General features: G+C 47.2%; 1 pseudogene across 1 annotated transcript; it reads right to left on the bottom strand.

Moving 5' to 3' along the window:
• Positions 1–34,693: 34,693 nt before the first annotated feature.
• On the bottom strand, positions 34,694–66,353 carry LOC104666770 (annotated as a pseudogene). The gene is made up of 6 exons (XR_004054397.1): positions 66,195–66,353; positions 54,751–54,928; positions 42,935–42,999; positions 42,713–42,817; positions 38,581–38,778; positions 34,694–35,783 (listed from the first exon to the last, which is right to left on the bottom strand). The product of XR_004054397.1 is annotated as a glycosylphosphatidylinositol anchor attachment 1 protein-like (transcript).
• Positions 66,354–72,089: the final 5,736 nt, after the last annotated feature.

Genomic DNA, 72,089 nt, shown 5'->3' with positions numbered 1-72,089 from the left:
AGCTTGAGCCAAGCAGAAGCTCCTTCCAGAAGCTTCCCCGGGTCAGCATCCCCAGGGCGCCCCGCCAACACCTGCCAGGGCAGAGCCACCCAAGGCTGAGGAGATGCTGGCCCCATGGAACAGTGGGGTCTAGGCCCCTGAGCCAAGTGCAGGAGCTGAGTCCTACCACATGCTAAGCCCAGAGGGGGCCCCCAGTTTTGTCCTTAGCCCCAATCCTGCTGCTGACTTATGGACTGGGCAGGGAGCAGTTGCCTCTGGATCAACAGGACTATTCCAGGCTGAGCAGCTTTCTCCCCACACCTGCCTCAGCAGGACACCAAAGCCGCAGTGTGCATCCCAGACCTCTATTAGAAGTGCAATGTCGGCCGGGCGCGGTGGCTCAAGCCTGTAATCCCAGCACTTTGGGAGGCCGAGACGGGCGGATCACGAGGTCAGGAGATCGAGACCATCCTGGCTAACACGGTGAAACCCCCGTCTCTACTAAAAATACAAAAACTAGCCGGGCGAAGTGGCGGGCGCCTGTAGTCCCAGCTACTCGGGAGGCTGAGGCAGGAGAATGGCGTAAACCCGGGAGGCGGAGCTTGCAGTGAGCTGAGATCCGGCCACTGCACTCCAGCCCCGGCGACAGTGAGACTCTGCCTCAAAAAAAAAAGAAGTGCAATGTCTGTTGAGGAAGCAGGCAGCCCAACTTCCTTGGGGAAAGGCTGACAACCCACCCATCCCTCCTGAGGGGCCTGCCTTGGCTGCAAGGATTAGGGGCCGGGGCATCCCCTCCGCACCCACCAGAACAGCCCCTCACCCCTCCTTTCCTGCAGCTGCCAGTGCCGCGAGTATATCTCAGTGGAGGAGCTCTGTGATGCCCAGTGTCTGGCCCAGGCTCCCCAGCTCTCCTTGGCCTGGGGCCCCAGCAGGAAGCTGATTCTCAGAGTGAAGAGTGAGGCTGGGGACAGCGTCCAGATGGTGAGCCTGGTTCAGGGAGGCTGGGTGGGAGGCCACCCCTCCACTCTGGGGTGGGGATTGGGAGACGGAGCCACCCAGGCACCACGTCAAGGAAACCAGAAGGCAGAGGGAAGAGGCCACATGGTGACTGGTCTTCCCCACCCAGCCCTGCCATCTGCATGGCTTTCCAGTCTGCAAGCTGAAGGCAAGGGCAGGAAGGAGGTAGCAGGTGGTATTTTGTACATTCATGTTAATCATTCTGTTTAAATGCCAAATGAGACCCGAGAAAGCATCAGCTTCACTTTACAGATGTGTGACGTGAGGCCTGGATACAAGGCATCATCTGCCATGCCCAGTAAATGGTGTGCGCTCTGCTGGAGCCAGCCCTGGGTTTCTTGTTCTCAACAGGAACTCTGACCACAGGGCAGGGCCACGTGTTGGCCTTCAAGGTGGTGGCTACAGCCATCTTCAGGGCCTTGATGCCTCCTTGGGGTAGAGGGTGCAGGGGGCCAGGGCCTGGGCCAGGCCAGGCCAGTACATGCAGAAGGCAGGTCAGGCTGGCCCTGCATGGATTGCATTTGCCAGGAGGTTCTGGGTGGTGCACTGTCTGCTGCCACTGGAGGGCCACGGAGGATCATCTGGCTTGGGACTGGGCAGCAGATTGGGGGTTATAGGGAGATGTCTCCAAGTCGGTCTCTAAGTAGGATGTTTGTAGGTAGAGGGAAAAGGGCACGCGGTGACCCAGTAGAAGATTCGGATTGAGTTCGGGTGTGTTCTGAAGATAAGGAGGGGAACAGGGCCCAGGAGGCCACGCTGGAGAGGCTGAGGGTGGCCGTCACTGCGTCCCAAGGAACACCAGGGCCCAACCTGGGTCTTTGTCTGTCCATCTCTGCCACCCTTCCTCCTGGGCCTGGGATCTCATGCTGCATTTTCTCAGGAAGTATCAAGCACTCTGGGCCCAGAACAGCTCTTCCAAGGGAGCGCCAGGGTCCATCTGGTCCAGTTTGGCCCCCACGCATCTTCGGCTTCATCACCCCCAGAGCAGATGTGCTCAGCTCCTTTCTTCTCAGTAAGTGGAGGAGAGGGCACCAAACCAGGGCCTTCTTGGAGAGCGTGGCGGATGTGAGGCATGGCTGCATTCTCCCAGCAAGGGCAATGCATGGAGGCTGCAGGGCCCACCTACAGCCCCTCAGAAACCTCTCAGCTGTGCCCCAGGTGCTCCGGAGGGGAGAATCTGGCAGAGGACACAGATGGTTACAAAGGAGAGACCTTTGCATGGAGAGGGCCCAGTAGGGAAGGGAGGCAGGTGGGGCTGATGGGTGAGCACGGGCCTTCCCCCAAGCCCAGGTCTTCAACAGGCCTTTCCCCAACTCTCCCAGGACCACCTGAAGCCAGCCCCCCACTGCAAAGGCATTATCGGACCTCAGGCCCAAAGCAGCCCAGCCCCCAGGTCCCTGGCATCAATCCTCGTGTTCCAAACCCCGTGGTCTGCCTGGGGCTAGGGGACATGATCCTCTTCCAGCTTCATATTCTTCCCCACAGTGAGTGCCGCCCACTGAGCTCAACCGGCCTCCCTCTGGGTTGGGCCCTCTGATCCCTCCCCTGGCCTTCTGGGTGACCTTGCCTAAGAACAGGCCTTGGCAGTGCAGGAATCCCAGACCTGCGCTGTCCCCGGTTATTCACTTCACCGTGGGCTGCATTTCCACATGTGTAGAATCGGGGAGTTGTGACAGGTGTTCCTGCTCCGACATTCTGCAGCAGTGGGACCTCTTTACTTCAGGGCGGTGGGGACGCACCCAGGCCAAACGTACCACTGCCTGGGGCCCCAGGCCTCCGCAGAGCTTCCTAAAGCCCGGCGACCCTGCAGAAGCAAGCACCAGCTGTGCCATACAGTCATCCTGCAGGGCTGGACCCCAAAACACCACAGACCGCTCTGTTTTGGGGTGCCTCAGTTGATAAGGAACGTCTTCCTCATGATGAGCTGAAGCCTGTGTTCTCCCTGTGGCCCCACCCCTGGGAACCTGCAGAGCAGGCCTGCTCCCTCCTCCCTGAGAGAATGGGGCACTCACGTCTCTCCCAGCTGTGACTGCATCCTTTCCACACATGGCATCCTCATTCCATCCACTGAACGCTGGTCCTGGAGCCCTCAGCAACCCCAGCTCCCTCCCATTCTCCTCAACCAACACTGGCAACCTGCAGCAAAGAGGGAAATGAACACCGGGAAATGCGCTCTTCATGGTGCCTGTGCGCTCCGTAACCCGCTGGGACCTGGGCAGCTCCTTCCCCCTCTAAGCTTTGGCATTGGCATCTGTGAAGTGAACCCAGTCACTTCCCCTTTCTTCACATGTGCAGCCCCGTGTTGGTCAGGAGCTGGGGGCTCAGGAAGAAGGATTGACAGCCGTGCTCAGCTAAAGGCTCCTTATGTGGAGGAACTGCCAGGCCGGGCCCCCCAGGTTTCTGTCAGTGGCACTGCCACCTCCTTCACAGCCACTCCACAGCACACATTTTAGTGCCTGCTGCATGCCCGCACCATGCTGCCTGCTGCGGGTGCAGAGAGGAGCTGCCCCGCTTGGGAGAGGGCCAGGGCATCGGCCATGCTCACCACGAATGGCGTGGCGCCTGGGGGCTCTGCTGAGAGCATGCTCTCTGTGTGCCAGTGACCTCTGTAGGCAGAGGAAGGAGGCCTTGCCCTGGCACCCAGATCATTAAATGCACCATCACAGGCGTGACAGGGTGAATCGTGTCATCTCATGGGACGCATACCTCAGTTCCCCTCACTCTTCTGAGAATGGATACTGGGTCTGTCCCTGGACCTGGGTTGCTCAGGATGGGGGCTGGGACGGGCTCTGGAACCCAGCCCAGCCCTGCATTCATCCCCCAGACCGCTCGGCCAGCCACTACCCTGTGTACCAGAAGCAGCATCTGTTCAACAGCCACCCCCACTGGGACTCCGGGGCCTTCCACAGACTCAGCCACCTGGTGCGAGAGACGCACCTCAACTTCTCAAGGTAACACAGCTGAGCTCCCTGGAGTTTGGGAGGTGGGAGGGGAAGGGGTGAGGTTCCTCCATGTGGCTCACAGTCTCTCCCTGGACGGGCCAGTGGGAGAACACAGGAGACTGCAGACCATGCAGGTGGCCAGGTCAGAGCCCAGGGGCAAGAGAGGCCTCCTGTTCACGGGGCAGAGGGGAGCTTGGCAGGTGGGACCTCCTGGTGTCCAGCAGGGGTTATGGCAGCTTCCCTGGACCATATTGTTCCATATGCAGGGAGACATTTAGACCTGGCTTGCTGTGAGCAGCCCGTTCCAGGTGAACCTTCACATTCTGACTCCTGATCTCTGCTCCTCAGGTTTGCCCACCAGTTCCTAGATCCAGGCACATACACGTTTCAAGACAACGGGCAGCCAGAGAGTCTGGCCGTGGTGCTGGTGAAGGAGGAGGGGGTGGCCTGTGGCCCTGGCCTGTCCCCTGTGCAGCCCTCGTCCCCATATCAGCTGGGCAGGCAAGGCGTCTTCAGGCACAGGCTGCCACACCTGGGGCCAGACTGGGCAGTGATCACAGGTACTGATTGACAGGACATAGCAGCCAGGACTGGAGCATACAGGGAGGAGTGCCGTGCCACAGGGCCCTGAGTGTGTGTCAGCCTTGTCTGAGGCCCTGGGCGCCTAGTATGTGTCAGCCCTCTCTGAGGTTCTGGGTGTAGCCTCCAAACTCCAGATATGTCCACAGTGACAGTGGATGGTGCAGCTTGTCCTTGACCTAGGACTTCATTTGCAAGCAAAATTTTTCTCCATCTGGGGCCTCCTTTCTTGTCTCCCCTTCCCCACTTCTCATACTCCATTGGTCCTGAAAGCTGCCCCAGTGGACAGCGTCCTTGAGTGGAGTCACAGGATCACACAGACACCCTAGACGAGCCCCCAGCGTGGGTTTCCCATCTTCCTTCCTTCTTTTCTCCGGAGGTCAGCAATCTGCACTGAGCTCTTTAGGCTGGGGCCTGCCCAATGGGCTAGAGGACACAGCCCTCTGATGGCTAAGACTCAGAGCCCTGGGCACAGGGCAGCAGCTCTTTCTGTCTCACACACATGCACGCACACATACATGCATGCACGCACACATACACTCAGAGCACAGGCCTCATGCGGGGCTGTCCCAGGAGGGTCCTCACAGGGAAGGGCACAGGGTAGTGGGGAGGGCCTCCCAGTGGGAGACTAATGGCATAAAGCCCAGAGGCGGGAAGGGAGCTGTGACAAGTTCAACTGCAAGGGCAGCAGGGCGGAGGTCAGAGCCACTGAGGCAATTGCAAAACAGCGGTTCTCACGATCCCAGGCAGCCTGGAGGGGCTCTGAGTGGCCACCATGTAGCCCTATTCCCCTCTCCCGCCCACCTCCCAGGGGTGCTGCTGGCTGTTGGCTTGGCGACTGTGCTGTTGATGGGCCTGGGCCTCCTGCTGAGTCCTTCCCTGCCCCACGCCTGCCCCATGCAGACTTGGAAGCCTCGGTGGAGAAGCCTGGGACAGCCTCAGGTGCCTGCTGAGTATGTGATCCTCAGGGACAGGTGAGTCCCCCCTGCCTCCCACACACCAGGCCCAGCCCTGGCCCAGCCCGGGGACTGCTGTGGCGGGTCTGGCCACTCCCCAGGAGCCTGGGCACTGACCAAGCTCCCCCTGACCCTGTGGACTTGGGACAGATGCTCTTTAGAGTTAACCTGTGATGTGGGCTCCACGTGGGATTCAGCACTGCCGCTTGTGTCTGGGCACTGAGGCCGGCTCTTCCTTTTAGCCTCCCGTTCTATGAAGACCTTGGCCCTCGAGGATCTGGGGAAGGAGCTGACTCTGAGAAGGCCATGAGCTGGGGTACAGGTACCATGCTGGTGTGCAGTCAACCCCTCCTCAGCAATACTTGTTATTTTCCTTTTACTATATAGTAAGTATCCTACTAGGGGCATATATATATAATGATATCTTTTTGTAGTTTTGATTTGCATTCTTCCCTAATGATTAGTCATATTGAGCATCTTTTTATGTGCTTATTGGCCCTTTGTATATCTTCTTTTGAGAAATGTCTATTGGAGTTCTTTGTCCAGATTTGAATTAAGTTGTTTGGTTTTTGTGGTTGTTGTTGAGTTTTAAGAGTTCTCTACATATCACATACATATTTTCTGTGATTCTGTGGGTTGCCTTTTTACTCTGTTTATAGCAGTTTTTGATGCTCGAAATGTTGTTTAAGTCATGAAATTCAGTTTGCAAATTTGTTCTTTTATTGCCTGTGCCTTTGGTATTGAATTCAAAAATTCATTGCCATATTCAATATTGTGATGTTTTTGTCCAGTGTTTCCTTCTAAGAATGTTATTGTTTTAGGTCATACATTTAGGTCTTTGATCCATTTTAGCTAATTTTTGTGTGTAGTATTAGGAAGGAGTCCAACTTCGTTCTTTTGCATGTAGATATCTAGTTCCCTCAACACAATTTATTGAAAAGACTGCCCTTTTCCCTCCTGAAGGGTCTAGGGTTCCTTGTCAAAGGTGATTTGACTGTATCTGGAAGGGGTTATTTCTGGCCTCTCAATCCTTTTACTAGTTACAGGTCTATCCAGATTTTCTATTTCTTCATGATTTAGTCATGGTGGGTTTCGTGTTTCCAGGAACTTGTCCATTTCGTCTAGGTTGTCTTAATTTGTTGGCATACAGTTGTTCATAGTACTTTTATCATCCTTTTTTGTTTTTGTAGACTTGTCCTCATTTTCGTTTCTGATTTTAGTAATTTGAGTCTCCTTGTTTTTTTCTTAGTTCATCTAGCTAAAGATATGTCAATTTTGTTCATCTCTCCCAAGAAACAACTTTTGATTCTCTCTATTTTTTTCTATTCTTTTTGTGTTTATCTCTCTCTCATCTTTGTTATTTCCTTCCTTCTGCTAGATTTAAGTTTGTTCCTCTTTTCCTAGTTGCTTAAGTTGTAAAGTTAGGTTGTTCATAGAGATATTTTTTGTTTTATGAAACAAATATTTATAGGTACACGTTATACCTCTTGGTGCTGCTTGGGTTTTGGTAGGTGGTGCTTTTTTATGTTCATTCGTCTCTAATTATTTTCTAATGTCCCCTATGATTGCTTCTTTGATCCGTTGGTTGTTTTAAAATGTGCTGTTTAATTTCCAAAAGTTTTTGGATTTTTTAGTTTTTCTTCAATTCCTAATTTCAAGCTTCATTCCACTGTCATTAAAGAAGATACTTTTTTATGATACCCATCTTTTTAAATCTATTGAGACTTAATTTTGTGGCCTAACATATACTCTATCCTGGAAAACATCCCATAAAGACTTTAGAAAAATATGCATGCTGTTTTTGTTGGGTAATGTTTTCTATATGTCTATTAGGTCTAGTTGGTTTATTGTGTGTTTAAGTCCCCTATTTCCTTATTTATATTCTGTCTGGTTGTTCTATTATTAAGAAGTGGGTATATATACACCATGGAATACCATGCAGCCTTAAAAAATAATGAGTTAATGTCCTTTGCAGGGACATGGATGAAGCTGGAAGCCATCATTCTCAGCAAACTAACACAGGAACAGAAAACCAAACACCGCATGTTTTCACTCAAAAGTGGGAGTTGAACAGTGAGAACACATGGACACAGGGAGGGGAACATCACACACCAGGGCCTGTTAAGGGGTGGGGAGCAAAGGAGAGGAAGAGCATTAGGACAAATACCTAATGCCTGTGAGGCATAAAACCTAGATGATGAGTTGATAGGTGAAGCAAACCACCATAGCACATGCATACCTATGTAGCAAGCCTGCACATTCTGGACAGGTATCCCAGAAATTAAAGTAAAAATAAATAAATAAATAGATATTGCGGTCTCCAGCCACTATTGTAGAACTATTTCTCCCTTCAATTCTGACAGTTTTTACTTTGCATATTTTCGTGGTCTGTCATTCAGTGTGTCGTGCATATCATTGCTATATCTTCTTGCTGCATTGAACCTTTCGTTAGTATTAATACATAGTGTACTTCTTTGTCTCTTGTAAACTTTTTTTATGTAAAGTGTATTTTGTGTGATACTAATATAACTATCCCTGCTCTCTTTTGGTTACTTTGTTCATGGAATATCTTTGTCTGTTCACTTTCAGTCTAGTTGTGTCTCTGAATGTGAAATGAGACTTTGTAGATAGCAAATCTACAAAGTTGATCGTGTGTTTTTATGATCATGTGTTGGATCATGTGTTTTTATCCATTCTGCCAATCTCTGTTTTTTTATTGGAGACTTCAGTCTATTTACATTTAAGGTAGTTATGACAAGGAGGGACTTCCTTTTGTCATTTTGCTATGTGTGAGAACGGGTGGACAGTGAGGTGAACTCAGGTGGAGGGGAAATCAGGGGAAGGCAGTCAAACAAAGCCCAGGAGAACCCAGCAAACAGCCTCCCCAGCAAGGTTGAAGATAGGGAGACTCACTCTCAGCAAAGTGTGAGGCAGTGCTGCCACCCAGTTCTGGTATCACACCCATCCTGCCACCTCCTACACCTGGAGACCTCCTTCCACCTCTGCCTCCATCAAGCCTCCTCTCACCTTCACCCTGCAGTGCTGACTCCCTCCCCAGAGCTGGCCCCTCCTACAGGTGGGCCTCCCCTCTCCTCCACCTGCCCATTCTGACTTCAAAGCCCTGAAGGAAAGAGGAAAGCTGCTGAGCCCACCACTTGGCCCAAGGTCTCCTCATCCTGAAGTCTCATTCCAAGACCTCTTCCTACAGGAAAGCCGCTCCTGTCCCAGACCCTAGAGGACTTCAGCATCTGCACATTGTACGACAAGCTCGAGGACCGGAACCTTCATGTTGCATCCCAGCTGAGCAAGCACAGGAGTGATGCCCTGGCCTTCTACAGGGCCACTGCTCAGCAGCTCCAGGGACTCCAGGTCAATCCCCATCCCCAGACTGCCACTCGGGGAGCAGCCACCCACCCCTTCTGGATACTGCTGAGCCAAGAAGGATGCCCTCAGCTAAGAGGGTGACCCAGCCCTGGTTTTTCCAGGACTTTCTGCAGGACCTCAGCAGGACTGAGCTGCAAGCTCTGGGCAAGGGTGGAGACCCTGAGACAGATCCCAAAGCCACTGCCAGGGCAGACACTGGGCAGAGCCAGGAACCATGGGACAGCCACACTGCAGCTTCTCAAAGGCAGTGCCAGCAGCCTCCTCCAGGTGAGGGCAGGGGCCTGGGTGGGCAGGACGGCAGGTGAAAACTCCTAGCATGAACTAGGAAGTGATTTGCACACCTGGGGAGTGACTTGCCCAGAGATCAAGATAATAGGGGGCACAGCAACGTTGTACTGCCAGCATTGAGAGTGGGTGGAGACGCTCCCGCTGGGAGAAGAGCACATATGACTATCTGGCAGAGGGTGGGAGGGAGCTGGCCTCACCCCTCCTGCAGGGAATAGGGGATTCTGGGACTCCCTACCGTGTCTCTCCACAGCCCCTGAGGAGCTCGTTTATACACACAGGACAGGCATTGCCTCATTGAACCCATTTAGTTGTCACAGGAAACCTGTGAATGAAATTATCACCATCTCCATTTCATAGTTGAGGAACTGAAGCTTATAGAAGCTGACAGAACTAACCACAATCCTGCCAGAAGCCCCGTCTCAGCTACACCCCCTCCTCTCCAGCCGGAAGGGAATAAAGGGGCTTACAGACCAAGGTCTGCGGCTGCTCTGCCCAGTCACTGAGGCTCCGGTTCCAAGAGCTGCAGGCCTGCCACGGAGCTCCTGGCCCTTCCAGGGAGACAGACTGGGTAGGCCAGGCCAGGGTCCCACCCCACTTGTCCTTCTTGAAGGTCGTGCTCCAGAAAGGGGTGGGTCCCTTGAAAATGTGTCACTTTTTTGTGACCATATCCTTGGATAAGGGGCCCTCCAAGGCCGTGTGGGCCCAGTTGGTGGGGAGTCGAGGAGCAGGGCAGACAGATGCCAGAAACCCTGCTATCCTCACCCCACGCTGCAGAGCATGGGCTGAGCCTTCCTTGATCTTTGCTCCAGGCCAGTTCCCTTCTCAAACTTCTCGTTAGTACACTGGTGAGTTAGGACACCTGGCCAAGTGACTGTGAGAAGGAAGGGACCAAGAAAACCACCTTCTTCTGAACCCTGTCTGAGACTAAGCTAAAAACTCTATGTCCCAGGCTGGTCACGGTGGCTCACACCTATAATCCCAACACTTTGGGAGGCCAAGGCTGGCGGATCACCTGAGGTCAGGAGTTAGAGATCAGCCCGGCCAACATGGTGAAACCCCATCTCTACTAAAAATACGAAAATTAGCCAGGTGTGATAATGCATGCCTGTAATCCCAGCTACTCAAGAGGCTGAGGTAGGAGGATCGCTTGAACCCAGGAGGTGGAGGCAGAGGTTGCAGTGAGCCAAGATCGTGCCACTGCACACCAGCCTGGGTGACAGAGCAAGACCCTGTCTCAAAAACAAAGAAAAAAGAAGAAAAGAACAAACAAACAAACAAACAAACAAACCTCTATGTCCCAAAGATTCCCCTTTGCTTGCTGAGTGGAACCTGGTTACAAGGCTGCATGAAGCTTTGCATTCCTCCCAAGCTATCAGTAACTGCAAAGCAGGTTAAGTTTTTTTCTTGGAAAGGGACTTTTATTTTAAAGAGAAAAAAAGGATGGGATGAAACTCTTATCAAATTAATAAGAATAAAGCAATTAATCAACACTTTGGTGAAATTATCCTATAACTCAGAAAAACTACTCTGAGTGGCTATTTCAAAAATCTCACTGTGGGGCCCCAGAAGACTGTGTCTGGCATGGCTGCCATCAGGTGTGGGTGGCTGCGGGTGCCTGGGGTGCAAGAAAGTGTGGCCAACAGGAGGAAGGGTCAGAATAGGTGGAAGGGACAGAGGAGATGTGTAAATGAAAGATGGGTGGGTCTGTAAACATTTTAGAGTTAAAAAAACAAAAGTAAGAAACAGGATAAGGCGTAGGAAGGGAAGAAAGATGTATAAAAACCAAAGCATTCATATGCAAAGCACCACCATGTGTCCTGCAGCATTCTATCCACATGTGTTTAGCACAGGATGCTGAGTGTCCCAGTGCCAGAGGGAGATGGAAATGGGCTCTGGAAATAGAGGGAAAAATAGAAGGTGAGAGGCACACACACAACCCCACACAAGGCTTCGAAAGCGGGGGAGTGACGTGAACGTCGGGTTGGGGAGGTCTGTGGCTGGGTGAGATGAACATATTGAGGTCGTTCTGTTCTCCTGTGTCCTCCTTCCCCAGGCTGCAGTCCCAGCACCACTGCCCTGGGCTTTCAGCTGGAGCTTGACCAAGCCATCGCAGCCCTGGCATTGGCACTTTCTCAGGCACAGGGACGGTCAGCCAGAGCCAGCAGAAAGGTGAAAGGCTGCCAGGGGGCACCTGAGCACCCTGTGTGTGCAGAACCACTGCCCAGTCCCCTGACCCCATGGAGACTCATTGGCACACACACATGCACATCTGCAACCACACATGCATGCAGACACACATGTGTACAAATCACACACATACAGGCACATTCAGGTGTGCACATCCACACTGACACGCACATGCATGCACACATATGCACACACCACACACCCCTCACTCATGCACTGGGGCCTCATACCCCTGCGGGGCTGGGGCTCCGCACTCTGATCAGAAACCCCAGGCACTTTGCCTGTACTGGAAGATCAACCCCAGTTTCTGCTCTTCATCTCCTCAAAGATGTGTGTCCAAGATTATCGCCCCAGTCCACTGCTTGGTCTTCCAACCCACCATAGAGAGCTCAGGCGGCAGAGGGATCTTGCCCTCAGAGCAGCATTTGGAAAGGAAGGCAGGCACGGCGGGTCTCTGTTCGGGAACCCCTGCCTGAGCCTGTCAGGGCCACACACAGGCCATGTCCTAGTACCCTACAGTGAACAAAGCAGAATAACACCAAGGTGGCATGTATCTCCGAGGGGCCAAGACCACAGCCCACAGCAGGTCTTAACTCCCGCCAGGCAGTTGCCTGTGGCCCCGCGAGCAGCCGGTGATCAGGAACTAGGTCACAGGAATCCCAAGCTCAGTTCAGGGCTTGTGCCTTCATTGCTTTAGCAATGCTGCCCTCATCTGTCCGTCGCTGTTCTTCTCCGGGCCCAAAACCTAGAGGGGAAATTACAGGACTGGCTGTCTGTTCTTCCAAGGCCTCCGGTCAGCTTGGTGAACAGCTTCTCTCCAGCTGCCAGCGGGATGTGCTCCTGACGGCCCAACCTGCACCCTCCGATGAGGAGCACCAAAGCACAAGGTCGGGGCAGGAACCCGACAAGCTGCTGCAGCAGCAGATGTGTCCCTAGGGGCGACCTTAGCTCCCAGGCAGTGACAATCCTATACCCAAAACCTGATTTAACACCTTAATCCATTCAAATCCAGCCACAAGATTCCAGGGTCCCTGCTTCCATAGTCCCCCGTTGTCATGGCCACCAGGTTAGTCACAGGGTCCAGTGACTTGAGTAACTCTTTAGAACACATGTCATTTAGAGAAATTATTCCCACCCATGGGAACAAGGCCACATTCAGGCTGGTGGATCCCAGACTTCACACCCCATCCCCCACCTCCTTCTCATTTTCTTCGTCTATATGCCATCTCTTCTGTGGTGAAACCAAGGGATCTCTTTGTTCTTCCTCTAAGTTTACCCAGAGGCTAAGATGGATTTGTTTGCTTATGTTGATGAGTTCTATGAATGTTCAGAGGCATGGTCTCTTTTTCCTTCATCCCCTTTTAATGATAGTAAGTGGTAACAATCATTGACTGCTTGCATTTATTAAATACAAGGTATTAAGATAAGCACTTTATCTGCTATCTAATTCAGTCCTCACAACAACTCTGTCAAGTAAGTACCATCACTAGCTTCATTTAAAGATGAAGAAACTGAGGGTGAAGTTGCTGAGATTTCAGCTTAGAGGGTCAGACTCTCACAGCCCAGCCCATACTGCTCACCTGCTCAGGCCTCGCCTCCAACCCTCCACCAAAGCTATGGTCAGTCCTCCCTCCCAGAAACACCCCTGCTATTAGTTTTTTGTTTTGTTTTGTTTTGTTTACGAGGCTCAGAAAATGTACACAAGTAACTAAAGTGTCCCATAGGCAGGGAGAGGGGAGTCTGGATTCTCCTAGAGCCTTGGGCCTGGGGACCCTGGAGGTAAGGAGAGTTAAGAATCTGGGTCTCCAGATTCTAGAATGCACTCTGCCCTGAATGTTGTGGATCCTGAGCAAACACTTTCTCCAGCCAGTTCCATGAGCTACCATCTGAGGATAATTTCATGCAATGAACAATAATGGCCATCTGATGTGGGGCATTGTGCAGGGTTTGAAGATGAGTGAGTCGGGTGGAATAGGCCTGAGGGTGCCAACAATAAGAAAAGGCGAGAAATGCTGAATCCAAGTGACCAGGTTCCAGAGATATAAAGTTCGTAAGGATTGGCAAAGGGTTTGTGAAGCGGGGATCATTTGAGATGGGCTTTACAGTAAGGGTGGGTTCCTAAGTGGAGAGGTACAGGGAAGGATGTTTCTTGACAAAGGCACTAGGAGAGAAAGCCCAGGTGTGGCTCATGGACTAAGCAGTTCCAGACGCTCTAATGCTCCCTGGGATAGCCCAGCCCTCTCAATTCAAGGCATGGAAACAGATCAGAATTGAGTTGCCTAAGGGGACTCTGAAGAGTATAGCAATGCACGGAACAGGGTTCCAGCATGAAACAGCTGGCACATTCTAGACTGAAAACTTGGGAGCATAATAAGGGACTGTGTACAAAAGTATGGCAGGTATGTGTGACCACACTGGGCAGTGTCTCCCCTCCCAGACCTGAAAGCAGTGCAGTGTGGGGGAGGCCCTGACACCATGGTCTTTGGCCCTATCAAAGACACAGCTACCCTGAGGTGGGGAAAGAAAATTGACCCTTCTCTTCAACCCATTTTAGGCTTTCCATCTGAGACCCTGTAAATGAGAATAGCAAAAGATAGGCAAACAGAAGAAAAACAAACAGAAGTTCCTAACATGTGCATCTGGCATACCCACAGGGACACCCGAGGATGAGTAACTCAAGGGGGTGGTTAGAACTTGGGCTTATTTAGCATCTTTAAAAGAGAATAATACATTTTCAGAGAAGCACAGAACAAAGGAAAATGGCATTGAGTTTCTAGGGTGGTAAGCTGAGGGAAGGTAAATATGTGAGGAAATGGATGGCAGACAAGGACCAGTTTTAGCAGTTTGTTATGTAGATTCCTTTGTGTGTACCTGTCTCCAGTGATTGATTGCCTCTGTCATTCCAGGTAGAGAGAGGAGAGGAGAATACCTTTACAAGTGTATGTCCTACTTTTAGGCAAATGGAGGGCCAAGAGCTTTTCTTGTATCTGCTTCTTCTCAAATGCCTTCAGCTCAGAAGAGTCTATATGCCAGCATGGCGTGCTTTGGGGTGATAACATATGTTCTGCTACCCTTCACTGAGAAGGCTGCTCTGTACACAGAGGTGGAGCAGGCTATAGGGGAACATCAGCGATTCTGAGAGTTTATCAGTTTCTCCATCACATTAATATCACAGCCCTTTCTAATGTCAGATACTCAGGGAGGAGTTGAAAGTGGCCAGTGTTCTTTTTGGATTCTGGCTGAGGTGGGATGTGCTTCTGGACAGCAGGGGCCTGAAAGGGAACCTTTCCTTCCTTTTACTCTCAGACCCCAGCAGAACCCTGGACCCCGAGACCTCCCCCAGGGTGATGCTAAAGGAAGAGATGCCGAGAGCCCAGGACCTGGGGAGTGGATCTTTGAGGCTGGACACGGGCATGGAGCCACTCCTGAGCTGCAGGTAGGTGCATGGCTCTGGGGCAAGGCCCTCTTCACCTCAGGAGCTCTTGAGGCAGCCTCATTCCCTGGACATTCTGCCCCCTCCATCAACCTTAATAATGAGTATAATTAAGTTTAAAGTTTGAGTACAAAGATTGAGGATGACCTCTCAGGAAACACAGCCTCCAAACAAATGGGGTCAGCATTTCAAAGTGGACTTAATTATGACACAGATTCTTTTGCTCACATGTTTTTTTGCTGACCTTCTCCTTATTATCACCCTGCTCTCCGACCACATTCCTCTTGGTGAGATAATGAAAATAATAATCAATAAAAACTGAGGGAACTCAGAGACCAGCGCTGGTGCAGGTCCTTGGTGTGCTGAGTACCGGTCTCCTGGGCCCACTGTTGTTTCTCTATACTGTGTCTCTGTGTCTTATTTCTTTTCTCAGTCTCTCATCCCACCTGATGAGATATACCCACAGGTGTGGAGGGGCAGGCCACCCCTTCATATATATATATATACACACACACACACACACACATATAAATATACATATTTATAAATTTAGAAATACAGAACATAGGTGACTATTCAAAGAAACATATATTTATGAGCATATAAATATATAGGTAACATACATAAATATGTTTAACATAAAAATTTACACATATATATGTAGCACTCTGCCACTCTGGCATACTTTGCTCACACAGGGTAGAGGCAAACATTATACTCACATACATGTGTATGCACACACATAGGTATGTTTTTATATATGTACATACAACTACTTATATTTATTAATATATATAGAAACACATAAAAAGAGTAAATAGATACGTAAGGGTATTATTAAATTTAATTATCTTTGCCCTAAAGCTGCCTCCACACTTATTTTAAGTTTGGCCTAATGAATTCTCTATACATAGCTCATTGTTACCTAACTTAAGTGTAAAAATAACTGTAATTTAGCCCAAGACTATAGTCTTATAACATGTAACTATGTCTCAGCCAATGAAAACAGCTGAGTCTTCAGCCAATCAGAGGCTGAAAGCTGCCAAAACATGGCTATATAAGGCAAATGCCAACAGCAGCCAATCAGGCTGTTTCTGTGCACTTCTTTTTCTCTAGCTGTAAATATACCCTGCACATATGGTGGCATGGAGCGTTCTGAGCCATTTTTGGTGCAAACTGATGCCTGATTCCTAAATTGTTTCTTTGCTCAAATAAACTCTGCTAAATTTAATGTATGTAAAGTTCTTCTTTTTTAACAGATTAATGTAGGAAATGCAATCTGAAGTAGAATTTCCATCAAACCCCAGAAGCATGGAGTGCCCAAGCTCAGCGACCCACCAAGCCCGTTGTGCATGCAGATATCTCACAGCAGCAGGGGTCTGGGCAAGTTCTCTCTCAAATTTTGAAGCTCCAAGAATTTGTGTTTTGAGCTATGTATTTGTTTAAGCAAATTTTGTTTTTTATCCAGACTGGGTTTGGAAATTGATTCTGAAATAATAAATAAATGCTAAGTGAGATATTTAAACGAAATTTGTTGTAATTTTGTCTTTTGAGAGTTCTGGCAAGCTGGATGGGATCCATCTCCCAAGACCCCTTGAGGAATGCAGGAAAGACATTGCTGGTCCCTTTGCCCTCCTTCCGAGGGTTGTACATTCCTTTTAGGCCAGATTCTATTCTTTTTGCATTGAACCTTGATCCTTTTGGGTTTTGAATCCAGGGTTTTGTGCTGTGAGAGGGCATATAACCTTGGGGTGGGTGCCAGTGGCCAGTTTGTGCTGTGAGACGACATATGGCCTTTTGAGGTTTGGGTAACTGATGAGTCATTGGCAAAAAACTGAACTGAGTCCAATGTCAAATTGGATTTGACGGTGAACCGTATTGGATCCAGGTAAGAGGCCACTCAGTCTGACGGTCAGATGGAAACTGGAGTGGGCTCAGTAGATAGTAAGCTTGGCCTCCCTAAACATAACCTAGAGTTACAGTGGCGACAGTGGGGAAACGCTTACAAAGGTAAGCAGGTGGATGTCTTCCCAGTTACAAACTGCAGGGATTGAGAGTACTTGTACTTGTGCATGCAAACTAAAGACCCCTGTGCCCTAAGATGTCTGCCTTTTTTGCAAATAGCCAGGCCACTGGAAAAAGAATTGTCCACTTTTACAGCAGCCTTCTCATGGGTCATCCCTTTGACCTGGACTGTTTCCCCACCAAGGGAAGCCCCCAGTGGCATCACTCTTGGGACAACTATCAACTCATCTAATTAGCCCTCCCTGTTTTTTCTCTTTCTCTCTCTTTGATCCTGCTTCTCCCATAGGAACCCCTCAGTTGACTGAAACTACTCTTTTCAAACCCTTGCTGCCGCTTCTTTCTTATTGTCATGAACTTTGCTATGTTCCCAAAGTCTTAGTGAAAACAAGGCTTTCTGACTTCATCTCCTTGTTGAGAAGAAAAGGGTGACCAATAGCCAGCCTAGTGATAGAATTAATTAAATACGACTCCAAATTGATTAATTCCTACCATGTTAAAAGAGACACACTAAGAATGCCAGTGACCACGTAATATGGATTTACGTGTCATAGAACTACAAGTCATAGAACCGTAATGAGAAGCCTCAGCTCTGTAAAACAGAGGGTGGAGGAAAGCATTTCCTCTTTCAAATGAGCTTTCCCAGGTATACTTCTTATAGAATATGAAGCTGAAGTGTTCAGGACTTTTATATCTATTCTACTTTGGCTTAGTTTAAATGATTGTTAGTTTATTGGCCTAGAAATGGCCAAGAAAATTTAAGGCTCAATAATTAGTTATAAATATGAAATATCCCCAATTTTTAAGATAAAAACAACTCATAAATGTATTTGTCTGTAAAAATTGTGTGTATTTTTACAGAACGTCAATTTCTTTAAAACAAAGGGAGGGGAGTCTCTCATTTACATTAGTTTTTTTCATACCCTTGTGAACTTTGCAATTTCTATGTTTAGGAACTTATTTCTTAAAGTTTTTCTGTGCTAAACTCTGTCCTGGTCAGTTCTAGAGTGTATGAAGAACCAAATGATGTAATTGCATGCGACCCGGCTGTAGTGGAACAAATTTGATTCTTAAGTAGGCAGGCTGTAATATTCCTGTCTGGTTTTGGTAAGTATTCGTTAGACAGGTTTTTTTCTTTGAAAACCTGGGATTGAGAGGTTGATGAATGAAAATTAATCCTTTCACTTTGTTATATATAGGTTTGCAATAATTAGGTCAGAGTGGAATTTTAAGGTCATGAGGGGGGCTGGTGACGTAGAAATAACGGGCTCTGATTGGGCAACTACTCATCTGAGTTCCTTCCATTTGACCTAATTAAGCTTGTGAAATTTACACTAAGCCCATGAGCTCATCTTTAAAAAGCTTTTACTAAAAGATTTTCAGCTGTTCCAAATGGGACTTACTAGTGGAATGTGTTTAAAACGATCACATCAGATGAATAAAAGGTATTTGATCCCTTGTTTCCTTAATAATAAAATGATGGCTTGGAAAAATAGGCTAGAGTCTAACCACAGTGCTATTATTAGGCTTTCTTGTTAAACAAGCCTAGGTATGTCAATACAACAAATACTGTTCATTTCTATTAATTAAAAAAAAAAGTCTTTCTGGCATAAGGACAGTTTTCATCTGGTTATTTTGAAACATTTTTGTAAGATAAATTCACATCTATAAAGAAAATTTTTTTTTTTTTTTTTTTTTTTTTTTTTTTTTTTTTTCTTTTTGAGACGGAGTCTTGCTCTGTCGCTCAGGCTGGAGTGCAGTGGCCGGATCTCAGCTCACTGCAAGCTCCACGTCCCGGGTTTACGCCATTCTCCTGCCTCAGCCTCCCAAGTAGCTGGGATTACAGGCGCCTGCCACCTCGCCCAGCTAGTTTTTTGTATTTTTTAGTAGAGACAGGGTTTCACCGGGTTAGCCAGGATGGTCTCGATCTCCTGACCTCGTGATCCGCCCGTCTTGGCCTCGTAAAGAGGGGTATGTCTCTGTGCACTGGAAGAGAAGGAGGACTAAATCACTGGGAAGTCTTACGATAAAGAAGCTGTTGGCTTAAATCAGCAAAGCAAGCCGTCCCTTTGTTTAAGGTGTTTTTCCTGGCCATCCTGTCTTAACTAGAACTTTACCTACAGCCTCCTTTTTGATTTAGGCAAATGATGGTATCTAAACCTGAAGTCTCAGCTCTGTGCCTTTGAGATATAAATGTTCTACCACGTCTTCTCTAGAACCTGATAACTATCTCTTTAAAATGCAAGCCTAGGGAGATGACTCATCAGAAAAAAGAAGAAAAAAGAGGTATCTGGAAATTGTGCAAATTAAAGCAGCCCCTGATGCCAAAGTCTACACATTCCTGAGTGAGTCAGTTCTGTCAGCTGGAGCTGGATCAAGAGAGCCCTGCTGGGCAGGCCTGAAGAGCACCTGGATCCAGACACCTGAGGAGCCAGGTGCCTAAAACTTCCTCCACCTGCTTGAGGAATGCCAAAGCCCAGGTGCTGGCTGGACAACCCCTTCTGGCTGCCTAAGAGGTGGCAGAGGATGGAAACAAGTTCAGAGACAGAGTGTTGAATCCTGCTTCCCAGGTGGGTAGGAGATGCCTGTCACCAAACTAAGGCCCAGCTTGCCAGGTGAGGTGGGTGAACTGGTGATCCACCGAGAGAGTGGACGTCGGAACTACATGGTCTCAGACTTCACCTCGGCCAGCGAAGGAGAGAGAGGGTTAATGTTAACTGCACGAGGCCCACTCTAGCCTTAAACTCTGCAATGCAAACCCTTCCCTTTGAGGCAAAACAAACTTGACAAGGAATTCTGAGGTCAGAAGACAAGAACCACAAGTTCCCTAGTGGAAGACTGATGAGGCAGTGTCCTTCCTGCCCTTGGTCTACTGGCTAAGAACCTTCCTCAGCCTGGCTTTTCCACATTGCACTTTCAGCTCTGTTTGCAATTTTCCTCCCTTAGTGCTGAGGGAATCCCAGTGTTTGATCCTGAAATCCATAGGTTCTTAATGGGTGGTTAAAAGAAACCTCAGTGAGAGAAGCAGAAAATGTTTCCTCTTCCTGGAAAACTGTAGAAAGGCAGGCACCTTTCCTGGTGAGGACGTGGTCCTTGGCAAATGTCTTTTTTATGTTTTATTTTATTTTGAGACGAAATTTTGCTCTTGTCACCCAGGCTGGATTGCAGTGGTGCAATCTCTGCTCACTGCAACCTCCACCTCCCGGGTTCAAGCGATTCTCCTGCCTCAGCCTCCCGAGTAGCTGGGATTACAGGCACCACAATTGGCTAATTTTTTATATTTTTAGTAGAGATGGGGTTTTGCCATGTTGGCCATGTTGGTCTTGAACTCCTGACCTCAGGAGATCCACCCGCTTCAACCTCCCAAAGTGCTGGGATTACAGGAATGAGCCACCGCATCCAGCCTGCAAATGTCTTTAAAGACAGCGTGTTTCAGAGGCTGTGGCGGTGCCCTGTGAATGTGCCAAATCTCGCAGTCCCAGGAGCTCTGAGGGGCAGGCCAGGCTCCTTGCCAGGCTGATGGTACTAAAACCCTGCTCTCCAAGACATAACCTGATGGCCCTGCAAGATGTCTTAATCGACTGTGGACCGTGAGAGTCTGCATCTCATTTTAATTAAGACAGGAAAAAAAAGAACAAAAGAGCAACTCCCAGGATATAGAGAAACTGGATTTTAGTATAATATTCAAGTGTAGCATTGCTGATAATAACAAACATTTCCCCTCCCAAATGGTAAACTCTTGCACTGCCTATTATACAAAAATTCAGCCACCCTCTCTGTTCCCCCCACATCTCCTCCGCAGTGACCCGCCTCTCATGTGGCCTCATGAGCCTGGCCAGTGGTGAATGGCACTTTCAGGAGCATGAGACTCCACGTGAGTGGGACTCAGGTGGGCTCCCTCTCCACGTGGGAGCTGGAGAAGCCGCCCTAGTACCAGCTGAAAGTGTCTGTGGTGTCCCTGCTGCTGAGGTAGGGGTCACTTCTGAGCTGGTCTCGGGGTGTGAGCTGCTGCTGGTAGTGGGCTCTGCCCTGAGGGCCTGGTGGCTGGTCGGAAGGGCAGGCACACACGGGTGCCTCCCCAGGGACTCAGACCACCTCCCTACCACAGCCCCTGCACTGTGTGCTCCAGGCATGTGCTGAGTGCCTGGTCAATCACCAGGGCCCCATTGATCCCAGTCTCCAGAGAGATGATTTAGTGTCACTCCACAGAGGGGGAAACTGAGGCCCAGAGAAGTAAAGTGACTCTCCCCAGTCACAGGGCTGGTCAGCAGAAGGGTTAGAGGCTAGTCCCTTGTTGTCTGACTCCCTGAGCCCATCCATAGCCCAAGGCAGCCAACCTCTGCCTGCCCTGGTTCAGGCCCTGACTGGCCCCTGTGGTGGGTGATGTCTGTCTTCCTGGCCTTTGTGCTCCCAGCCAACTGGGAGGGAGCAGCCAGCTGGCGTGACAGGTTGTAGCTACAGACAGAAGGGTGGCTGTGAGGCTACCAGGAGTCTCACCAGCGCCCCCTCCCAGGGCCTGTCCAGAGTGAGGTCTGACCTAGGGTCAGACCATAGGGTCTGATGCTGACCAAGAGGCCATGGCCACAGGCTTTCTGAGGCGGGCCTCCAGGGAGAATGCAATCCTACTGTCCCAATTCCTGCCCTGGCCTTACACAATCTCATCAAACTGCTTCATGGTCCCAAACCAGAACCCAAGTTCTGCTTGGGCTCAAGGTTGTAATTATTTGCAGCCAACTGGAGCAGCGGACCTTCTTGGTTACTTTGCATTCCTGGGGCTAAAGGGAAAAACGGGGTGGTGACAGGGCCTGGACAGGGATGCTGGAGGGGCCCGGTGGGGGTGCTAGATGGGGTGGTGGTCAGTCTTTGCTCATAGGAAACCCCCTCCTCCTCTCCAGTCCTGTCCAGACCCCGCCTGTTCTCAGAGCTGGCTCAAACAGCTGCTCCTCCAGGAAGGTGTCCTTGGTTTCAACCTGGTACTCCCACCCGCCAGTCTTCCTGGAGCGTCTCCTCCTTCCCTCTGTATCCCTATAAATCTAAGATGAGGGGGATGGATCTGCCCACTGCTGCTCACCTTATGACTCTTGTGAGGTTGATCAGTCTCCCCTGGAAAGCTGATAACTGAAGTCCATTAGAAAGGGTCCTCTGGCCCAGAGGCAGCCCCTGCCCACCCCTGTCATACTGCACCCAGGATGCAAGACCCAGGTCAGGTCTGGGTGACAGGAGGGCGATAAAGGGGCTGAGGCTCAGGGGCCTTCTAGCCTAACCTCTCTGGAGACAGTTGGGGAAACTGAGATTCCAAGCAGGAAGGTATGGCTCCGAGAGACTATTCGCATTAACCTGGAACATTTTTGCAAGCTGTTAGGTATAGGAAGTCTGCCACAGGTAAGAGAAATGCTTTTTGAGAGCATGAGAGACAGCAGGGTTGTGACAATATTGAAGCACCACTGCGCGGGTTCACCAATTGCCACCACCGGGAGCCCCCTGAGAGTCATTGCAGATGCATGGCCCTCCCCTGCAACCCCTGGACCTCCCCATGGTCTGGCGCCTAAAGGGTTATGCCTCATGGCGGAAAACAGGGCCCTCAGGACGCCCTGCCCACTCCAAGGTCTACCTCTGCTCTGATTGGTCACTGGCATTCAGATTGTCACCCAAATATAAGGACGTTAGCAGAAAGACTCATTCAATGCAAGTGGGCTCAGACACAGAAGGGAATTGGGTTGCAAAAAGCCCCTTTTGTTTCTTTTATTTTATTTTGGAAAAAACTTTTATTGTGAAAATTCACACACACACACACACACACATATATATATATAGTAAAAAATTCAATCATTGCGAAAGGATAGACAATGAACAAATGAATTCCCCTTCCACTTCAGATTCCCACCCCAGATCCAGACCTCCTGAGCCCACTTCCCCCATCTCATCACGGATCCAGACCTCCTGAGCCCACTTTCCCGATCTCATCACCAGTGATTTCTTGGGCTCTGCATTAGTTTTCTATTGCTGCTGCAACAAACAGCTACAGACTCAGTGGCTTCCATTTCTATCTTACAATTCTGGTTGCCAGAAGTCCTAAGAGGATCTCACCCGACTAAAGTCAAGGTGCTGGCAGGGCTGTGTCCCTTCTGGAGGCTCAAGGGAAGAATCAGGTCCCTGCCTTTTCCAGCTTCTAGGGGCTCCAGCATCTAGGTTTGTGGCCTCCTTCCTCCATTCTCAAAGCCAGCAACAGCAGGTGAAGTCCTCGCCCATCACGCATCACTCTCCCTTCTGCCTCCTTCAACTCTTTTTTTTATATTTAGGGGGAACGAGTACAGGATTCCTTCATAGTCAAAAAGCTCCTTATAGAGAAGCTTGGAACTTTCAATACAGCTTTGTCTTTTTTGCCATTTTAATTTTCCATTTAATTTAAGTGTATTCTCTCATTTGACCTTCGTACTCTGTGGAGAAATATTTCTATTTCAGCTTGTATCGACAAACTGCTTCCACACAGCCCCCACATCACCCAACCATCCAGCAGAGATCCTCATTCACATGAAACAGATAAAGAAACTGAGGCCCAGGGAGGCTAAGAGTCCTGCCAGGATTATTCACCTTCCAAGGTAAGGAGTCAGTTCCAGACCCGGGTTTGTGCAACTCCAAGCTCCCCTATCTTTCTACAATGGTAGATTTAGACTACAGCAATCTGGCAAGTGTGATCAGACAATGGCCAAGTTGGATTTAGATGATGTTCTCTATAAATCCATTCTCGTCTCTCGTGTAAGCAAGGCAAAGCACTCCAGGCCATGGGGAGTCCCTGAAGACTCGAACTGCAGTGGCCACATCAGAAAGTTGCAGGTTGACCAGAACTCACCGACACAGCAGGAGAGCAGCTTGGAACCTGCAACCCAGCCAAGACCCAGTGCCTTGGACTGGGGGAGAAAACATGCAGTCATTCCTCTCTCTCTGCTGGCTAGAGGGGATTCTGGCTCTTCCTGCCAGAGCCACCCCTTTCCCTCCTCCTAAAGTTGATGGTGGTTCTTTAAGGAAAGGGAGAAGAGAAGTGGGCAGTGTGATAGGGCAGGAAGAGAAGAAAACGGAGGAGAGGAGGGGACTTTCCCATGAGCAGGCAGAAGAAGAAAAGGCAGCTGTGGTGTGTGGTGAACATGGATGCAGCGGTGTCCAGTGTGGGGTCAGCCCTAGAGGAGAGGCAGAGAGAGAGACAGACAGTGAGAGAGTCCTGACCTTTGCGATTAACATGGGATCTGCCTGCAAATGCTGTTTAGGGCCATCGCCTCTTCCTGTGCTGGTATTTTTGAGAGTGATGGTCCTGAGCCCCATGACCTAGTCAAGCTTGATGTCCCCTTGAGCCAGATTCAGTGCTGGGAGTCCAGTGTGACCTGCCCGGATCTTGCTGCATAGAGAACAGGGCAGATCTTGACCCCAATATAGGGGCTGGATATGAACAGGCAACAGCTGCATTTCTGAGTCAGAAAGACTTGGTTAATTGCTAATTGCTTAGGCAAGTAATTTAATTTTGTTGAGTCAGATTCCTCAGCTATAAAATGCAGATGACAATACTTATTCTTCCAGGTTGTGGGGAAAATGGAGATTCTAAGCACGATGTCCATTTCTCAGAAAGCTACCAATTTGGTGGCTTATTTTCCTTTCTACCTTCACAAATGGCTATCCTTGCCACCAAAACAGACCCTGGACTCTCAAGTGGATGGGGTCCCATTTGCACAGGGGGTAAACTAACAGCCTGCATTAAGTCTATACTTACCACTTAGTGAGCATTGTATCCCCTCAGGGGCCTATGTGGGCACCCATCTCTTCTGCAGCATCTTTCCTCCCCACTGCTGGGTCTGCACACCACCCCCTTCTTGGGTAAGGCCTCTGATCAGTGATGACCTTGGTATGGTGGTGATGGTCAGTCTTGGCATCAAATGAGCTAGGTTATATCATCAGTTATTCAATAAAATACTCATCTAGGTGTCACCGTGAAAGTATTTTGTGACATTGTTGTGTACATGTTGTTACAAATGTGCATGATGCATTTACTACAGCATAGAATTTTGCCTGGGGGCCAGCCTGAAGTCTGTCCCACAGGTCATAGCCATGTTAGTCCCACAGTCACAGGGGCCAATAGATTAAATTCTTTTCCTTGAGAACTAAGAATAAAATCCTAAGCCCCCCATCCAACTTAACAGACCCCCTCTTGGCCAACAAACCTCAAATAAATCTTAAAATTGAGTTCTTGGCCATGACAGGATAGGAGGTCAGACATACTTCCCTGTACGTCCCTCCCTCTTATGGTTTAGACCCAACAACTGAAAAGCGTTAATGTTAAAATAGAGACCATGAGACTGACAGAACAGACTCTTTGTGGCAATAAGACCCCAAATTATAAACAGGACCTAGGGCCATGCCAGGCAAGGGTTAAGTCTTGCACCCTACCCTTAACGAATGAACTAGATTCTAATTACCATATGGTTTTTATTTTTCTCTAGCAGCCAAGCAAGCACTGGCCGTAGTAGAAGCAGGGTTAAAACAATTACAACTCACCCAGTTCACAGGCGCTGAGTAACTGACCTCCTGCCCCACCAACCTTAACGACAGCTTTCAGTGGGCAAGGGACTGATTTCAGTAACTTCCTCCTGATAAGAGACCATCCTCCGTGGACTGGTTCTGGCCAGTTTTAGAGGCTGTGCCTTTACAAAGGCTGTGTACCTTCATGTCCCTGCTTCACTTTTTGATGTGTAGGGCCTAATTATAATACATTTAAATGTCAAGTCTCCACCCCAGAATGAACATGCATGTTTATTGAATATGCATGTGTTAGAACCTCTTTTATGAGTATTCTCATAAAATGATATAGCTCCTCCGATATCCTGTTGAATATGTATATGTAGCCAACTTATTCGGCTCAAATTCCTGTCCTCTCCTTCCCTCCCTGGAAGTGCCTGCCTCTGGCCTTGGCTGTAGGCCACACTTCCCAGCCTGTCATAATGGCCACCTTGCAGGCTGCAAACCTTTATAAGAAATAAAGCTCTCTTTTCTAAATTTATAAATTGTGTGATTTTTCAGTTGACAGTCTCTTTCTACACACACACACACACACACACAATTTATACAGAAAGAAATCTGGAGAGTATATGTGGGAATGGATATTAAATGTGTGGCACAATGGTGGAAGTAACATAAAGTTGGATTAGGCTAAATGTATTAATGTGGGCCCACTAAACAGAGATTCTGGATTCAGGGTTGCAGGTCAAAGCTTTCGAAAGGGCTCCAAGGGTTGGTTTGATCAGTTACTTGGTTGGTTGCCTGATTGGTTGGTTGGTGCTTAATTGGTTGCTTCATGGCTTGCTTGGTTGTTTGGTTGGTTCGTTGCTTGCTAGCTTGCTTTCTTGGTTGTTTGGTTGGTTTGTGTCTTGCTTGCTTGCTTGCTTGCTTGTTGGTTGATTTGTTGGCTGTTTGCTTGTTTCTTTGGTTGCTTGGTTGGTTGGCTGAAACAGAATCAGAGTTTACCTAAGGTACACAAAGTTGAGATGCCACAACTTCCTTGGTTTATATGCACAGGAAAGTTGTGCACATAACTTTCCTGTGCACATAAGGAAGATTGGGTTTATTATGTCAGACCTGCTCACTCACACTGGAGGATTTAGAGAACATACTTCTCACAACGATCACAAGAAAGAATATTGTGAGAGGAGCCCAGTATCCTGAAAGAGCTTTGAGCTTGTGTTCTCAGTAGGCAAAATGTTACAGCAGGAACTGCTGCCACTGGACTGGGATCTTTAAATAAAATGAGGATAATTGAATCCTGGGGTGGCAGGGAATATGAGCTGTCCTTAATCATCAAAGATGAGGTAAGTGTGATCACCACAGTGGAAAGCAGTGTCAAAGCAGCAGTCAGAATGGTTTGACTCACAGAAACCCACAGCATTGTGCAGTCCATGGTATCCACAGGGGAGAGCTAATGGGCTGTGCAAAAGTCTTACTTGTTCTTTAAAAAATGAAGAATTCTAGGTCAACTGAATAGAAGACTAACTCAAATTAATGACACACAGATCTAAAACCCTCAGTCAATTCCCAGACTTGGGCCAGTTCACAGGACCACAACCCCTTAAGTGAAGGGGAGGCTGGGTGATCTTGGGGAAGTATGCTACCACATTGCCAAAATTTTACATTGTTAATCTTTCTCCCAGTTTTCCCCAAAGGGACCTACAGCCTTCTACCAGAATGACTGTGACTTGGGGCAAAAAAAAAATTCTCAGAAATTTGGGGAATTAGTGGACACTCGCTCTGATTTGGCAGGAATTCCCAGAGACCAAAAACATCACTGTGGTCCACCGGCGTAGGGACTTATGGAGGTCAGCTGGTGGATGGAGTGTTAGCTCATGTCTGTATCACAGGGAATCCAATGTGTTCCTGAACCCACCCTGTGGTTGGAATAGACACATACTCAGCAACTTTCAGCATCCCTACGTTCGTTGTCTCACCTATGGACTGAGGACAATTATGATAGGAAAACCCAATTAAAAGGCACTAGGACTGGTTCGACCTAGTAAAATAGTAAACCAAAAGCAAGAGTGCATTGAGTGCTATGTAAATGCTCTCCAACGTGGCCTTGGTGGAGAAGGATTTCAGTAATCAAGCAGATAGGATGACCTGTTCTGTGGACACCACTCAGCTTCTTTCCCCAGCCACCCCTGTCATTGCTCAATGGGCTCGTGGATACAGTGGCCATGGTGGCGGGGTCGGAGGTGATGCCTGGGCTCTGCAACATGGACTTCCACTCCCAAGGCAACCTGGCTGTGGCTCTGAACCACTTCCATGATAGAAGGGGCAGGGTCTCGTTCTCACCGAAACAGACACTATGTATGAGAATTTCCCCTCCTACCCTCAATGTTCCTGTCACCATACAATTTACACCTGATAAATTGTACTTCATAAAAATTACACTACTGTCTAGACTTACAGAGTGCCTTATCCATCCTTGTGGTCTCCCACACAAATTGGTTCTCATCATCACTATTACCCCTAGTGACACACTAGCAAAATTTTCATTTCCTGTCCCTCAATCTTATGCTCTGCTGGTCTAGAAGTCTTGGTCCCAAAAGGAGGAGTGCATCCCACAGAATACAAAGAAACGATTCTACTGAACTAGAAGTTAAGATAATCCCTGTCCACTCTGAGCTCCTCATGCCTCTGAATAAACAGGCAAAGAAGGGAGATACCGTGCTGGCAGGGGTGGTTGATCCTGACTACCGAGGGGAAATTGCTTCTACTCCACAGTAGAAGTAAGAAATAATACTTTTGGAATACAGGAGATCTTCTAGGGTGTCTTCAGTGCTACCTACTACCATGCCCTGTGATTAATTTAACAGAAAACTACAACAACTCAATTCAAGCACAGCTGCCAATGGCCCAATTCCTTCAGGAAGGAAGGTTTGGGTCATCATCCCATATAAAGAACCAAGACCAACTGAGTTTCTTGCTGAAAGCTAAGGGAATACCGAATGGGTAGTGCAAGAGGGTAGTTATAATTACCAAGTAGGAACATGTGACCAGATACAAAAATGAGGACAGTAATTGTTGTGACTTTGACAAGGGAGACAAGGCAATTCACTGGGCATTAAATAGTCTTTTCAAAAATGTCCTGGGACACTAAAGCAATGACACACAGCTGGGATGTAGAACAAGTCCCTACATGTGAGTGCCTCCCTCTCCCCATGCAGATGGCTGTGGGCCTGTGGCACCCACACCTGGCCTTACTTGCCATTCAATGAGACTGGCAGATGCACCTCAGGGCATCCTGAAAGGCCAGAGCACATAGTGCCCCATTGAGACACGACCCTCAATTACCAGGAAACAGTAGAAGCTAGACATCACCAGAAACGTGCATCCTGGTGGTTCTTCCCTTTGGCCATGTTTACGTCCAAAGTGGCAACCATCATTGCAGAGTGGCAACTGAGGCCCTGGCTAAACACATGGCTGCAGCCTTTGTGATACTCATCATCCTTTTAATCTTCTCAATGAAGAAACCATCGAGTGAGGTGTGTCCCTCTGCAAAATTGTGTGACCCAGGACATATGACCTAAAATCACATAACTGCTGCCCAGGGTGGAACTTGTGCGTTAATTAAAACACAATGTTGTATATATAGCCCTCACTACTCTCATAACATAATATAGGCTATGCTGGCTTTAGATAATTAGAGTCCAGTCAGTCTTTGTCTTATGGTCCTATCACCTCATGGTTTAATCAAGTACCAGACACATGGAGGAACTTTGTATCTAGTGTAATTGCAACTGCATTTATAATCCTTTTTTGTGGCTTATATTGCTGCTGGGTTGTTTGGCAGCAATGCTCTTCCACAAAACTGGCCCCAGGGAAACCACAGAAAAACAGTGTGGTGAGAATTTGAGGGCCATTCAAAGGCATGCTGGGGTGCAGCGCAGGTTTAGCTTGTCCTGTCAGACAGCTACAACTCAAGCATCTTCTGAAAATGACTGTACGTCCCTTGGTGAATTTTTGTTCCGTGTTCCCAGCTGAACAAAAAGGCTAATCCAAATGTTTACATCATATCTATAAGGAACACTTCAGTGCTGGCACATTCCTTGGATCAGAGGTCATGCAAGGAACCAAGCCCTTTTGTTTTGGGCTAGGTGGAGGTTTCTTGGCAGAGGTTGCTAAGTGGAGGTTGCTCTGGGAAGAATATCATATAACCTGCATGCATTTGACAAACACGAGGGGATTTCTTGTCTCACCTGCTGCTCCTGGGCTCCCTGTACATAAATTCCCTGAATAAAGCTTATGTCGCAAAAAAAAAAAAAAAAAAAAAAAAATCCTGGGACAGATTGATGTTCACATGTACAGACTGAAGTTAGTCCCCTCCCTCACACCATTTATAAAAGTTAACCCTAAATGGATCAAAGACCTGAATATAAGAGCCAAAAGTTTAGTACACGTAGGAGAAAATATGGGACTGAGACTTTGTGACCTTGGGTTAGGCAATGATTTTATAGATATGATACCAAAACCACAAGTATAACAGAAAATATACATAAACTGTACTTTATAAAAATCACAAACATTCGTGTATCAAAGCAGACTTTCAAGAAAATGAAAAATAATTACAATGTGAGATAAAATGTTTGCAAATCCTGTATCTAAGAAGAGAATTGTATAAGAATATGTTTGGGCCAAGCGTGGTGGCTCACGTCTGTAATCCCAGCACTTTGGGAGACTGAGGTGGGTGGATTAACAAGGTCAGGAGATCGAGACTATCCTGGCCAACATGGTGAAACCCCGTCTCTACTAAAAATACAAAAATTAGCCAGGTGTGATGGTGCACGCCTGTAGTCCCAGCTACTCAGGAGGCTGAGGCAGGAGAATCACTTGAACCCCGGAGGCAGAGGTTGCAATGAATCAAGATCGTGCAACTGCACTCCAGCCTGGCGACAGAGCAAGACTCTCTCTCTCTCTCTCTCTCTCTCTCTCTCTCTCTCTCTATATATATATATATATATATACACACACACACACACACGTATATGTTTGAACATTTACAAGTCAATAGTAAAAAAGAAAATAACACAATTTTAAAATGGAGAGACAATCTGAATAGACATTTCTCCAAAGAAGATATACAAGCAGCCAATAAACACACGAAAACATGCCCAATCTTATAACTCATTTAAACAGTGCAAATCAAAACCAATGAGAAAGCATTCCACATCCATCAGGAAGGCAATAACTAGAGAGACAGATAACAATTTGTTTGTGAGAACGTGTAGCAATTGGACCCCTCGACATTGCTGGCAGGAAGATAAAATGATGCTGTCCTTTGAAAAGCAGTCTGGCACTTCGTCAGGAAGTGAAACACGGGGTTGCCATATAATACAGCAACTGCACTCCTAGATCTGGAGCGATGAAATCATGTGAAAAGCCTGTATGTGAATGCTCAGAGCAGCATTATTTACAATAGTCAAAAGGTAGAAACAACCTAAATCCCACAAACTGCAGAAGAGATAAAATATGGTGTAGGTAAGTAACAGAAGTCAAACCTAAAAAGTAACAAGCTACTGATACATGCCATGACCATGAATAAACTTTGCAGACTTTGATAGAAGCCAGTCACATAAGACCCAGTGTTGTGTGACTTCATTTATATGAATGGTCTATAACAGGCAAATCCATAGACTGAAAGTGATTACGGATGTCCTAGGTCGGGGCAGATCGGGGAAATGGGCAGTGCCTGCTGATGCGCACACGGTTTCTTCTGGGGTGATGAATGTTCCAAAATGATGGTGACAGCCACACAACTCTGTGAATATACAAAAACCCCTTGCATGGTACACTTTAAATAGACGGGCTGGATAGCATGTAAAGTATATCTCAATAAAACTATAAAAATAAAGAGAAGCGCCCGGAAGTGCCGCCTTGGAGTCAGGGAGGAGAAGGCGGCCACGGCCGGGCCTGGAGCCTGAAGAGGAGTCGGAGTTGGCGGTTGCAGAGGCTGTGCGCCATATACACCCGCAGAACTTCTCAAGCTCTCTGCTTGAGACTCTCAATGGGCAGAAGCTGGGTGGGCACTTCAGCGACGTGACTGTGTGCATTCGTGAAGCTTCACTGCGTGCGCACCGCTGCGTGCTGGCAGTCGGCTCGCCCTCCTTCCAAGACAAGCTGCTACTCGGCCACTCTGAGATCCGTGTACCTTCGGTGATGCCCGTGCAGACGATGCGCCAGCTAGTCGAGTTCCTGTACGGCAGTTCGCTCCTTGTGGCACAAGATGAAGCCTTGCAGGTGCACACGGCTTCGTCGGTGCTTCGCATACAGACAGTTATCACAAATACACACAGATTATCGCAGGCGCTTGAGTCCCAAGCACCTCTGCACCCGCGCCCCTGCCCACCCCTGTGCCCCCGCCGCTGGCACCTGCGCAGCTGCGTCACCGCCGGCGCCACCTGCTGGCTGCGCACCCCCGGGGCACTCCTGTGCGGCGCACAGCTGTAAGCAGCGCCAGCCTGCGCGTTTGCAGCTGCCTGCGCCCCCCACACCTGTCAAATCCGAGGGGCTTGGTGCTGATCCCTCACTGTCCGCGGCCCCTGACGACCGAGGTGACAACGATGACGAAGAAACTGACGATGAGACCGATGGCGAGCACGGCGAAGGTGGCAGCCCGGGAGAGAGCCAGGCCCCTCATTCCTTCCCAGACTGTGCTGCCGGCTTCCTCACTGCTGCTGCTGACAGCGCGTGCGAGGAGTCCCCTGCACCCACTGGCCTCGCTGACTACAGTGGTGCGGGAGGGATTTTCTTCGGGGATCTGGGGCAGCTGAGGACGTATTTCCAGATGGCGCTGTCCCCGAAGGCTGTCCCACCGAGACCCCTGTCCAGCCCGACTGCATACTGGTTGGACCCCGCCCGCCTGGCGTGAAGACCTCAGGGCCGCCTGTCGCACCCTTCCCCTTTCACTTGGGTACTCCCGGACCCCCCGTACCACTCCCTTCAGCACCATCCGGGCCAGCCCTGCGCCCCCACCCGCCTTCTACCCCACACTCCAGCCCGAGGCAGCCCCCAGCACTCAGCTGTGGGAAGCCCCGGCTCCCTCCGCTGCTCCCACCACAGCCCCCTCAGGCACCTCTGCTCGCACTCCAGGTGCCGAGCCACCTGCTTATGAGTGCGGCCACTGTCCCAAGACGTTCAGCTTAGAGAAAAACTACACCAAGCACATGTTCATCCACTCGGGGGAGAAGCCGCACCAGTGCGCCGTGTGCTGGCGATCCTTCTTGCTGCGCGACTACCTGCTCAAGTACACGGTCACGCACACCGGCGTGCGCGCCTTCCAGTGCCCTGTCTGCGCCGAGCGCTTCACGCAGAAGAGTTCGCTCAATGTGCACATGCGCACTCACCGGCCAGAGCGCGCTCTGCCCCGCCTGTTGCAAGGTCTTCTCTCACCAGGAGCTGCTGGAGCGCCACCTGGCCGTGCACCCCGCGCCCTGGTGGGGCTGGGGCCTGGTCTCGCCCACGGTGGATCCGCGACCTCCCGCACAGTCGGCCATGCCCGCTGCAGGACCCGTGGTTCCCGCCACTAGGCCACGCTCCCTCCTGAGAGCAAGTCTTCTTTTTCCCTTCACCCCTTTCTCCATACGCCCAAGTCCGCCTTACTCCTCTCCTCCACGTACTTGAACCTTCCAGGTGGTCCCGGGCTGGGGCTGGGCCTGGGACTGGTTAGGGACCAGACCACCTCTGAGAACTAAACCATTTCCAGCCTAAACCGGGCGCTCAGGCCCTTGGACCTGGCCCGAGATTTCACTCCGGTTCGCGCCCCTCCCTCTGCTGGGGTGGGGGTGGGGACTGGGGCGGCTCCCCTGCTCAGGTGTCAGGCCGGGCAAGGTCCCTGGCTCCCTACCCAAAATATCACTCCCTCATGGGGCGCCTAAGGAGGCTCAAGTGGACCCATCATATATGGGGGCTGGTCCTCGGGACCCTCACTCTAATAGAGGACTGTAGGCTATGGGGCCTAAACCGTAAATGAATGAAGAAAGGGAAAGAAGGAAGGGAGGGAGGCAGGGAGGGAGAGTCTACTTCAGGAAGGAAGGAAGGAAGGAAAGAAAGGAAGGAAGGAAGGAAGGAAGGAAGGAAGGAAGGAAGGAAGGAAGGAAGGAAGGAAGGAAGGAAGGAGGGAGGGAGGGAGGGAGGGAGGGAGGGAGGGAGGGAGGGAGGGAGGGAGGGAAGAAGGAAGGAAGGAAGGAAGGAAGGAAGGAAGGAAGGAAGGAAGGAAGGAAGGAAGGAAGGAAGGAAGGAGAGAAAGAGTAGTTCACAGTCCCCTTTTGTGTTAGGTGTAGTCCTATGACCAGCTTTTGCCAAAGGGAGACAATGGACTAACGTGAGCCACTTCCAGAGCTGGCCCACAAAAGCCTCCAATGCCTTTCTCACACTCTCCCCTTCTACCGGTAGATGCAGGTGGGAGGAGGTCCCAGAGATGACGAAGGCACCTGATGGAAAGATTCTGGGTTCCTGCATGGCCATGCAGTGGGGAGCAGCCTCAATCCTGAACGCCCAGCCCGCAAGCTCTGGTGGGCCCAAAATATGTGAAGTCAATCTGGGGGAGTCATCTGGTACTTCAGTACAATATAACTAATTCATCTGCTTAAAACCTTGGCCCAGGGCCGGGCGTGTTGGCTCACGCCTGTAGTCCCAGCACTTTGAGAGGCCAAGGCAGGCAGATCACTTGAGGTCAAGAGTTCAAGACCAGCCTGGCCAACATGGTGAAACCCCATCTCTACTAAAAATACAAAAAATTAGCCAGGTGTGGTGGTGGGTGCCGGTAATCCAAGCTACTCAGGAGGCTGAGGCAGGAGAATTGCTTAAGTCCAGGAGGCAGAGGTTGCAGTGAGCCTAGATGGCGCCACTACATTCCAGCCTGGGGGGCAGAGCTAGACTCCATCTCAAAAGAAAAAAAGAAAAAAAACTTGGCCAGAGGCAGTGGCCCACGCCTGTAATTCGAGCACTTTGGGAGGCCACGGAGGATGGATCACCTGAGGTCAGGAGTTCGAGGCCAGCCTGGTCAACATGGCAAAACCCTATCTCTACTAAAAATACAAAAATTAGCTGGGCGTGGTGGCGACTGCCTCTAATCCCAGCTACTCAGGAGGCTGAAGCAGGAGAATCACTTGAACCTTGGAGGTGGAGGTTGCAGTGAGCCGAGATTGCACCACTGCACTCCAGCCTGGGCAACAAGAGTGAAATTCCATCTCAAAAATAAAATAAGTAAAAACTTAACCACACTGCTAACTTAGCTAAGTATTTTTCTAGACATTTAAACCCATTTTAACCCAGCCATTTTGTCTCAGAAAACTTTGTTCCTATGCTATGTTTGATTCTGTGCTAAGTAAAACATTTAAATCAGAATTATACCAATATTTAAATCTTTTTGTTAACAAAGTATTTTCCAGCGCATTTTTTTTTAAAGCAGCTGAAATAGGCACTTGTTTATTTCCCCGGAAGGAGGCAGAATGGGGTTCTTGGGGAGTCTCTGTCCCAGCCTGATGCCTTGGACAGGCAGATCTCACTTCCAGAAGAGCACATGCCAGGAAAGCAGCCAGCAAGGGTAGAGGCCCAGGGACAGTAGTGGGAAGAGCAGGGCGCCTTAGGTGTGGTGCTGCAGCACACCCTGGGCCAGTACTGCAAGGAAGAGCTGCCAGCCTTCGGCCAGTGACAGTAGTGCCTCCTGCAGCTCCTGCCACAGGAATGGGTTGCCAGGGAGCGTGGCTGCCGGGCTTGTCAGCGCCAGCAGGGCAGTGTAGAGGGTCCGGGGCCCATGAGGCTCGGCGAGCGCAGCGGCAGGCACCATAGTGGCAGCCAGCAAGAAGTCCAGTGAGAAACTGGTGAGGATGATGCAGCCCAGCTGCAGTGCTAGGCAGATCAGGGCTACCAGCTTCAGCACCATCCAGCCCCTGTCTGGGACCTGAGGGCTTACCACCCTGTGCTGGGGGAGGTGGGACACTGGGGCCAGGGACCCCTCTCGGGCTCCTCAAGACCCGCTCCAGCCTCAGGCAGCTGCATCCACAGTTTCAGAGCCTTGAAACCAAGGACCAGGAGCAAGAAGTCAGTAGCAGGCAAGTAGAGGCCGATGGAGACGAAGCGAGAGAGGGTGGGGAGCAGGTAGAGGAAGAACGGCTGGTGCAGGTGCTGCAGGAGGTGATTGAGCTTGCAGAACATGCCCTCCAAAGCCTTGCCCACTGCCACCAGGTCATACTTGTACTGGCGGAAGCTATTGATGCCACACAGGGCTCGGGCCTCCACACGGTAGCACAAGAAGAGGCCATAGGAGTGGTGGGGGTGGCGGGAGGCCTGCCACAGAGCCATGAGCAGTCGTGTCTGCAGGCCCTGCAGCAGTCTGGCCAACGACATCCAGTCCTAGGGCTGCAGCTTATCCTGAAGCGTGCACAACAGGCCCCCTTTCTGGCAGAAGGTCTGGAAGAGATTGAGCAGGTCAAGGTTGGGCAGCTGTCCAGGGCAAATTTTATTCAGACATTTTAAAACCTTGATCCATTTTATAAAACTACAGGATAGAAACCCAATTATAACTCATCCACTTTTTTAATATATATATACAGAGTCTTGCTCTGTCACCCAGGCTGGAGTGCAGTGGCATCATCTCAGCTCTCAGCAACCTCCACCTCCTGGGCTCAAGTCATTCTCCTGCCTCAGCCTCCTGAGTAGCTGGGATTACAGGCATGCCTCACCTATGCCTGGCTACTTTTTGTATTTTCAGTAGAGACAGGGTTTCACCATGTTGGCCAGGTGAGTCTTAAACTCCTAGTCTCAAGTGATCCACCTGCCTTGGCCTCCCAAAGTGCTGGAATTACAGATGTGAGCCACCATGCCCAGCCTCTAGCTCATCGACTCTTATTTTTAATTCACCAGAACTATTTTATCAGGATTAATCATTTTTTATTTAAATGACTCCATTTTGGGCCACATCAAAATTAACTGACTACAGATTCTGCTATTGTAAGTTTTCTTCAGGAATCAGCATTTCTTTAAGTCAACTTTTCCGGATCACATTAAACACAACAAAATATTTTCCAAAATCTTTTTCTTCCAACAATTTTTAGTCATCATAAGTTGTACCACATACAGTTTTAACCATTATCCATTTTGCACGGATTATTTGTATTATTAGTCTTCACTATGAGAATTAAAGTATCTCTAGTCAAAACGGTGGGGTCAAAGCATTCTACTTTTTTAGTTTACAGAGATTTAAATTAGTCTTAGCTTCTAGGAACATGCTGCTTGCCTAGACGTCTCCATAAACCCCTGTGCTGGCCTTGCCCCATTGATGAAACAGAAGAGGATTTTCTCAGAGCTCCTTACAAATTACAGGCAGGTAGAAGCCAACACATTGCTTCCTATCGTCCTGCTTAGGCACTGAAAACAGCCGTCCTACTCACACATCCTGGCTAGGAGTCGTGACTTTTTCTCTCTCTTCAATGAATAAATACCAAGAAAAGAGAGTCTGTTTTAGACAAATAAATTCCCAATTTATCTAAGGGTAACTCAGTCCCTCCCCCTCATCTTGCAGTTCACTGTAGGGAGACAACGCTGGTCTTCACCCGGGATTTTCATACTTCCCTCTTTCTTAAGAACAGAGGGCTCAGTTTTATCCTGGGCAGCAATTTGCCAAGCAAAAAGGCTACTGCTCCTAACTAACCTACCTTGTAGCTAAGGTGACCAGAACAAGTCCAAGCTAACTGGGCATGAGCAGAGGCACTGTGAGGGGCTCGGGGAAGCTGCCTGCCTGGAACTCACACAGCTGAGCGGGTCTTGGTCCTTCCCTCTCTCCTCTGCCTACCTCTGAAGCACAGCCCTCTGGGGTCCAGAGACAGCATTGAGGACAGAAGTCAGCTACTGAGACTCTGGGACAGCAGGACAGGTGCTGGCTGATGGCCATGGGGACAACCCAAGTCAGCATGGACAGCCACCTCCAGAGTTCTTTAACAGGAGAGAGAAAGCATTCTCTCTGGTCTGTGCCACAACTCTTCTGAACTTTCTGCTGTGTGTAGACAAATCTAACTCCAGCTGAGGTACTCACTTTTCCCTGAATCTCTGTGAGCTGGGACCAGTCCTGCCCTTCCCTGGGACACACGCAAGAGGCAGGGGTGTAGGCGACTGGCATGATTATAAAGATCTGGGGCTCTCGCCGGTCCCACATCCATGGCCACTTCTAGTAGTCACAGAGGTCCAGTTTCCCCTTGGGGAACTACTCCATTCCCCAAAGTCCATGTGGTTAAGTAAGTTTGGCTTACTTCCTGGTTGCAGGAGACAGGAACCAGGGGACATGTGGGACACGCGCTGGAGGAACCATTGGTACCGTGCAATGTGCTGTGCAGTGTGGCTCTGGTGCACCTGCCACCTGGGGCCCATGCAGACCCTGTGTGCACATGTGGCCATGGACATGAGGCCCAGGCATCCCCCTCAAAGTCCACACATGTCCACTCATTAGGAGGCCCAAGGGCACCCAGAGCACATCCCACACACCCAACAAGTATGGAGGAGTCGGACAGGGTCCACGGTGAGGCCTCCATATGCAGTTCCAGTCCAACTCCTCATTAGACACTTGGGAAACCCAGGCCCAGAGAGAGGAGGGGCTGGCCCAGGACACAGGACATGGGCAGAGTCCAGTTACCGCTTCCTAGGCCAGGGCTGAACCATATCCCATGGGGTTGTTTTGGGAATGGGAGCCGCTAGAATGCTGCAGATCCCCGCTTACTTTTCCCAGGAGAGGCTGTTTCCTCTCAGCATCCCCATGGTGCATACCCACAGGCACACACAAGCTGACATCACAGGGGATGACTAAGGGTAGGGTGGGAGGAGAAGCGGATCCTGGGGAGGTAACAAAGGGAAAGAAGAAAGAGGCTGAGGCAGCTCTGCTACAGACAGCAGCATCCAGTCACCAGCACCATGACCAGGGCCCATAGAATGGGAAAGGGAGAGATGCCAAGAGGCCAGGCTGGGGGATCCCTAAGGTCCCTCGGGTCGGCCTGGTCTGGTGCCACCTCCAGGGCAGTCAGGGGAGAGCAGGACCTGGAGTCCTGCGTCCACTGCTCTGGGCAGCTTCCACCAGGATGAGCTCCCTAGACTGAAGGGGCTACAAGAGAGAAGGCCTCAGTTTCCTTCCCCACATACTGAGATGCTGGGCGTGGGTCACCCCAAGACTCCCACAGGCTCAGAAAGCCTCCGTTGCCCCAGCTCTCCATAGATGACCCGCTGTGCTCCGAGGTTCTTAGAAAATGCTTTCTACCCCTGGAGGCCCTTCTGAGCAGAGGAAGGCAGGGCAGTTGGTGTCCTGAGACTTGGAGTGGCCCAGGACATGGCAGAGCATGGACCATGCATCCCTGGACAAGGGCAAAGACCCCAGTGTGGGAGACTTGGGTCCTCCTACTGTGTAAGTGGAGCTGGGGCCACCTCCCTGGATGTGGTGAGGAGGCCTTGGAAGTGTCTGGACCCCGGGACAGTGCTGGCAGTAGGGGTAAGAAGAGTTTCTGATATTTCTCTCAATCCTCTTGGATTTTTGCCTCCTGGGATGCAGGAGAGTGGATTTGCCTTCCAAGTTCTGTGTCGTGGTTTTCCTTCTTTGGATGCAGTGCTAGCTCTGGCCACCAGGTGGAGACATGTGCCCACTGTGTTCTACAGGAGCACCTGAGCCAGGGAAGAGCCGGGGTCATTCAGGCCATTTCCCGCCTCCAACCTGACCTGCTTCTCCTATTGTCAGCATCCATCTCCACAGTCCGAGCTGGTCCGTGGTAGGATGTGGGAGCAAGGGGCTCCAGATCCTACCATTTACTCATTCAGTCGTGATGTCCAGGGCCTGAGTTAAGCCTGGGTGCCGCCGTGAAAAAGACAGACATGGTATGGTCCCTGTCCTCTGGGAAGGCACGATCTGGAGGGGGAGAGGGACCAAACCACAAAACATATAAGTGGGGAAAGGAGCAAGTGCTGTGTCGAAGTAAAGCAACTGCTGCAGGAGAGCCTGGGGGCCACTTCTTGGTGAGGGGATCTGAAAAGGCCTCCCTGAGGTGACATTCATGCCATGAGCAGAACGATAAGAGGTAGCCGGTCCTGCAGACATTTCCAGCACAGTGTGGGGAGGTGAAACTGTGCAGGGGCTCCAGGGCAGACGAGTTTGTCCAGAAAGAAGCTTAGAAAGGGAGACAGTGTGGCTGGAGAGAGCTGGGGGCAGAGCAGGGGAGGGAGGGAAGGGTGGAGCAGATCCTGGGCCAGGTCTGCTGTATGAGGGCCCCACTGCTGTGTGGAAACACTGCCCCACCCATAGCTGCCCATAACAACAGGCACTCACTATCTCTGTTTCCACAGGAAGCCCAGGCCCAACCCAACTCAACAGGGTGCTTCTACCACACGGTCTCTCAGGGGGCTGGGCTGAGGTCTCCTCTGAGACTCAACTGGGGCAGGATCCACCTTCAAGCTATTCATGGGGCTATTGGAAGGATTCCATGTGGACTGAAGGGCCAAGTTCCCCTCTGTTGTCCTCTCTGGGTCCTAAGCCACAGGAGCCTCCCCTGAGGATAGCTCCTAACAGAGCAGCTGCTCCCCAGAGCCAGGGCTCAGAGAGAGGAAGGGGGAAAGAGAGGGGAGGCAAAGAGAGGGAGAGAGGGGGGAAGAGAGAGCTGAGAAGATCTGGGAAAATGTCAGCCATAGTTACTAACAACTAAACCTTGGAGGAGATATCCCATCACTTTTGCCACATTGTGTGATTAGAACAGGGTCTAGTGCACACTCAAAGGGAGGGCATTGCACAAGGATGTGTATCCCAGGGGTGTGGATCACAGGGAGCCATTAGGGAGGCTGCCTACTACATAGGCAAGAAAGGTACTTGGATTTGAATCTGGATATAAAGAGAAGCCACTGGAAGGATCAACGGAGGAAGACAATATATGAAGTCATTTAACTTCAACACTTTCATGGTTCAGACAGAGAAATGAGGCCAGAAGGAGAAATGACATTTCCAAGGTCACATGGCAGCAATCCAGGCCTTCCACAGGAGCTGTGGGGAGGCGGCGCTGCACATATGGAGATGTCATGGAGTAGGAGGCTGAGCAGTCAGCACCCCTGGGGAGGATTTGGGGTCCTCTTATCAGATAAATTTGGGATAAATCTGTTTTCTGACCTAAATACTACTTGCACAGCATATCGACTTTGTGAAAATTCATAGCCTTGTATGTTTCATCTGTGCATTCTTTTTTTTTATTTAATACCAGAAAACTAGAAAAAGACTTCTGAGAAATCTTGAAACCTCCAAACATGTGGTTTGACCCTCTATCTCTAAGGATGGGAGGGAAACTCTGCCAATGTCTGGGTTGTAGGTGGAGTAAAAAAAACTTGTAAATTTGATGAAAAACAGGTAGTCCCAGACCAGGATGGAGGGATCTAGGTGCTAGGAGGAGTGGGTCTGCCCAGATGGGCCCAGAGCAGTTTCCTCCCCCAGTGCTGTGATTCAGGCCTGGAATTCAACACCCATTTTGAGTGTTCTCTGGTCTTGTAGGTGAGGCAGCAGCACACTTTAGATGACTAGAGGGTGGCTTCTCCTGCATTTGGTGAGCCTGGGGCTTTGGACCCCTCTTCCATTATTTGTGTGGGGTGCACACAACTGAATGCAACTGCATTCAGTTCATCCAAAGTCACCAATATGCAAGAAAGACAGAGACATCCATCTGGTAAGTGAACCCTAAGCCCAGCCCGCTAGAAGAGTCTGACTCTTGGTTTCATTTGCTTTCTTTTCACTTTTCTAAATCAATTATTAGCTCAGAGAGATGACCCCCCTCCCGCCCCCCAGGGGAGAAAGTCACAGGAGAGAGGAGAACATCAGTCTAGAGGAACAGGTTGGGCAGGGCAGGAGGTGGAGGGCAGACCGGGGCTTCTCTCCAGTCTCTCCTGGATGCCAAGCTAAAACCCTACACACTATGCTTTTGGGGCCATGGACTGGCTTGTTGTGAGCACTCCAGGCGGCCCAGCAGAGTATCCCCCAGCCCCTGTTCATCAGCTGCCTTCCCTTCCCAGGTGAATCTGCACCAGTCCTGTCATCTCCTCTAAGGCCAGCCTTGTCTGAACTGCTTTTATGCACAACTCAATTCTAACACTTACTAAACAGAGTTAGTGCAGACCCCACAGGTTAAGGGCTCAGCCCCATAAGGCTGCCCTCACTTTGGACACAAGCCCCAGGCCTCTCGTACTTCTGACTGGCCAGCTATCAATGGAGGGTTTGCATAACGCCGTCTCCAGGCTCCATCGTTTGCTGGAATGATGCACAGAACTCAGGAAAGCACTCAGCTTCCTATCACTGGTTTTTACAAGGGACACTACTCCAGAACAGCCAAGAGGAACAGATGCACAGGGCACTGTGGTAGGGAGTGCACAGGGCACTGTGGTAGGGAGTGCACAGGTCACCAACCTGGGAGCTCTCAGAACCCAGTTGCTTGGGGGCTTTATGGGGGTTCCATCATGTGGCATGATTTATTAAATCACTGGCCACGGGTGACTCACTCAATCTCCCACCCTCTTCTCTCCCTGGGGGTGCAGAGGTGGGACAGACCGTTTCAACCCTCTGATCATGTGAGTGGCCTTTCTGGTGACCAGGGCCACACTGAAGCTTCCTAGGGGCCTACCAAGAGTCACCTCAGAACAAAAGGAGCTCCTGTTACCCCTACAGGTCTCAGAAAACTGCAAGGGTTTAGGAACTCTACAGTGCCAGAGACTGGGGACACAGACCAGACACGTGCTTATAATATCACAAAATCACACTGTGAGAGCAAGACTGAGCCTTTAGGAAACTCTGGGGGAGATACTGATCAGTCCCAGGAGGAACGCACACTCGGCCCTCAGGGTCCATCGGGGACTGATTCCAGACCCCCAAGGACACCAAAATCCACAGAGGTTCAATCAAGTCTCTGACAGAAAATGGTGTAGTATTTGCTTATGACCTGAGCATATCTTCCTGTGTACTCTCAATCATCTCTGGATTCCTTATAACACCTAATATAGTGTCAATGCTATGTACTGCTATGTGGGGAGCCGGAGAAGACACTGCTCTTTCCCATCACCTTTGAGGTCCAATGAGCCATCACGCTCCTGATCTCCTCACCCAGGGCCTGCAACCTCCCACCGACCTGTGCAGGACCCAGGCCACCTGACATCAGAGCTGCTGTGGGCAAAGAGCTATGAAACCAGAGGAACATACCAGCGTCCTAACAGAGACACCTGGGCTCATGGGCAGGGTTGATACACGGAAGGAAATCCCACCTGGGAAGAACTTGAGGCCCAGTAGAGCTGAAAGGTAGAGCAGAGGGGCCTGAGACAGGATCACACGCCTTGAGATCTGTGAGACTGCCAGGTCATGCCATGGTTTTAAGCAATCCCACTCTTTTACTCCCCAGGAAAGACAGCACCTTCCAGGCCCTGCCAGCCCTGGACACCCCTAAGCCGTGTCTGAGGCCCATGTCCTCCTCCACAGTCGCCAGAAGGGTCTTAGCACAAATACAGAACATCAGTCAGTTCTTACAACACCACATCCTCCAAACAGGATGGCCTCTGATTCTCACAATCAAACACATTTATTCTTCCCAAATATATTTGTTCCTTACAAAAGAGAAGGCATCATCTGTCTGTGCCCTATGGGGGAAGGTCTGGGGCTTCCTAGGAGCCTGGGCTTAGGGAAAGGAATGGGTCAGCTGTGGCTGTTACCGAGAGCTGGCCATGGCATCTAGGAAGGGAAAGGATCAGGGAGAGAGGATAACAGTAGCTCGCTGCCCTGCCATTGTCCTGTTTCACTCACTTGCATTTGTGAAGTGATCTCGTTTTAAAAATTGTTATTTATTTATTTATTTATTTTTTGAGACGGAGTCTCACTCAGTCACCCAGGCTGGAGTGCAGTGGTGCAATCTCGGCTCACTGCAACCTCCACCTCCCCAGTTCAATGGATTCTCCTGCCTCAGCCTCCTGAGTAGCTGGAATTAGTGCAGACTATTCTGCACTAAACTAGTGCAGGCGCCCGCCATCACACCCAGCTGATTTTTGTATTTTTAATAGAGACGAGGTTTCACAATGTTGGCCAGGCTGGTCTCCAACTCCTGACCTCAGGTGATCCACCCGCCTTGGCCTCCCAAATTGCTGGGATTACAGGTGTAAGCCACCATGCCCAGCCTTTTATTCATTCATTCATTCATTCATTTTGAGATGCAGTTTTGCTCTTGTTGCCTAGGCTGGAGTGCATTGGGTGTGACCTCGGCTCACTGCAACCTCCGCCTCCCGGGTTCAAGCGATTCTCCTGTCTCAGCCTCCAGTGTAGCTGGGATTACAGGCGCCCACCACCACACCCAGCAAATTTTTGTATCTTTAGTAGAGATGGGGTTTCACCATGTTGGCTAGGCCAGTCTCAAACTCCTGACCTCAGGTGATCAACCTGCCTTAGCCTCCCAAGGTGCTGGAATTACAGGCATGAGCCACCGCACCTGGCCGAAAAATTGTTATTTTTAATAGACTGTCATTAGAAAGACAAAGCAAAAACCCGATGAACAAATGTTCCGGGGCTCGTAAAAGTGAAAATGCTCAAGAAAGAACAAGCCCCATGCCCTGGGCCTCTCAGGCCTCCCCCATTGCCTGGAGATGCATTTGGCACGAGGCGGAGTGGAGGAGGCTGTGAGCCTTAGGGGCCGAATCTCCCCACGGAGCATCCAGGGTGAGTGCAAGACAAGAGGCCTCGCATATCCCAAAAGTGGAACGTGAAGGTTTGGGGTGGGCAGCCCTGAGTTCAGAAGGGTGGGGAGAAATCCATGCCCCTGAATATCTTGGTGGGGCTCAGGTTTCCCTGTGCCGAAGACCCCACCCCCTTCCTGACATAGGCTGGGGGAGAGGCACTCCCTGCTTCACAAGCTTGGGTGTCAGCTCCCACCAGCTCCCCTTGCCTGTCTCCATATGTGTGTGTGTCAAGGTTCTCCAGAGAAACAGAAGCAATAGGATATATATATAGACATATAGATAAGAGGAGATTTATTATGGGAACCGGCTCACACCATTATGGAGGCTGAGAAGTCTCACAATCTGCCATCGGCAAGCTGGAGACCCAGGAACGCCGGTGGCATAATTCAGGCTGAGTCTGAAGGTGTGAGGCCCAGGGAAGCCAACAGTGTCATTCAGCATGAGGCCAAAGGCCTGAGGACAAGGTGAGGGTGGGCTGGGGAGGGAGACTCTAGTCCTCAAGGAAAGAGAGAGTCTGCTCTTCTTCTGCTGTCTTGCTCTGTGCGGCCCTTGTGGATGGGATGAGGCCCGCCCATGCTGGTGAGGGAGATCTTCTTACTCCGTCCACTGGTTCAAATGTTAATCTCTTCCAGAAACACCGCAAAAGCACACCCAGAAATCAATCGTTACCAGCTATCTGGGCATCTCATAGCCCGTCAAGCTGACACTGAAATTAACCATCACACCACGTGGCACACTCTGGGGCAGCAGGGAGTACAGCACTCTTGGCTCTGCACAGGGAGGTGGTGGGGACGGGCCAGGAGACCAGAACGGTCAGCATGGTTGTGTGGGCTTTGCTCATCTACCTCTGCCAAGTGAAAATGTTCCCAGATCCCCATCTTTTCTTCCCATGTCAGCCTGGGAGGATGCACGAGGCTTGGAGCCAGGGGCGCCAGGGCCTGGGCAGGTGGGTAGGCACCTCAGCTCCTGGCTGCTGGACATTGTAGCCCTGAAATCTTGCTGGGCTTTGTTCAGGGTACCCTCTCTGCTCTCACTCACCCCAACAGGAGGTGGCCAAAGAGAGGTGGGCAGAGAAAGAGCTTGGCCAAGCAGCCTTGGAAAGGAATTTCTGTGTATCACTCATGTTCTTCTCTCCACTAGAAAGGCATTTCCACATTGGAGTGGAAGGAAACCGCTGTGCTATAGGAGAGAATGGATCCATACAAAAGAGCAGGGAGGAAGGGAGGAAATGTGCCGGGTGCCAGAATTTTGTGTCATTGAAGACACTTGCCAGCGTTCTGCTTTCGGAGGATGCCCATTTTGACAGTTTTGCAAGTCAAAGAGCTGCCTGTTTTTTGGTTTTTACTGTGTGGCAGGCACTATGGAAGGGCATTAACACACACGGATGTGCTTCCTGCAGCAGAGCTGGAAACACCTCTTAAACACTACCTTCAAGAAAATTCAGTGTCAAGCAGCTTGAGTGTATTATCTAAGATCACATGTCCTGAAAGAATTGGGGTTCAATGCAGAATTCTGTATCATAAATTATATGGGTGTATTTATATTTCAAATTTTAAATTTCTGGATTTTTTTTTTTTCATTTTTAACCACGCTTTCTACCTTGAACCACTTTCCCTTGGGATTCTTGTCCTTCATTACTTGGATATTTTGATTTTTTTTTTTCTTTAGACAGGGTCTCACCCTGATGCCCAGGCTGGAGTACAGTGGCACAATCATGGCTCACTGCACCTTGACCTCCTGGGCTCAGGTGATCCTCCCACCTCAGCCTCCCAAGAAGCTAAGAATACAGGTGCGCATCACCATGCCCGGCTAATTTTTGTATTCTTTTGTAGAGATGGGGTTTCACCATGTCACCCAGGCTGGTCTTGAACTCCTGGGCTCAAGTAATTCACCCCCCTCAGCCTCCCAAAGTGCTAGGATTAGAGGCGTGAGCCACCAAACTCAGTTGATGCTTTTGATTTTTTATAGGTTTTAACATACATGGTTAAAAATACTTCTTAATTGTTTTTGTTTTTGTTTTGAGATGAGTCTTGCTCTGTCACCAGGCTGGAGTGCAGTGGTGCGATCTCAGCTCACTGCAACCTCTGCCTCTCAGGTTCAAGCGATTCTCATGCTTCAGCCTCCCGGGTGGCTGGGACAACAGGTGCGTGCCACCATGCCCAGCTAATTTTTGTATTTTTAGTAGAGACATGTTTTCACCATGTTGGCCAGGCTGGTCTGGAACTCCTGACCTCAGGTGATCCACCTGCCTCGGCCTCCCAAAGTGCTGGGGTTACAGACGTGAGCCACTGAACCAGGTTTCTTAATGTTTTAATAATTACACAAGAGGTAAATATGTTTACTTTGTGTAAACTTCCCAGAAGAAAAAAATAAAGATTTCTCTTTTAAGAAGCAGTGTTTGAATAGTTTCTAGTAACTCATAAAAGAATTCTGAGTTACTTAAATAAGAACCAAAACAAAAACTAAGCATGTATTTATTTAGAAAATGTTGAGTCATTAGAATGTTATAATACAACATAGGTGTGGAGAGGTAAAGATATTTGATATTAGATTTTAGGTTTCTTTATCCACAATAAATAGCTTTGGTTTCTATGTTACTATCTCAAGCATGACCTGGTTATTTCAGTAGTTAAATGGAATTGGATCATTCAGCCAATCAACATGCAAAATATACATCGCTTGACCAATGTTGTCATTTCATACAAATACATCTCTAACTTGTTTAATTTTTAATCCATTACATTGATCTAGTTAATATCTCTCATTACTAGGATAACGCAGTCAAAGTTCCTAACACTAGAGTCTTATTATTATCCTGCCCTAAGTTGTGTTGTGACGTAATGACATCATTTTTGTGCTCAAGAACTAAATCCCTTTAGATAAGGTCCAAGGGAGATGAACTATAAAATAAATCTCATTTTATAACATAAATTTTATTTCATAAAAAAATCTCATTTTATAATATAAAAAGTATAATAAAAAGCATATTTTTAAAAAACTGAGGCTAAGAATGATATTAGTAGATGTTATATAATAAAAACATTTTGCTGAATCACTTAATAATTACAGATTGTCTTAATTATCTTGTAATAATTGAATACTCCATAGATCTAAGTATTTCAAATTATGATTATGTTATTTGGCTCATAGTAGGAAATGACCATTAAGTTCAAAAAAATCACAGAAAAAGTAAATTAAAATAAAAATATTTATTTGGACATATACATGTGTTAGATATTATGGTGTATTGCATACATTTTCATGTATGTGGTGTTACACCAGAAGCGTTATTCAACAGTTGGCCTTTTTAAAAAAATCTGAACTATGTTCAGAAAATCTTTCCACCACAGTGCACAGAGATTGATTTCATTTGTATAACAGATGGATGAGCCATATTATAATTAACTGTTTAATTACCCTGTTATCCAGTTGTGGATATTTAAGTCCAAACATTGCAGTAATAAATATGCAAGAGTGCCTTTAGACACATTAGAGAATGCGGCTCTAATTTAGGGACGTAGAAGTAAAATTGCTCAGCTGAATTGCTTATGCATTTTGAACGATAAGAGTTACTGCCAGATTTTTGTTACAAAGGCTGCAGTAATTTACACTCCTGACACTGAATGAGTGCCCATATGTTGACGCATCCTCAACGCTGGAGAAGATGAGCTTCTAAATTTGTCTTACCCTCATCAGTTGTATTGGTCATTAATCTGTCAGGAAAACAGAAACCTCACAAGCTTACTGTAATAAAGAGATCTGGCCGGGTGCAGTGGCTCATGCCTGTAATCCCAGCACTTTGGGAGGCCAAGGTGGGCGAATCACTTGAGGCCAGGAGTTAAAGACCAGCTTGGCCAACATAGCAAAACCTCCTCTCTACTAAAAACACAAAAACATAGCTGGTGTGGTGGTATGCACCTGTAATCCCAGCTACTCAGGAGGCTGAGGCACAAGAATCACTTGAACACAGGAGGTGGAGGTTGCAGTGAGCCAAGATCACGCCACTGTACTCCAGCCTGAGCGGCAGAACGAGACTCTGTCTCAAAAAAATGAAAAAAAAAAAAGACTTGAATACAGGGAATTTAACAAAAAGATGCCACAGATCTAAAACTGTGCCAACCCCAAGGCTGGAGGAACCACGGTAAGAGTTTGGGGTTCTCAGAACCTAAATGATTGAAGAGATAGAAAGTGGGGCTGAAATTCTGAGAAGGAACCACCACCTGGCTGAGGGAGGGGTCTCTCAGAGGTGGGACGACCACCTGGCTGTGCTGGTGTCTGTGAAGTGGAGGAGGGTTTCTCAGAGGTCTGATGGCCGCCTGGCTATGCTGGTGTCTCTGGAGTGGAGGAGGGTCTCTCAGAGGTGTGATGGCCGCCTGGCTGTGCTGGTGTCTCTGGAGTGGAGGAGGGTCTCTCAGAGGTGTGATGGCCGCCTGGCTGTGCTGGTGTCTCTGGAGTGGAGGAGGATCTCTCAGAGGTGGAATGAGAGTCAGGCAATAATCCCAAACAAAAACATGAAATTTGTGTGGTTTTGGTTTTGGTTTTGCTTGTTTTGTTTGGAGACACGGTCTAGCTCTGTCACCGCTGGAGTGCAGTGGTGATGGTAGCTCACTGCAGACACAACCTCCTGGGCTCAAGTGATCCTCCCACCTCAGCCTCCCTGGTAGCTGAGACTACAGGCGTGTACCACCATGCCCAGCTTGTTTTTGTTGTTTTAATTTTTATTTTACTTCCCAGGACTCTAAAAGACTTGCTGATCTATTCACGCACAAACTAGTGCCCATATCCACACTCCCCGTCTTGTCACTTTATCCCCACCCAGTCCCTTGCTGCCCCTGCCATCCCCTTGGTGTGACTGAGTTGCTGGAGGTACCCTGCCCCATCCTTGCTTTCTTGCTCCAGGCCCTGTTGGGCCCCCTGTCTCTGCCCTGCCTGCCTCAGCTCCCCTCTGTCTCTCTGCCTTTTCACCTCCATGCTCCCAGCCTCACATCCTTGGAGCCAAGTTCACCTCTCACAAAGCAAGGCCCCCTGTGGTCCCCAGTGCTGCTGGTGCCAAGGCCATCCTGCCCCTCCATTGTGTCCTCACATTCCCCAACACTGGGCTCAGGTTTCCGCTGGGGGACTGAACTGTCTTCCCTCAGTCACACCTTCTCCCCACCCAAGCTCATCCAGTCCCTCTGTCCTCTCCCCACCTTTCACCTTGGATCAGGCCCACAAGGTCACCGAGGGACATTTTCCATCCAAAGTAACTTAACAACATCTCCTCCTGTACTGTCTGGTCACATGCTCTGAGGTCAACAGTTGTGCGTCCACTGATAACACATTTCATACTATCCAGCGCAACTCACAACCCTGCAAACATAGATTAAAGGAGAAATGCTGGAATAAGGGATGGATGGCTAAGCATTCTAATTTGAATGAGCACATTTAAAACTACAAGGGAAAACTATCACCAGGTTCACCTCACAGGACATCTGGGTTTTCTTTCAGGGAAACGAGCAACTGGACACACTGAGACCCTCCTTCTGGGTTAAGGGCCCAGCACGCTTCCCCTGGGCTGCCTACTGTATGCTGTTCTCATCTCCCTGCTGTTCCTCACTCTGACACACACACCTGCAGTGGTGGCCTGGTCGAGGGATGCACTTACCTCCTCGGCATGAAAGGAAGATGGGCAAAAAAGAATCCCACAAACGGCGCCGTCAAAGTAAGAAGTGCGACAAAATGAACTGAGGGTAGGCGCTGTCATTTGGCAAACTCTGACTAAGACCTAAGACCAGGATTGCTTTTGAGACTGGAGTGAAACAGCAAAGACGGAAGACAAGAGTGACTCAGAGGCCTTTACTTGGCTTCCACACTAAAATGTGTTAGACCCAGGAATCAGCTTCTCTTTTCTTCCTCTTCATGTTTAGATGGTGAGAGAGGTAGCGTGTAAGACATACATTAGGGCCCCACATGAGGGCCAGGGACAGGTCAGACCAAGACTTGGACAGCCCAGCTCCACGGCAGCCCGATGGCCCCTGTGGGGGTGGACAGGTGTCCTGCTTATTCCCTTTCAGGGCGACCTCAGCTCTTGGAGGGGAGGGTTCTGGTTAAGCCTCGGGTGGGATAGTTATGGTAAGTGACAGTTGCCAGAAGAACACTGTGACAGTTTCTGTTATTTTCAATTGATCCAGTCTCTTGTCCACCACACTGACTCCTTGATGGAAAGCCCTTCAGGAACAAGAAAGGGTTCAGGTTCTCAGGGTAAAACAGGCTTTGCAATTCTCTAATTTGCTAATTGTCAACTTCTGAAGACGGTGTTTTCTCATGGTAGTAGGAACTAGTATGAGTAATTTACCAGAGTGAAACAGGCAAGATTCCATTCACCTGCGGAAATACAGCCTGAGTTACAGCACCTCCTTTCTTGAATTCTTGGATTTCTTCCCCAGCTCCTTTCCTAAATCAGTTCATCTCTGACATAACCCGCAATGGGCATCGAAGAGAATTCCAGGAAGTGCCCTCCCCATCACTCTTTACTGGTTTTTTGTTTTCTTTTTGATGTTTTTGTTTTTGTTTTGATGCAGCACACAGCGAAACTGCTGCAGGAAGCAGAAGGATGTGTGTGACATATCACCTTCCATTTTGCGTTAATAAACATCACCCCAAATTTGCCTATCCGCTGTTAAAATAAAGATCTAACAGAATAGAAACTCAACAGGAAAACTCACTGTTACTAAGGCCGACAAAAGACAAACTGGAGAAATACTAGTCATAAATACAGAAAATAAAGGATGGGTGAACAAATTGAGATCTAGCTTGCTAGGTGTCATGTGGAGAGCCTGTGCAGGAAGAGCCAGGACACCAGAGCTGAGGGGGCTTCCGCGATCCCTGCCGCTCTGTGCATCCTGGGCCCCGGGTTGGAGCCTGTCCCCCTCCAGCTGGTGGCGCCATCCTCTCTGTGCTCTACCAAGCTCACCAGTAAACTGCAGCTACAGGGCACATAGCATGGAAGAGGGGGACTCCGGGCAAGGCCTCTCTGGCTGGGGTGGGCCCAAGGGAGACCTCCCTGGATGGAGGTGGCAGGTGGGGAACCCGCAGGACGTCACTGTCACCGACACCTCATTGTGATGCACCCGCCTGCTGCCCCTGCCCTCGCTTGCAGACCCCTGTGGCCTCCTGGACACCTTTGAGGTCCTGAAGCCTAGCGAGGCAGCTGCCCTAAGGCCTGAGCCTCTGCAGGGACCAAGGAGCATGCCATGTGCGTGACAAAACCTTTCCCTAAAGAAAGTGTCCCGTCCACCCCTTGAGGTTCTGGAAAACATTTCTTAAGACCCATTGAATGGCAGGATGAGATCAAAGGAATTGAATTTAAAACAGAGAATGAAATGCTGGAACTTGGTCTCACTGCAGAGGGAAATTGAGCCCCAGAGAATGAAGTTGTTTCCATCTGCGCGTCTTCACCTTGCCAATACGAAGAGCTGGGTCTGTGCCCGAGGACGGGCCTCCACGTGGTCCTGAGGAATCCCAAAGTGTGGGTAAAACATCCTTCCCAGAATGCCCCCAAAGAGATCCATGTGTGATGGGAGAAGACCTTCCTAGGGGAAAGCAACCGTGCTCATGCTAATAAGCCAGCTAAGCTTCTCCGCAAATTCTCCCCATGGCTGACAGCCAGAGGAAGCCCATGGTCCACTGGCCCCAGGGACCTCCTGCCATTCCCCATTCCCCTATTCAACAGCCTCCTCACAAACCACTAGCAAGCCCTGATCTCCTTGCCTCTCTACCTTCACCTTTCCAGAAGGGCATGTAAATAGAATAACGCCACCTCTTCTCTCCGCCACTCTCACCTGGCCGTATACATTGAAGGCTTACTCCTGCCTTTGAGCGACTTGACAGCTCATTCCTTTTCATCGATGAGTAGTATTCCATGGTGTGAATGTGCTTCAGCTTGTTTTTTACTCACCTATTGAAGGACATCCAGATACTTTAGTATCTGGAAACTTAAAGTATCTGAATAGAGGGTGCTGTACATAACTGCATTTTTTTTGTTTGGACATAAGTTTTCAAAGCAGTTGTTGACCTAGGAGCACAGCTGCTTTCTTAGACCATATGGTGAGACTATGTTTAGCTTTGAGACAAAACTACCATTGGTACTGCCAGTGGCTGTACCATTATGCCTTCCACCCACAGTGATGAGCTCCTGTTTTTCCTAATCCTCCACAGCAATTGCTATTGCCATTGTTTTTATATTTGAGTTGTTCTAAGAGAACCAATAGGAATTTTATATTTATATACATATATATTTACATATATATACACACATATCTCTATAGAGAGAGAGATATTTGTGCCCAGTGCAGTGGCCCATGCCTGTAATCCCAACACTTTGAGAGGCAGAGGTGGGTGGATTGCTCAGGAGTTCAAGACCAGCCTGGACAACATGGCGAAACACTGTCTCCAAAAAAAAATTAGCCAGCATGGTGGTGCACACTTGTGGTCCTAGCTCCTCAGGGAGGTGAGGTGGGAAGATTGCTTAAGCCCAGGAAGTCAAGGCTACAGTGAGAGCTGAGATGGCACTGCAGGACAATAGCATGGTCAACCAAGCCAGACTCTTTCTCAAAAAAAAGAGAGAGAGAGAGATTTATTATGGGAATGGACTCCCATGATTATAGAGGCCAAGAAGTCCCACAGTCTACTGCCCGCAAGCTGGAGAACCAGGAACACCTGTGGTATAACACACAAGCCTGAAGACCTGATAGTCAAGTGGGGAGCCACTGGTGCAATCTCAGAGCCCAAAGCCTTGAGAGCCAGGAAGGACAGAAGACGAAAGTTGCAACTCAAAAAGAGAGAGACTGCATTGCTTTATTTGGGCCCCCAGTGGATCGGATGGCACTCACCCACACTGGTGAGCATGGCCCATCCTCAGTCTACCCATTCAGTGCTCATCTCTTCCAGAAACACCCTCACAGCCACACGGCTACCTCACTGTTGTTGTAACTTGCAATCTCCTAATGACATATGCTATTGTGCTGCTTTTGGTAATAACTTATTCGCCATCTTTATATATTCTTTGGTGAGGTGTCTGTTCAGATCATCACCCACTTTTATTGGATTGTCTGTTTCCTTCTGGTTGAGTTTTACTTTCTTGGTATACTTTGAATAATCGTCCTTTTTTAGATAGATGTTTTCCAAATATTTTATCCCAGTATGTGCCTTGCCTTTTCATTCTCCTAATGGGGTTTTTTATGGAGTAGACATTTTCGTTTTAATAAGGTCTACATTATCATGTTTTCCTTTCATGGATTGGCTTTTGGTGTTGTGTATAAAACCTCATCACCAAATACAAGGTCAGGTAGATTTTCTTCTCTGTTCTATCCTAGGATTTTTACAGTTTTCTACTTTAAATTCTAAGTCTATGAATAATTTTATGTGTATTTTTGTGTAAGTTGTAAAGTTCATCTGTACATTCATTTGATCCCACAAGGTCATCTGGCTGTTTCGTCACCATTTGTGGAAAAGACTCTTTTCTCCACTGAGCAGTTTTTGCTCTTGTACAGAATCAGTTGGCTATATTTATGTTGGTCTACTTGCTCCATTTGTCTGTGTGATCATTTCTTCCCCAATGTTACTCTCTCTTCATAAATTTATAAGTCTTGGAATCTGGATGTGTAAATTCTTCAACTTTGTTCCTCCTCAGTCTTATACTGCCTATTTTAAGTTTAGAAACATTTTATTGGTGTCTTTGCTGGGATTTTGATTGGAATTACACTGGGTCTATAGATCAAGTTTGGAGGAATTATTGATTTAGCTTTTATCTAATTTTTTTTTCCATCTGTGTTTCAAAGTTTTCTGAATGAACACTGGTACGTATTTTGTTAGGTTTATACATGGGCTTCAGTTTTAGGGGTGGTATTGTAAATGATTTTTCTTTCATTTCAAATCAAATTCCCATTGTTCTTTACTGACATGTAGGAAATCAATTATCTTGTATTATTGCCCTTTTTAACTTTGATTCTTATATCCATCCATTCTGATCAAGACACAGAATAGCAGGCTCCATTTCAGTTTGAATTTCCAAAATTACCGCTTGGCATAATCTGTACACTGAATTTCAGTGACGCATTGGCGCAGCCGCGAAGCGATGCATGCAACTCACTCCAAAATAGTGGGCTCAGGTGGTCTTGCACTGTGTGCTGAAGAAGAACCGAGCGTGCGCGGAAGAACCGAGCTCCCTTCCCAGGAGTTAGGTCGCGCGGAGCGCGGAGGGGAGCGGCCCGGACAGAGGAGGGAGCTTTGCCGCGGCTTTCCCTACAGTTCCTTTTTTTTTTTTTTTTTTTTCTTCTTTGAGAGGGAGTCTCACTCTGTCTTCCCAGCTGGAGTGCAGTGGCGCGATCTTGGCTCACTGCAACCTCTGCCTCCCGAGTTCAAGCAATTATCGTGCCTTAGCCTCCCGAGTAGTTGGGATTACAGGCGCGCGCCACCACGCCTGGCTAATATTTTTTGCATTTTTTGGTAGAGATGGAGTTTCACCATGTTGGCCAGGCTGGTCTCGAATCTGACCTCAAGTGATCCTCCCTCCTCGGCCTCCCAAAGTGCTGGGATTACAGACATGAGCCACCGCGCCCGGCCCTCGGACACCTCTTAAAAACTCCCCACGGAAGCGGTCACTTTTCTGGGATTTTCCCACGTGGCTCTTTACTTTTTCAGAGAACATTTTAAAAACACTTACTTTTTAGCAGTTTCGCCTCCTCGAGGCTTTGCCTCTCCTGGTCATCGCCTATCGCGGTGTATTTGCGGATTCTGGCTTGTTTCTGGGAGAGTCCCCGATGCTGAGACGCTGGGGCCTGCAGGGTGGGCGCCCCGGTTGCCGAGGTTTTGCTGGTCTGTTTTCCCACAGGGCCAAAGCCCTGCACACGCGTGGAAAACAGCTGCGTGGAATCCACTACATTACATTTAAATATATTATTTATAGCAAAATCAGATCTCACTACAGTCTTCTTTTCCTGGCTATAATGGAAGTAACTGCATCAACAATACTTCTCATTCCCTTGTTAAGAAAGTCACCGTTTAATTGGCAGCAGATTTATAGGTGTGCATAGGTAATGCATGTTTTTAGTCATCGGAGTCGTGGATTAGAGGAAATGTTAGCTGTATCAAGTATTCATATTAAACCACAAGATGAATTCAGGAGAATCCCATTTTTGTTTGTTTGTTTGTTTGTTTTTCTAGGTCTTGACCATTTGCAATACGGAATTAGCTGAAAGTCAGTTAACCTTTAGCTGTGAACCCATATGGTCGTGGGGTCAAATGACAGCTCTTTATGCAAATTGCAGTTTGTGTTTTCCTTATTTCAGGGTCCATTTTAGTAATTTACATTTTCCTATGAAATCACCCATTTCCTCTGGGTTTCCAGTTTGTTCAGTTAAAAGACTTGATTTATCCTCTATTTGTCATTTTATACAGAATACTTTGTTATTATTGTTATTATTATTAGAGTCAGGGGTGTCACTATGTTACCCAGGCTGGTCTCGAACTCCTGGGCTCAAGCAATCCGCCAGCCTCAGGCTTCAAAAGTGCTGAGATTACAGGTGTGAGCCACAATACCCAGCCCAGGATTCTTAATTTTATCTACTTTTTTATTCTTTTTTTTTCCATCAGCAAAACTATATTCTTAAAATATATTTCTTAGAGTATATTGTTTTCAAGTGACATAATTGCTATGTTTGACAATTTCTTATGACTCAGTAACGTATTGTGTGTGCATATATGTGTGTGTATATATATGTGTGTGTGTGTGTATATATATATAGTTACTGGAACAGTACCAGTACTGTAGCAATTACAATGCAATACAATACCAGTAACTGATAAGATATGTTTATTAATTTATTAAGTATGCATAGCTAATAGAACATAGCTTGTGATATGATACATTTGGTCATGATTGGCTACTTCTGTTATACAGATTGAAAGGTCAGAAGAGTATTTTACTTCTGATGTTCTTAATTATATCTCAGGTTTAATGTGACTTCCTAAGAGCATTAAAAATTCCTTTTAAACTTTTTATACAAATAAGGCACAGATCCCTTTTTATCGTTAGCTACATGACTAGCTATATGGACATCATAACATCAGCTAAAATTGGGAACATTCCAGTGTTTGGGCTTCCAATAATTCCTTCCAATAATAGCTCTATGAGGTAATTTTCTATTTTACAAAACATAACAACACCTAAAATCACTCATACAGTATCCTGTAATTTTTGTTTCTCTGATTTCATCACTTTCTGCAAAGCATCTAGAAAATTATGAGATTGAATATTCTTTTAAACACTTCTAAAAAAATCACTTCTGTTTTAGAAAACATCACAGTGAAACATCATCATCATAAATTGTTAACATTCTTCCAATCCTTGAATATTGTTTTTCTAGTGACAAGTATTTGTATCACTGCTAAAAGATGCTCATGAAACAGAACTAAGAGAAGTTTCTTTGGAATAAGAAAGCCACTCACAAGGAAAGAACTCACCATTGAAGCATCATTTTATAAAGCTACTCTTTTGGAAATGTTGACCGTGAATTGAAATAGATTCTCTAAAGTCTGCATCTTTCCCTGGTGAAAGGTAATCAGCTGTTTACAGAGTGAACCCTTGGCCAGGCATAGTGGCTCATGCTTGTAATCCCAGCACTTTGGGAGGCCAGGGCAGGAGGCTCACATGAGCCCAGGAGTTGAAGACAAGCCTGGGCAACGTACAGAGACCCATCTCTACGAAAATTTGATGGTGCACACCTATAGTCCTAGCTACTCCAGAGACTGATGGAGAGGATAGCTTGAGCCGGGGAGGTCAAGGCTACAGTGAGCTATGATCACACAACTGCACTTCAGCCTGGGTGACAGAATGAGACCTTGTCTCAAAAAAAAAAAAAAAAAAAAAAGAGAGAGAGACAGAGAATGAGCTCAGGACATAGCAACACAACAATGAAAAGTAATAATAATGTAACACATAACAAATAATTATATGCATTATCATAAAATATGTTAAAGTGACGTTATTTGGAATTATATGTTAGTCTGTATCATTTACTTTTCATTATAATAAATGTTTTTAATGCTCCTATTAAAAAACAGTAGGGACCAGGTGCAGTGGCTCACTCCTGTAATCCCAGCACTTCAAGAGGCCAAGGTGGGAGGATTGGCTTGAACTCAGAAGTTCAAGACCAGCCTGGACAACACAGTGAGACCCTGTCTCTATAAAAAATTTAAAAATTAGCCAGGTGTGGTGGCACGCACCTGTAGTCCCAGTTACTTGGGAGGCTGAGGTGGGAGGCTGAGGCTGTGACCACACCACTGTACTCCAGCCTGGGCAACAGAGTGAGACCCTGTCTCAAAAAAAAAATAAGTAAATAATAAAAATTAAAAACAGCCAGGCATAGTGGTACACTTGAGCCCAGCAGTTTCAGGCTGCAGTGAGCTATAACAGTGCCACTGCACTCCAGTCTGGGCAACAGAGGGAAACCCTGTTTCAAAAAAAAGTACAACCAGTTATCACTGTCAATTACTAGTGATGAATAGTACAACTAATTAAACAAACAGGTGTTTGAAAAAATAATGTTTTTTAGTAGCTTTTATTGTTGAATAGTTTCAGACGTACATAAAATTTGGGAAGATATCACAAAGACTTTTCACGTTGTCCAGACCCATCCGTATGTTTCCTCTCTTGCTAACATCTTACATCAGGATATACATTTATCACAATGAATGAACCAATATTAAGTCATTATTACAAACTAAAGTTCATACTTTATTCAGATTTTCTTAGTTTTCCTAATATAGTTTGGCTGTGTCCCCACCCAAATCTCATCTTGAATTGTAATCCCCAAAATCCTCAGGTTTGTGGTAGGAGGGACTGAGTGGGCCATAATGTAATCACAGGGGCGGTTTCCCCCATGCTGTTCTCCTGATAGCGAGTGAGTTCTTGGGAGATCTGATGATTTTCTAAGCGTCTGGTATTTCCCCTGCTGGCACTCATTCTGTTTCCTGCCGTCCGGTGAAGAAGTGCCTTCTGCCATGATTGTAACTTTCCTGAGGCCTCCCCAGCCATGGAGAACTGTGAGTCAATTAAAGCTCTTTGCTTCGTAAATTAAACCTCTTTGCTTCATACAGTCTGGGGCAGTTTTGTATAGCAGCGTGAGAAAGGACTGATATATTTCCCTTGTTTGAGTTCCATCAAGGATACCACTTAGTAGTGATGTCTCCTTTGGCTTCTCTTGGCTGTGGCAGTTCATCAGACTTTCTTTGTTTTTGATAACCTTGAATGATATTGAGGAGTGCCGGTCAGGTGTATTGGAGAATGTCCTCCAGTTTAAATGATGTTTTTCTCATTGTTAGATTGGGGTTATCGGTTCTGAGAAAGTTGATCTGAGGTAAAGTGCCATTCTTCTTACGTCATAGCAAGGGCACATGCTCCCAAGACCCTGTTCACATTAATGCTGATCACCTGCCTGAGGTTATGTTTATCAGCTTTCTTCACTGGGAAGCTACTTTTCCCCTGTCTATACTGCATGTGGCCTTTGGAAGGAAATCACTATGCAAAGCCCTCACTTAAGAAATGGGCAATTTGTGCTGCCTCCTTGTTGATTGGTTATCTGCATTAATCATTAGGAGTTCTTCTGCATAAGAGACTTCTATTCATTCATTTATTCATTTAATCATTTATATATGCCATCATGGACACCTGGATAGTTATTTTAAGCTTTTGATTATAGTTTAATACTACATTATTTATTTTGATGCTCAAATTGTTCCTGCTTTGGTCACTGGGAGGGCTTTCCAAAAGCTCCTTCTTTTGTTTGACAACATTGGATTTTCGTGGGTGTGTTTAGTTTTGTTTTTTGAGCACTTTCTTATTTTCAATCTTACTATCCAATCTTGTATTTTTGCTGCCCCAATCCCATTGTTATCGATTTCTCCAAGAAGCTCTGGTTTCTTTTATTGGAAGATCATATTAAAAACTTATATCTGGAATTCTGCCTAGATCCGTAAGAGAAGTGAGGTCACAGGACAAGCCTCAGCCCCCCAGAGTAGAGAGACCAACAGTTAGATACAAAGAACCACAACTGGCTGGGCACAGGGGCTCACACCTGTAATCCCAGTACTTTGGGAGGCTGAGGTGGGTGGATCACAGGTCAGGAGTTCAAGACCAGCCTGACCAACATGGTGAAGCCCTGTCTCTACTAAAAATACAAAAAATAGCTGGGGGGGTGGGTGCGCACCTGTAATCCCAGCTACTCAGGAGGCTGAGGCAGGAGAATCACTTGAACCCGGGAGGAGGAGGTTGTACTGAGCCGAGATTGTGCCACTGTACTCCAGCCTGGGCGACAGGGCAAGACTCTGTCTGAAAAAAAAAAAAAAAAAAGGAACCACAACTACTGCAGCAGAACCAGAGCGCCAGGTGGTAGGGGAGCCTGCAAAGCTGGTGGCGCTGGGCTCAGTGAGGATGGTTCTGATAGCTGCAGGGGAAGCCAGTCATGGGGGCACATGTGTAAGCCTTGCCTCCTGGAGCTCCACCAGATTCTCACAGTGAATCCTGGAGAGAAATCTCAGAGGGCTTCAGGCAGGTGGAGGAGAACAGGCACCATTTTGAAATATGACAGAGCATTCTCCTCTGAATAAAATCTGTCCTTGGGAGAAACTTTTATTCCAGCTTGATTGAGGCATAATTGAGAAATGAAAATTGTATATATTTAAGGTGTGCAAGGTGATGATTTGATATACATATACATTGAGAAATGATTGCTACAATCAAGCTAATTAGCACATCCCCTGCATCCCGTGTGCATGTGGGGTTAGAACACTTGCTATCTACTCTCTTAGCAAACTCAAGTATCCAATACAGCATTATTAACTAGAGTCACCATGTGTGCATTAGATCCCCAGAACTTGTTTGTTTTATACCTGGAAGTTTGTGTTCTTTGGCCAACACCTCCCCATTTCCCCACCTCCCACACCCCCAGCACCTGGCAACCACCAATCTACTGTCTGCTTCTATGAGTTTGACTTTTTCAGATTCCACATATATACAATATCACATAGTATTTGTCTTTCTATGTCTGGCTTATTTCACTTAGTATAATGTCCTCGAGGCTTACCCATGTTGTTGCTGCCAATGGCAAAATTTCTTGCTTTTTAATGCTGAATAACATTCTGCCTTATATTCTATATATACCTCACATTTGCTTTATCCACTCACCTGTTGAGAGACACTTGGTTGTTTCCATAACCAAGGTTCTTGTGAATAATGCTGCACTAAACATGTAATGCAGATATGCCTTCACGACACTGATTTCATTTCCTTTGGGTATCTTCCAAGAAGTGGGATTGCTGGATCATATGGTAGTTCTATTTTTACTTGTTTGAGAAACATTACATTCCCAAGAGCAGTGTACAAGAGTTCACTCTTCTCCACCATCGTTATCTCCTGTCCTTTTGATAATAGCCATCCTAACAAGGGAAGCCTTGCTTCTCAGTGCTCTCTGCTCACAGTACAAGGAAATGTGTGTATTCTCACGTGGATACAGACTCCTGGAATGTGTGTCTAAATTAAGGTAAGCATGAGTCACACTGGTGTCTTCAGCACTAACCCATTAGCGTAAGGCTCATTCTAGCTTCTCTTCTCATCTGTGACTTCTCACTCCAGCAGTGAGAAACCAGGCTCACGCCCATCTGCCAGGCATTTAACTCATTGTGCAATTCCACACTAGAGGTAGAGTGGCGTCAGAACTGTTAACTGTTACCCTTGTGGGAAGGAACTTTCTAAAAGAAACAGCACCATTTAAGGCCAGTCCCTTTGCCTTTAGCTTTCTGGGTCTCCCTCATTTCCAAAGCCACTTTGATCAGCACCCTTCTCCCACCATCAGTGGGACGTTTGTTTCATACATTTATGACATGGTTAGGTTCTTTGTCGCATTCTGCATTCCATCCTGACATCCTCTAACCTCCTCAGTGACTATGTTAATTTGCATACCTTACCACATATTCTTTGGGTTATAACCTTCTATGGGTTTTAATTAATGCATAACAGCGGGTGTCCACCGTTAAAGCATCATAAAGAATGTTCCTCTTCAAGCTCCCTGCTCCCAAAACCCCTGGCAACCACAGATCTGTTTACCCTCTTTGCAGATTTGCCTTTTCCAGAAGGTCATGTAAATGGGATCATACAGTACATAGCCTCATCAGACCGACTCATTTACTTAGCAACATAGATAGAGTTGAGTTCATCCATATCTTTGCATGGGTTGATAACTGGCTTTTTTTTTTTTTTTCTATTGCTTCATTGCATGGATGTAGCCTGGCTTGCTTATCCATTCACCTATTGAAGTGCATCCTGATTTATTCCAGTCTTTGACCATTGTGAAGAGAGCTGCTGTACATATTTATGTGCTGCTTTTTGTGTGCACATAAGCTTTTTTAAAAGTTGGCTGAATAAGCAGGAGTGTGATTTGCTGGATCATAGAATGAGATTATATTTAACTTTGGGGGGGAAGCATCAGACTGTCTTCCACAGTGTCTGTACCATTACACATTCCCACCAGTAATGAATGAGAGTTTATTTTCTTCCACATCCTGGATGACTATTGGTATTGTCTTTTTTTGTTTTTTTAATTTTAAGATTTTAGCCTATCTAATCAGTGTTCAGGCCTATCTCATATTGTTTTAATTTTTCTTCCCTTAATGAAAAATGATGTTGCATGTTTCCTGTTTATTTCCTATGCTTACCTTGCTTACCTGTATATCTTCTTTGGTGAGGTGTTTAGATCTTTACCCATTTTTAATTGGGTTGTTTGTTTTCCTGTTGTTAATTTTTACAAAGTACTTTAGATACAAGTCCCTTTTTAGCTATGTCTTTTTCAAAGGTTTTCTCCCAGTCTGTGTCCTGTCTTTTCATTCTCTTAACAAGGTCTTCCACACTTCTGAAAATTTTAACTTTAATAAATTTCATTTTATCGGCCAGGCACGGTGGCTCACGCCTGTAATCTCAGCACTTTGGGAGGCTGAGGTGGGTGGATCACTTGAGGTAAGAGTTCGAGACATTTTCGCAACCTACTCATCTGACAAAGGGCTAATATCCAGAATCTACAAAGAGCTCAAACAAATATACAAGAAAAAAACAAACAACCCCATCAAAAAGTGGGCAAAGGATATGAACAGACATTTCTCAAAAGAAGACATTCATACAGCCAACAGACACATGAAAAAATGCTCATCATCACTCGCCATCAGAGAAATGCAAATCAAAACCACAATGAGATACCATCTCACACCAGTTAGAATGGCAATCATTAAAAAATCAGGAAACAACAGGTGTTGGAGAGGATGTGGAGAAATAGGAACACTTTTACACTGTTGGTGGGATTGTAAACTAGTTCAACCATTATGGAAAACAGTATGGCAATTCCTCAAGGATCTAGAACTAGATGTACCATATGACCCAGCCATCCCACTACTGGGTATATACCCAAAGGATTATAAATTATTCTACTACAAAGACACATGCACACGTATGTTTATTGCGGCACTATTCACAATAGCAAAGACTTGGAATCAACCCAAATGTCCATCTGTGACAGACTGGATTAAGAAAATGTGGCACATATACACCATGGAATACTATGCAGCCATAAAAAAGGATGAGTTTGCGTCCTTTGTAGGGACATGGATGCAGCTGGAAACCATCATTCTTAGCAAACTATCACAAGAAGAGAAAATCAAACACCGCATGCTCTCACTCATAGGTGGGAACTGAACAATGAGATCACTTGGACTCGGGAAGCGGAACATCACACATTGGGGCCTATCATGGGGAGGGGGGAGGGGGGAAGAATTGCATTGGGGAGTTATACATGATATAAATGATGACTTGATGGGTGCTGACGAGTTGATGGGTGCAGCACACCAACATGGCACAAGTATACATATGTAACAAACCTGCACGTTATGCACATGTACCCTAGAACTTAAAGTATAATAAAAAAAATATATATATATATAAAAAAAAGAGAGAGAGTTCGAGACAAGCCTGACCAACATGGTGAAACCTTGTCTCTGCTAAAAATACAAATATCAGCCAGGCATGGTTGTGGCCACCTGTAAGCTCAGCTACTTGGGAGACTGAGTAACAAGAATCACTTGAACCAGGAGGTGGAGGTTGCAGTGAGCCAAGATCACGCCACTGTACTCCTGCCTTGACGACAAAAACAACACTCTATCTCCAAAAAAAAAAAAAAAAAAGCTCACTTTATCAATTTTTGTCTTTTATGGATCATGCTTTTGGACTTGTGTATAAACACTCATGCAAAACCCAAGACCACATAGATTTTCTCCTAACATTTCGTCTAAAAGATTTTTAGTTTTATATTTTACATTTAAGTCTATGAATTATTCTTAGTAAATTTTTTTATGTGTAAAGTTTATGTCTATATTCGTTTTTCCCCATATGGTCACCAAATGGTTCCTTTACTATTTGTTAAGAAGACTATAAGTCAAAAGGCTCCTTTTTCTCTGTGACAAAGATTGGTTGACTGCATTTACATGGGTCTAATTTTGGTCTCCCTCTTCTATTCCAATTATCCACATATTCAGAGTGACTAGAATAGTTTGATAATAGACAGAAATTGGAACTGTCAGAGCATACTAGGAAAAATAAAATTCCCAAAAAGAGGTTATGTTCCAATTCTGCTTTAGTTCCAACCCAAAGGCTGAGAAACACTCCATGGAATTTAATTATAGGGAGATAACTGTGATCTTACCGAGATTTATGAACAGGAAGATCCTTGGTGATTGTTGTCAGTCAAAGGGTGGCTTTGACGTAGCACCTGTCTGTGTTAGGGCAAATACAGCCAGGGAAAAGGTGATATTTGGAATCATCTGGGATTGGGCTCTTGATCAATAGATACGAAAAGTCAGATGGACTTGAGAATTGTTGGTCCTTGGTATGTATGTGTTGCAATGCGTAACGATGAGTAGTGTGAAGGAAAAATAGAATTTGGGATCCCAAACTCACTATGCCAAAGGGAAAGTTAAGCGTGGGAGACTGAGTCAGGCAAAAACTGCCTTCCTTTTGTTCCCAAACAGACAGCTGTAATTCCACATGCTTGTGTTATGCGAAATGTGAATTCATTGAGCGCTAATCAGAGCCCCACAAGAATGAAAGCACTTGCCTCGCTGCCTACCCTCCCTCCTCTTTTTTCCTCCCCTCCTGCTTGCTCTTTTCCCTTTAAATATTGAAGCTCCCAAAACTCTCTTTGGAAAAAGCATAGGTCACAGATCCTACTGTAACTTGCATTTCTTTTTCCTGGGTATATTCTCAACCTGGGCAAAATAAACCTCTAATCAATGAAGATCTGTCTCAGGCACTTATTGGTTTACAGTAAAAATGGGGAGACGTGGAAGCTGATGTTTGGGGTATGGAGTAGAACCTGGGCGTGGGGTAGGGTAGAGACTGTGTGTACAGACTGAAAAAACAGGGCTGTGATAACAAGGAAAAGCCTCTCCTGGCTGGTCAGACAGGAGACATATCCTGGTAAAACCTGGCTCTGGTGTCCACCTCTCTCAAGACAAACACATGTAGAAATTTGAGATAGAGATGGGCAGAGCTTGGTTTAAATTCTAGTTCTGTCATTTTGTAGCATGAGACTTGGTCACATTCATAAAGCTTTTAGAACTTACTTCACATCACTTGTTATATGGACAGCTGATCCATAAATAGCACAATTATTGTGAGGATTTTTTTTTTTTTTTTTTTTTTTTGAGATGGAGTGCTGTGCTGTCACCCAGGCTGGAGTGCAGTGGCACGATTTTGGCTCACTGCAACCTCCGCCTCCTGGGTTCAAGCCATTCTTCTGCCTCAGCCTTCTCAGTAGCTGGGATTACAGGCACGCACCACCACGCCCAGCTAGTTTTTATATTTTTAGTAGAGACAGAGTTTCACCATGTTGGCCAGGCTGGTCTCAAACTCCTGACCTCATGATCCACCCACTTCAGCCTCCAAAAGTGCTGGGATTACAGGTGTGAGCCACCACACCCGGAGGATTAAATAAGCAATTGCAAGTAACTGATTCAGAGAGTCTCAGTTAATGCTATGGGAATTTTTTCTCTTTTGGGGACCTCACTCAAGGAGTTGTCTTCCCACCCTGTTCATGACTCATTATCACTATCTGTCCATGCAATACATCCAATTATTAACGTTGTTCTGGAAAGTAGTCTACTGTTGGCAAATGCTTCAAAAACATAAATTATGAAATGCTGAGATGTTCCTGCCAATGATAATTACTAAGGCAGAACTCCAGCTACCATTTCACTAAGATTTCCAAAGGAATCAAATGTCCCCCAAAACTAAGCTCCTTCCTCTTGTATTCTATGAGCTCCACTGCTGTAGGGTGACTGTGAGACACAGCAGTAGCATTAGAAAGGGCTCACTCCCTCTTCCTTTTGGTAAAAGGGGTTTTGTTGCTAAACTAATATAGTGAGCCACTGAACCCTCCAACAGGGGATGAGGCTTTGAACTGTTATGTCCACTGTTTAACAGATTCCAAAGGTGCTTGGCTGCACATTCAGGCCCTGGGGCATGGAGCTAGGATTGAGTGTCTGGTGCTGCCTGAACCCACACGTAGAGGAGTCAAGATGATTGAGGGCAAGTGCATTGGAGGGTGCGGGCAGGGAGCAGCGTGGGGGCTGGGGGACAGAGCAGGGTGGAGAGGAAGGGGGTAGGGCGGGACAGGACAGGGAGGGTGAGGGCAGGGCACAGCAGTGAGGTTGTTGCTCTGCAGGGCTAGGTGAGTGTTACGGAAGGATGCTAATGCACCTAACCAAGAAGTATTAAGTCACAAAGTTTTGTTCTTGGTTGTGCAAACAAGAATCACCATGTGGTATGAGTCAGGTCCTCCTAGGATTTGCCCTCAGGGAGGGAATTACATGATCTCCCTGAATACCAGGTCTAAGCAGAGCATAAAACACTATAATTGTCCTCTTATTTTTCTGTAAAATGAGGATTTTCATATGTTCCTTATGTGCTGCTGTAGCCAAAGCCTTCTTCCTTGTGACCTGGGAAAAAGGGCTCCTCCTGTTTGTCTTAGGTCACCCTGCAGGTGCATGTGGGTTGGACCTGGTGGCACTCACTCCCAGATGAAGGCTTGGAGGTCCATGACAGGATGAATAAGACCAGGCTCTCATGGTTTCTTCATCCTTCTTCAGCTTTGTCTGCTTAGTTTTCAGACTATCCTGAGGGAGACTGTGAAGGAAGACAAGTGGCGGCCGAGTTCCTGACAAGGAACCCATGGGTGCATGGGGACTTGCTCTTTTTCCTGAGTTGATTACCCTTTGCCAGCAGATGAGCACATTTCTCCTCTCGGCCTGGATCTTCTATTAGTAAGTGTGTCCGGGAAGTATTCATGAAAGTTCTGTTTCTCCAGAACCCTGGAATGCTCATGGCAGGTCAGGAACTGATCATGAGATCATGTCCTTCCCAACATGTGCACCAATTTTTTCATTCTATATTGAGGATATCCTTTCAGGGAACATGAGTGAAGGGCTATCTTTTTCTCATCCATCCAATGCCATGATGGGGAAATGACTCACTCAATCAACCATGTCAGTGGCTGCAGGGGTCTTAGGTGTGTGGTGACCACAGGTGACAGGGATGTGTGACAGCCGGTGCTGAAGGTCAGGTATGGAGGTAGGTGTTTCATCAGGTGCTCAGCCCGTCAGGCCAGGCAGCTTCCACATACGCTACTTCGTCTCTATCCTCATCTGTTTTCTTTCACAGCACTTACAACTGCCTCAACATTGTTTGTTTACTTAAATCTAGTTTATCAACCTCTAGAACATGATTTCTGACCACAGCTTTTTGTCTTTATTACAACTCCATCTCCAACATTGAGAACAGTGCTGGGAACTCAATGACTATTTTTCTGAATAAATAAATGGATTAAATTTTTACTAAGTGACAATACTGTTTTAAGCACTAAGCTAGGGTTTGAGACCACAGTAATAAAAATAACAGCCATTTTTCTTTACCAGACAGAACCTAGATTGTTTCAATGGATCTTAATTTTATTAGATTAATTATGAGAATAAATTCCACAACCCACTGTGGAAATATTTAAATCTTCACTGCTTCTGAGACTGTCTGGCGCTTGGTGTCAGGGGTTCTCCTTCCTACTCCAGGGAAGGGCCGTCAATGTCCTTGGCGTTCAAGGTGCTCTTCCTCGGGTGCCCTTCTATGCTCACCTTGTCTTGTTGGGAGCCTGCCCCAGATCTGAAGATCATGCACAGTTCTCACACAGAATTCAAAATCCATGCAACTTTGCCCACAGAGCATCAGCTCTGCAAATCATTCATGATTTCCCAGTTGAAGCAAGGAGCAGTGCTGTGGAGGGAAGGAAGGATTTCCCCAGAGCCCAAATCCAGGTAGGCTGCAGACAGATAGGCTCAGTGCAGGAGGTGCCTGGTCGGTGAGGGACAGAACTTTGATAATGACAAATGCAGATGACCTTGAGTGAATGATATTTTTAGAAAACTGTGAGAAGCTGTTGGGCGCGGTGGCTCACGCCTGTAATCCCAGCACTTTGGGAGGCCGAGGCAGGCAGATCATGAGTTCAAGAGATCGAGACCATCCTGGCCAACACGGTGAAACCCTGTCTCTACTAAAAATACAAAAAAAAAAAAAAAAAACTAGCCGGGCGAGGTGGCGGGCGCCTGTAGTCCCAGCTACTCGGGAGGCTGAGGCAGGAGAATGGCGTAAACCCGGGAGGCGGAGCTTGCAGTGAGCTGAGATCTGGCCACTGCACTCCAGCCCGGGCGACAGAGCGAGACTCCGCCTCAAAAAAAAAAAAAAAAAAAAAAAAAAAAAAAAAAAAAAAAAAAAAAAATACAAAAACTAGCCGGGCGAAGTGGCGGGCGCCTGTAGTCCCAGCTACTCGGGAGGCTGAGGCAGGAGAATGGCGTAAACCCGGGAGGCGGAGCTTGCAGTGAGCTGAGATCCGGCCACTGCACTCCAGCCCCGGCGACAGAGTGAGACTCTGCCTCAAAAAAAAAAAAAAAAAAAAAGAAAGAGAATAGCTCTCTGCTACAGAGAGGCATCCCAGGAAAATGGGTTGCCAATCTGTGGTGAAATGCAGGGGGTTTTTATAGATGAGCTAGTGGGGAGATGGTGTCTGATCTACACAGGGCACGAAAAACCGGCTAGGACCAGTTGTGCCATTTACATAGGACATGAATCTCTGGCAGCCCCCACCCCAATCTTTGATTATGCAGGTGTGTAGCTACTCCATGTTGCTTATTTCTTTCTTACTGTATACATGGTAACAAAAAAAGGGAAGGTGGAGCCCCATGGTGGACATGCCTGGCCCCAAGTAGCCCTTTTCTATGGGTGTAGCTGTAGGCCTTCCCCCGTGAAAGCTTCCAGCTTCCTTATCGATGCTTGCAGCTCAATCTTTCAGGCTTCTCTTTGTTAGAAAAGCAATGATTTCTTGGGCTGCTTTTTGTTAGAAGGGAAGTTCTGTCGAGTACTCTTTGGCCCTCACTATCTGCCTAAATAATTTCTTTATCTCTCCTATATCAAGAGCTCTCACTGTATTTACACACACACACACACACACACACACACACACACAAAGAATTATAGAGAAGAAAAATCATATGAATGTCAGATATGTGGGAAAGTCTTCAGTCAATTCTCTGTCTATGAACAACCTGGGAGAACCTACATTATAAATGTAATAAGTGCATAAGAGCCGTCAGCAGTAGCTCTAAACTTTATAAACACCAGAGAACTTACATGGGGGAGAAATTTTATGCCTGTCATCAATGTGGAAATGCCTTCACACCTAACTGATCCTTTAAACAACAGGAGTGAACTGTACTGGGGATAAGCCCTTGGTCTGTAATCACCTTTAACAAGCATTCAGTAGAGGTCCAGCTTCAGTGTGCACAAGAAAACCCAGAGGAGAAATAGTCTCTAACAAGAAATAGGATAGACATTCTGAATCAGGAAGAGGAAGCTTCCTGGGTGTTTTAGGGAAATACTGGAGGATGTGGTATAGTAGAGAATACATCTAACACTGTCTTTAGTTCCTATCACAGAGCTTCAAAAACCCTTGGAATTTTCTGAGTGATAGGAGTGTCTTAGACATGCTAGTGAGGTAACTGTGGTGAGCCCCTAGATAGCTTCAGGGTGGGGACTGGTCACCAGAAAGATCAACTATGCAATTATAGGGTGGTTACTTTGAGCCAGCTCAACCTGGGGGTGGGAGGAGCAGGAGATTGAGTTTGATTATGTGGTCAATGATTTAATCATCCTAGCCTACATAATGAAACCTCAGAAAGATCTCTAGACACTGAGGCTCAGGGGAGCTTCTAGGTTGGTGAACACTTTGCTGACCAGGAGGGTAACCAGCAGTGACTCCATGGGGAGGGAGCACACAGCTTTACATTCCCTCCAGACCTCGCCCTATACATCCCTTCATTTGTTGTTACCAAGTTGTATGTTTTATAATAAACCTGTAATCATAATTATTGCTTACTCTTGAGCTCTGTGAGTCACTTCAGTGAATTATTGAATCTGAGGGGAAATGAAAACCTCTGATTTTACAGCCAGTTGTGTAGAAGTACAAGTGGCTTGGGGCCCCCCAAGGTGTGCCTGGCATCTGAAATCTTAAGAGCAGCTTGGTGGGAATGAGCCTTTAAACATGTGAGGTCTGATGCTAACTCTTGATAGTTAGTGTCAGAATTGGATTTCCATATACCCCTGGTGTGGTTAAAATGGAACAGGGGAACATCAGATAATTTATACTGGAGAAGGAAGTGAAATAAACATAAGAAACCTTTTACTCACAGAGCAACTCTTGTAGGACACACAAGGATTCACATGCTACAGAACAATTTCAGTGTAACCAACGAGGGACAGGGCCCAGTGACCACTCACTCCTCAGTCAGTATTACAGTTCTCACAGTGGGGCAATACTAATCCTAAAGTCAAAGTAGAAAAACTATCTGCTGGAATTCATCAGAAAACTCAAACCAGGAAAAAACTCTAAAGAACCCTTTAGGAAGTCCTAGCTAGCTAGAGCAATCAGACAAGAGAAAGAAATAAAGGGCATCCAAATTGGAAAGGAAGAAGTCAAATTATTCTTATATTTGACATGATCTTAAATTTGGAAAAACCTAAAGACTCCACCAAAAAACTATTAGAACTGGTAAATTCAGTAAAGTTGCAGAATACAAAATCAACATACAAAAATCAGTAGCATTTCTATATGCCAACAGTAAACAATCTGAAAAAGAAATCAAGGAAAAATCCCATCTACAATAGCTACAGATAAAATAAAATAAAATATCTAGAAATAAACTTAACCAAAGAAGCGAATGATCTCTACAATGAAAACTGCGAAACACTGATGAAAGAATTGAAGAGGACACAAAGAAATGGAAAGATATTCCATGTTTATGGATTGGAAGAATCAATATTGTTAAAATGTCCATACTACTCAAAGCAATCTACAGGTTCAATACAATCCCTATCAAAATACCAAAGACATTCTTCACAGAAATAGAAAAAAAAAAAATCCTAAAATTTACATGGAACCACAAAAGACCCAGAATAGCCAAATCTATCCTGAACAAAAGAAACAAAACTGGAAGAATCACATCACCTGACTTCAAGTTATACTACAGAGCTATAGTAATCAAAACAGCATTGCACTGGCATAAAAACAGACACATAGACCAATAGAACAGAATATAGGACTCAAAAACAAATCCATACATCTGCAGTGAACTCAATTTTAACAAAATGCCAAGAACAGACATTGGAGAAAGGATAAATCGTGCTGGGAAAACTGGATATGCAAATGCAGAAGAATGAAACTAGACCGCTGTCTCTTGCCATATACAAAAATCAAACCAAAATGTATTAAAGACTTACATCTAAGTCCTCAAGCTATGAAACTACCCCAAGAAAACACTGGGAAACTCTCCAGGACATTGGCCTAGATTCAGATTTTTTGAGTAATACCCTACAAGCATGGGCGACCAAAGCAAAAATGGACAAATGGGTCACTTGTTAAAAAGCCTATACACAGCAAAGGAAACAATCAATTAAAGTAAAGAGTCAATCCACAGAATGGGAGAAAATATTTGCAGACTACTCATCTGACAATGGATTAATAACTAGAATATATAGGGAGCTCAAACAACTCTATGGGGAAAAAAATCTAATAATGTGATTAAAAACTGGGCCAAAAATCTGAGTAGACATTTCTTCAAAGAAGACGTATAAATGGCAAATAGGCATATAAAAAGGTGCTCAACATCATCGGTCATCAGAGAAATGCAAATCAAAACTACAATGAGATATCATCCCACCTTAGTTAAAATGGCTCTTATCCAAAAGACAAGCAATAACAAACGCTGGCAGTGAGGTACAGAAAAGAGAACCCCTGTCCACTGTTGGAGGGAATGTAAATTAGCTCAACCACTATGGAAAACAGTTTGGGGGATTTCTCAAAAAACGAAAAATAGAACTACCGAATGATCCAGCAATCCCACTGCTAGGTGTATACCAAAAAGAAAGAAAATCAGTATATCGAAGGGATATCTGCACTCCCATGTTCATTGCAGCACCATTCACAATAGCCAAGATTTGGAAGCAACCCAAGTGTCCATCAACAGACAAATGCATCAAGAAAATGTGGTGCATATACCCCATGGAGTACTATTCAGCTGTAGAAACAGAACAGGATCCTGTCATTTGCAACAACATGGATGGGGAACTGGAGGTCAAAGTGTTAAGTGAAATAAGCCAGGCACAGAAAAACAGATTTCCCATGTTCTCACTTATTTGTGGGAGCTAAAAATCAAAACAATTGAATTCATGGAGACAGAAAGAAGGATGGTGACCAGAGGCCGGGAAGGGTAGTGGAGGGTGAGGGGAAATAGGGATGATTAATGGGTACAAAAATTTAGTTAGGTGGAAAGAATAATATCTAGTATTTGATAGCACAACAGGGTGACTAC

Source organism: Rhinopithecus roxellana, chromosome 17 (genome assembly GCF_007565055.1).
Source record: "Rhinopithecus roxellana isolate Shanxi Qingling chromosome 17, ASM756505v1, whole genome shotgun sequence".
Classification (NCBI taxonomy): Eukaryota; Metazoa; Chordata; class Mammalia; order Primates; family Cercopithecidae; genus Rhinopithecus; species Rhinopithecus roxellana.
This window is presented reverse-complemented; position numbering and strand designations above follow the sequence as displayed.